Genomic DNA, 60,948 nt, shown 5'->3' with positions numbered 1-60,948 from the left:
GGAGGACATTGCAGGGAATAACCTCCTGAAATGCAAAGTGAAACCATCAGATAAGTTTCCCTTATGCTTAGTTTACGACAGCAGTGGCCCCAGGGAGCTTCCTTTGGCTGTAAGACCCTTTGCACTGGATGGGACTTCCCCTTGGATTTGTTTCAGTCAGTGGGAAGATAGCACAGGACAGAATCAGTCTTATTGTCCCCTTTCCCAGTCTCCTTTGACTCTCTTCTGTCATGTTTGGAAGTCAGGGAGAATTTCAGCTACTCTTCTGCGCAGCTGGTTTCTCCTTTCCTCTCTCTCTCTTTCCTTTTTCATCAGTAATGGGTACTGCCTCCATGCCTCGAATGCGTTCAGCATGAGTCTCCTTAAAGAAATTGGGGACACAAAGTGATGACATGCAGATGGGTGCATAACATAACAGGTAATGAAAATATGACTTCTATTTGAGGGGGAACTCCTCTAAAATGCCTGTGGGATTTGTCCTTTCTGCTGCCAGTCAGGGCTGTGACATGTTAAACCACTCCATTAACATGTCAGTCATCCCAGGGTAAAATAACACATTGCCCTTCTCTATTCCTCTCCCCCAAGAATTTTGCTCCTCCCTCTGACAGCATTCATTAGCTGGTGTCTGCTTAGCACTCTGAAGATGAAACATGTTTCATGAAGAATAAACAGGGTCTCTGAAAGCAGTTTCTTCAGAAAAAAGGCAGGCTCGTTTGGTCCAGACCAACCACTTGGGATTATACACAGCTGGGCTCCAATTCTTACTTGATTTTAATCACCCCACCGGAGGTGCCTTGCCCTGGGTTCCCATATGGGCAATAAGGAGCAACAGTTCTTTTTAAAGAATAGTTTGCTATGTCAAGGTCTGAACTGGCTTTTGCCAGTCAGTGGGGGAAGAGGAAATGAGGAACGACAGGTGATTATGTTCCTAATATGAGGTCATACATAGAATTCCTGGGTCTGAATTTTCCCTTGCATCTCCTGTTTGCTGGCTTGTTGGGTTAAATCATGCACTGTTCTGGTCTTACTGACATGGCAAGCTAGAACAGGTTCGCTCTACTACGTAAGAGGTGAATTTAATTCCTCCTCCAAGGTGCTGCGGATCCTGTTTGGGCTATGCACAGGCGCAGCCTATTCATGACTGCATGCAGCTGACATGCTTTCATGGTGAGGTAGGTGAATGTGCTTCTGTTTTCTGCTGAACTTTGCCAATAGATTTTTCCTCCTGTTAAAATGCACAGCTAATGCAGTTATGGGACAATGAGTGAACTGGGTGTGTCCAGCTGCAGTTGTAATGGGTAGAACTGTCTGCTGTAGTTCTCATTGCCAAGTCAGGCTGACAATGGCACAAACTGAAAGATTCCTTAAGTAGGGTTTCTAGTTGATCAGCTTTGGATTTGTGAACTAAATCATCTGCTGTGGACAAAACAATACAGTGTAATTCCTGCGCAGTCATCTGGCTTGCTATAATTGTACTTAAAGATTTTCCTAAGGCAGCTTTTAGGAGAAGCTGCATGGCCAGATTAGCTAATCAGCTTAGAAAGTTTCAGCCACTTATCTGCTTTCACTGTATTCTCTTTACCACTAAATTTCCTTTTCCAGGCTGCATGGAAAATTCTTACACAAACCTCTGCTGATGTTGTCTGTGCATATCACAGAAGCAAAATATCAGCAGTGAAGTACATGTTTCACATGTTCTTGGGGAGCAGGTAACTGACCTGTCAAAAGCAGTCTCTAAAATAGCCTACAGGGTGTATTAAACCTAAGTAAGGAACTGCCGGCAAGGGAATGCACGCACTTGTTACTGTGTTCAGTAGCAATCTTCAGCTTCTCCCATAAGGTACTCTTTTCCTCCGTGACCAGATCAAACCATGCCCAGAAGTACTTCCTCAGGAGGCAGGCTGCATGGAGGGTACTCACTCTCTCCTCCAGAGTGGAGAGATAATTCTTGTACTAGGGAAGGAGGACAGAGAAAGAGGTGAGAATGGCTTCTTTTTCCCAACCCCCAGCTCAGTAAGCAGAAACAGAGCAGTGCTGAAACTGTGGCAGTGAAGGGTAATGGGGACAGGAGTAGAGGAAAATCAGCAAGGAGCAGAGTGAGAGAGTGCAAAGGTGGAGGTGGGGAGCAGTACGTAGGAAAGTGTCCTGGCTGGAAGAGAATGACGGAGAGTGGAGAGCTGAAAGAAGGTCTCTGAAGAAGGGAATGATGTTGCTGGAAGGGGGACAGTGTAACTCAGCAAAGGTTGGGCTGCAGGTATGTGAAGTGGCACTGTGGGGAGGGGAAAGCGCGGCAGCAGCTAGCTTGCTTGGTATCGTTTCTCCACTGTGGTGCAGGCAAACCTTTAGCCAGTTCCTGAAGCCCTGTCTCAGCAACGTATGGGAATAGAAGTCTTCAGCCCGAGACACCTTCTCCGTGAGGCTCCCCTGGGTGTGCTGGTGCCAAGTCATCAGGCACTTCCTCTGCAGGGCCAAGCAGTAGTGCCTTTGTGCCACCTATGTAAAGACAGCAGAGACAGCAGCTAGTTACTTGGACTAGTGACTACGTAAACCTACAGAAAACTGGGTACACCAGAAAATTACCTCAGCTTTTTGGGATCCCCAAAATGCAGATGTTTGACAGCTGGGATAACTTACAGGATAGTTTCCCACAAAGAGGGGTCAGCATAAGGAACAAGACCAGTCTCTCTATCAGGCTACTGCTGTGTCACTTTGAGAGAATATCCTTTCAAACTAGGTGCTCAGTTTAACCTATTGTGAATGGAGCAGGGGCATGGCCTATAACACTTTAGTCCAACCCCGTCCATAACGCTGACCAGCAGGGTGGACTTACAGAGCAGCTGCTATCCCTCTGTTTCTTTCCAGCTGGAGGCCTGTGTGCATTTGGTTGAGTACTGTAAGTAGCTGCAGTTCCAGTGACTTAAATGGAAGCTTGCCAACTTAGCCCTGTGCTCTGGCTAAATCTTCAGGATACAGTTGAGTGTTACTAGTCCACCCCTGATAAGGTATGCCAATTCAGTCATGTACAGAAATGTTTCGTTAGCAATATTTATGTGTCAAGGTCTCGGAAGCTACCACTTGCTCTCTGCACTGAAGGTATGGACAGGCTAGAACAGATTGCTGGATTATCACCTGTGGTGTCCCACCTCTAGCAGTGGCCAACACTGCACCAGCAGTGATTTCGGAAAGAGGAAAAGCCCTAGCGATGGGCTGGGGTCAACTACTATAACTACAGTGGCTTGGTGGTGTCTTACTGATTAGCTTTGCTGTGGAGCAAGAGAACTGACAGGCTTATGTCATATAACTTCAATTTATTTTTTTGGCTATATCATACTAAACGAACTCCCACTGTGTTATTGGCATCAAACCACATGGCAGTTAGTACTACAGACAAGTGGAGGCTAACAAAAATGACTTCTCATTAGATTGAAATGTGTTCCTTTCTCTGTCCTTTTGGTTCCTGTTTAATCAGCTATAAATGAGGATGCAACCCTTGTGGGGTTTTGATGACCTTTCATGATTATTTTCAGATGGGCTGATTTAAAGAACTAATATAGGGCAGGGTGTGCAGGGAGAATGTTTGCTTTTTCCATCTCTACCTGTCTTAAGAGCCTATTAAGACTCCTGCTGAGTGCTGCCTCCATTCTTTTTCCCTTCCTCCCATGGCACTGGTCCTTTCCTTTACCCTCAGTGCTTACCACCAGGTTTTCCTTGGCTTGCTCCTTCAGCCTTTTCCATGGCACCATTCCCAGCTTTCTCAGCAGGACCTTCTCATAGTGATCTCTGGCCTTTTTCTGGAGCTGCTGCTCTTTCTCCAGCCTCCTTTGCTTCTCCAGCTCTTTCTACAATACAAAGAGCAGTAGTTTTAATTCACTCTGGATGATGATGATGTTAAGCAATGATGATAAATTGTCATATTGGAGCTAGAGGTCCTGACCTGGCAGGAAATAGGGATCTGCATCATCTTTAGCAGTGCAGACCAGACCAGGTATGACCCCATGTACTAGAACCTGTGGTAGAAAGCAGAGCAAACTGTCTTGAAAATCCTCATGGAAGATGATGGTATTTCTGGACATTTCCTTAGGCCATGTATCAGCATGTGGCCTTCCCTCAGCATGGCAGTTTGATGTTACTGTAGCAGCCATATAATCCATGGCTACCAGCAGTGCTGACGTAGCAGGAACATCCTTTTGATGGGCCTTCATCAGTGTGGGGAGGGGTACTTTGGTGAGCTTGAGGAGGGCAGCTTTGTATGTTTATAAAACTAGATTGAAAACCTGTCCAAAAATGATTCTGAGTTTACGCATGGACCCTACCACTTAATCTAGCCTAAATAGTAGGGGAGGGTTGTGGGTATTATATATCTGTACGATATTACTTTTGACTGAGACTCAGGGATGCAGGTCAAACATCCTAAAACACTCAATCCAAGTAGAACAGTAGTTGTAGGTCAAATTCCTGTAGGATTTCAAATGTGCTATTTGGGTTATTAGGACAGCTTATTTCCAAGTAACAATAATGAAGTGGGGCTATTCCTAGGCTAGCTCCAAGGAGAGGATGCTTCTATTCTTCAGGTGGAAAGTTGTCCTTCATATCTCTGTCAGGTTTGTTTACTTATAAGTCGTGTGTTTGTGACTGGTATCATTGTGAATGCTGGAAGGGGATACAAGTGGAAGGAGCAGCCTGAAAGTAGGCCCAACATAGAATCATAGAACAGTCCAGGTTGGAAGGGACCTCGAAAGATCATCTGATCCAACCTCTCGTGGGAAAGGGAGCCTTTGTGAGGTTATCTAGCACCCTGTCCAATTGCATCTTGAAAACCTCCAGCAATGGGGACTCTATACCACATCCCTGGGGAGCTTGTTCCAGCAAATGATTGTTATCTGTTATCATTGTAAAAAACTTATTTCTTATATCAAGATGAAGCCTCTCCTAGTGCAACTTGTACCCATTGCCACTAATCTTCTCCATGTGGCTCCTTGTGGGAGAGCCTCAGTGCTCTCTCTAGCAACCCTTTAAGTACTGGAAACATGTTGCTACTGTGGGGGCTTATGTGGCTATACATTAGCAGTGAACGTCCACCAGCTGGGACCTCTAGTCCTGCTGATGAGACAGAGACAGTATATACTTCACAGTGCGTTCAGTCCACAGCCTTTCCCCTAACATTGCCAAAAAGGGTGGTGATGCAGTGGGTGCTGTGCTGTGAAACTCCGCTCTACTAATGATGACTTCTGGTTCACGTTACTCTGGCTGCTGACTGAGTGCTAGTGGGTAATGGCTCTTCTTCCCTATCCCTGCTAAAGTGGGGGGAAATAGGTGAGGTGTTTGGTCACCAGCTTCTGCTGCCTTCTCTCCTCCCGTCGTTTTTCCTGCCGAGCTTCCTTTTCCTCGGCCTCCTTCCTCTGTCGTGCTTCCTCTTCAGCCTTCATCTGGGCCTTGAAATGGAGAAAAGGGAGGAAGGTAAAATTTAATTTGGTACATGTGACCTTTTTAGAGTACATAGACCATTAAGCTTTCCAATTCATCTAGTATTGACCAGCACCTGAAACTTCAGAAGGAAGCAGACTTTGTCACACACTAGACATGATCTGTGCTGGACCATGAATTGTGCAAGGGAGAAGAAGGAGGGACTGTTCTTTCTACTACCTATATATATGTGTATACATCTTTCTACTACCTACATATATATATATGTATACACACACACCCCCCCATATATATATATGTGTCTTTCTTTGCCCTAAGTTATAGTATTTGCCCACTATTCCCCTAAAAAAATTAAACCATACACCAAGTTAGTTATTGATAACCTGATTGCTGAAGTCAGTTCTGGGCTTACTTCTACATGCAAAGCAGCATTACAGGTACCCAAACATTTCTTGCCCCAAACGCTGAAGATCAAAGAAGTTGTTTTACTTCAGTACTGGTCATACCTGGCATGATATCCTTCTCTGAATGTTTATCTACTCCCCTTGCAGATCCCACTCCGCTTTCATTTCACAAAGCTTTTGCTCTCGGTGTATGCATCAAAGGCCTAAAACCCACACCAACCATAATGCATGATTATTATGACTGTGCTTCCTGATCTCTAAGATTGTGGCAACTGCAGCTGAGGAAACCTAACCCCACAGTTGTCTGTCCGCTCTATGGTTAAAATTTTCTCTAAGGCTCGTTTCAGCCTCCTGCGTATGTGAGTGCATCTCTCCTGCTTGGAGAACGAAGAAACGCTGGTTGTTTTAGGGCTCCAGTTTTGAGCTTTCTAATCCTAATGCAACTTACTATCAATGTTTTCAGTAACAGCCCAATGCCCTGAAGCTAAGAAGGCTCCTCTGTCGGATGTGTATCATAGAATTTGTATATTAACTATGCAAATATTGTCAGTATCTTCTCTCTTCAGCAGAGATTTGCTAGAAAGATGCAAGATTTTTACTAGGTCAGACTGCACGTCCTCAAGCTGCACGTGACCAGACAGGAAAGGCAGTGGAGGGGAAACCCATCATCGCCAGGCCCAATCAAGTGGATCTCTGCATGCACTTCCACCCTTCCCATCCTCGGCAAGGACAAGTTACGGTCATGAGGTAGGTGTGAAAGAGGTGGTTGGGGGGTGTTAAGGGAGGCTGCTTCTAGAATTGCAACTGCATCAATATGAAGTGTCTGCCTGTGATATGGCAGGGCTAGTGGGGTCACTGAATGCAAATGCAGCAATAACTACTTCTTTTGATGTGTGCCAGACATCTGCTTTCTCACAAGGTCTAACTCCTGTTTTAGATAAAGGGCCTTGTCTTGGTCCCTGACTCTGGGGTTAAAACAGCATTTCTTGTAACTGGAGTGGTGTGAAAGAGACTTTATTTCATTTTCCGCTTTCCTTACCAATTTTTCCTCTTCTCTTCGTTGTTTGGCTTCTTCTAGTTTCCTCCTGTGTTCTGCCCGCTGAGTTGCTCTCTCCTCCATAGCTACAGAAACAGAGGACATAAGGCTTAATGGAAATGAGCTATAGGATAATGGCAGAATTTTGGTGAACAAGGATGACTACTTCACTCTACTGCCAGGCCCCTGTTGACCTGGCAATGCCAGCACAAAGGGTCTCGCTTTCTGCTGCCTCTTATGACTGGCAGTGTCATGAACAAGGAACCCATAAACATTTATAAGACAATTCAGGATTATCCCAATTAGATTCACTCCACCCTCCTTGGTTGACAGTCACAGCCATGAAGCTCAATTATGAAAGGAACTGTGTCTAGAGGTTTTACCCGTCTTCCCTGATTGAGTGCTGAGGTTCAGGGCACCTGATTTAGCAGCAATTGCTAGGAGGTCTCCAGTAAGCTCCAGCTGCTTATTTAAAGAGTGACTTCATGACGGAAAGCATCCCTGCCATAATGACACATAGGTACTTGGTCCCACTAGTAAGAAACTACTACTTAATGCTTCTTTTGGGAGATAAATTGCAATGCGGTGATATTGCTGGCTATCAGTGAAAGTGTTACAGTGCTGATATGACCACACAGAACATGCAGTGGAGTTGAGAACCCTTGCTCGCTTCTGAAGTTGTAAATGAAGCACAGGCTGAAGCAACTGATAACTGGGGGGCATTTAAGTGTTTTGACCACAATAGGTTTCCTCAGTTTCTTTTCTCCTCTTAGCTGTCTCGGGATTGTCTGCCAAGAGAAAATCATCTAGTGATAACTTATTCATTGAATTTTTGGGGGATCTTCAAACAAAAGCACTTGAGTGCTCTGAAAACATGCTTGCTGTCCCTAAGCTGTACAGAGTTCAGGCAAATCAGAGTGAGTGATGGCTTGGACTAGGTAGCATTGGAGCTGAATGCAGTTAATGAAAGGCAGCTACTAATGCCCAGCTATTATGGCCAAAAAGCTCTGATCATCCCAAAACTGTTAAAGCATCACAGTAATCGTATTCCAGTCTTTCATGCAGACTGTGACCAACCCCCCAGTTGATATGGAGGAACATGACCCAGGGATATAACAGAACCTGATCTTAATTTACTGCATGAAAAGGTGGTGCTGCATGTTTCACGTGTATATGTTGTTCCAGTGTGGCCAGAGAAGGGGAGGTATCTCACAGAAGGCAGGGACCCAGAGCTCCTACCCCAGCCTAGCTCCTGTTGTCTCACAAAACCTTGGGTAGGCACTTAATTCCCTTTGAAATCTCAATACCTCTGTCAAAGTTCGATGAAAATGATGGGTCACTCAAGTGTTACTGGGATGTGCAATGAAAAGAATAAGACTGAGAGTACATCCTGGTAGAGCTTCTCTCTCTGAGTCTTGTCACACCAGAAACAATCAATCACAAGTGTTAGGAGTAACCACTTCCACAGTGTACTAAGTGTGGACTTGAGGGGCTTGCAGTGGCCCAGGTTTTACAGATGCCTGACTTGGGCATGAAAACAGCTCACCCTCTCACAGTGCTGGTCAGGCTGGGAAAGAGAGTGCCGAGTTTTACTTGCATACTGTTATCAACTAGCAAGGGTGAGGCAAAGAAACAGAGAAGTTTCCAGAGAAGCTGTTGAGAAAAGTGGTCTGATACGGTGTTTGCCATCTAGAACAATACCTTTCAGTATGGGATGAGCTGAGGTCAGCTGGTTTGAGGGCCTCCTGCCTTGCATCACTGCCCTTGTGTTTTCTGGCCCATGAGAAACAGGTGGACTATGAAAGGAAAGAGTAAAGAAATTCAGCAATTAAGGTGGTCAAATGATGTCTCACACCTACAACCTACAGTTAAGAAACAGGTCTTGTATTTTCTATTTCCCATTGTGCTGCATTTTCATTCTGAATCCCTGATACACTTTTCTTCTGCGTGAAATGGGATTAATGATGCATCCTTGCAAAGGAGCTGAGTACCCAGGGCTGCTGCATGTTCTGAAATTGAGGATGACACTTTCTTTTTTCCCTAACTAAATAAATCCCTGCTGCTGTTGTGTGTGACACTCTAGAATTGCTGTTTCTAAGTGGATTCTGTATGGATCACACGGTGTTGAGCCATTGCAAAAAGGGAGAGAGACAGAGAACTGTGGCCAGCCTGATACTACCCTTGAGGCTAAGTCACAGGTGAGAGGAAGAGCAGATAGCACTAGCATGACTGAAGTGTGTCTGGCAAATTCTGGCTCAACTTGAGTAGGAATGAGATATGCTGACTAATTGAGGCTGCTTTATCGAGGGCATATACCTCAAATGGGTTGTATTCTTGCATCTGGATTGTTTTTCCCTCTTCGGTTTTTCCTCTTCTTCCCTGGTTTGTGAAGCAGAGTTGTTAAGCACCTGGGTTATAGCTGTGCCTTGTGCTGCCTCCTCTTTAGCTCTGCTCAGCCTCTGGTTTTCCTGCAGTTCAAGGATCAGCTCTTGCTGTTTCTGAAGCTGCTGCCTTTGTTCCTCAATCAGACGTTGCTGGAAGGCATGACGGTGCTCAAAACGGCTACCATAAGCAGGAACTGTCTTTGGACCAGGTGCCTGAAACTGCTGGGGGAAAGTGGCTGTTTGATTCCTGTACACAGCCTGGTCCTGGGCACTCGGGGCTGCATGTTTTAGGGTAACCTCCCAGGCAAATCTGGGTTTCCTGTAGGAATGAGATGTGTGAGCAGCATCTGAACAAGAGTGGTCTCTGGTCTGGTCAGGTTCTTTCTGTATGAGGCAATTTTCAGTTGGCTAGGGGAAAAGAAAGAAAATGAGGAAATTTGGCATTGATTAAAACCAAGCACTCTTCTGCCCTTGCTACCTACTAAGTGTTTCTTTAATGCAAATCTAGTGAGATGCCTGAGAAGTGGGGTAATCTCAGCTATGCAATCTTCATCCAGTCCCTAGCCAGGGCAGAGGGGCCCTGTTACGCGCAAAATGGGAGGCTGCAGGAAAGAACTGCTAAGGAGCTGTGTGCCATTTCACTGGGAGAAAGAAATCCTGATCAGGCAAGAGCTCTGGCAAGAATATATCCTGACTGTTTTGTTAGGGACCACAGCTCAGGACAGCTCATTTCTCAGGGATTAGCACACTCCCTTTTGGACTGTGTTGTCACCGCTCAGTGCTCGGATGGAGAATAAAGGAAAAAACATGGTTGAAGTGATCTACATGGCTGATCTGCTGAACAGCCCCTTTTCAGATGGAAGAGAAGTCTACAAGGTGCTGCTTCCTCATGCCTCTTCTCCAGCTTTGATAAATACTACCATGAAACTGGTGCACACTGGGGAATGAGGCTGCACCTTTTCTCACGCATGGTCTTTCTCTGAAGAGGCATCAGATGTAAGGTCTGCTTTCTGATTCCTAGGTCAAACCCCAAATTTAGTCCCATCCTTCCAGCACAAATTTTACCAGTGCATCAGAAAAAAAATACAGGCCTACTAGGATGATATAAGCACCGTAGGAAATCAACTTTTGCTGACACTTAAGCAATGAAAAGCTTGACCTGTAATATGCGCATGTGAGTTCTCATGCCGGGATCAAGACACTGCTGTGGTACAGGTTTTATAGACAGAAAGGAAGGGCAGACTCTGACCTGACAAATGACAATTTAAGGAAGCAACCTCTGATTCTCCTCTCCTACCTCCTTGTGATGTGCATTATGCTGAAACAGCCAGTGACAACTTTTTTTCCCCATGCTTAAAAGCCAGAGAGCTGCACCGGTATGACAAAATCTCTTGTTATGCAGTCAAGCATTACTCTTTTTCAGTCTAAGCAGGCATCAAAGATGTAACTAACCTCTCCGCAAAAGTGATCTGGGAGTGGGACGCTCATTGCAACTCACTGTACATAAAGGGTTGTTCTCTGGCATCATTAGAGACTATTTTTAAAACTCATCCATCGTCCTTCACGTTTGCCTCTGATTTTTAAAGACTTCCCTCCTGAACAGTTGCAGGCAGGTATTTAGGGGTAACCCTGGGAAAGAAGCCTTCCTCTGGGACAATGTACTCTTTATTTCAAGTTGCACAAAAGAAGTACTTTGTATGAGTACTGAGGTGCCAATAAACAAAACTACATGGGAAGGATTTACCTTGTCTTGCTGCAGACCTTGATGATGATATACTTCCGCTGTCCCAGGCTTGCTAACCTCCAGTGGCCTGTCCAGAGCACCCTTCCCCAGTGACACTGCCTCCAGCAGCTGTGCCATCTTTCTCTTCGTCTCTTCCCTCTTGATCTGCAGCTCTCGCTTTTCTGTCTCTGCTTGGCTCCAGCGCTGCCACGCCAGAAAGCAGCAGCGCAAAAGCCGTTGCTGGTTATGCTCCGCAGATAGTTGTCTTTTCCTGAATGAGAAAGTACTTGTGTTACGATAGGAGTGAGGCTTCTGCCCAGGCCTGCCTGAAACAGTTGCATGAAGTACAGCAGTCCAGGCCATGGCATGAGGCCCCATCACTTCCCAAGTCTTTTTGTCACTTAACTCTGAAGGCCCTCCAAAGCTGTACAGCGTTTCTCCAAGGAGGAGCGGGAGTGCAGAAAGGATGCCCATTAATTTGAAGTAAGTTTCCCTAGTTCACATTTTGCAATTTCCTGTGTCATCCTTGGGCTGTAGGATAGATGCAAAAGAGGTATCCTGTTCCCTTGCCAGCTAAATAGGGGGAAGTGGCAGTGCCTCACCACACAGCCTGCCAGACACCTGCAAGAGCAAAATTTTCGCTGGCTGGTAGGGAATTCAGCCCACAGCCTCCTTAAAGAAAGGCACTGGCCAAAATGATCTCTGCTATACTACTACTGAAATAGGAAATAACTATATTAATCAGGAATAAATACGGCACCTCATATTCTCTGGGGCCCAGAGCAAGCCAGGGTGAGATTTCCAGGAAAGGTACCTACAGAGAGACTGAGACGCAGGCTTGTTGGAAAGTGCTAAAGCTCTTGTTTATCTCTGTCCTCCTTGTCATCTGTGCCACAATGCCTCTGGCAGACTGCAGGCAATGTAGCAATTTTCTCAAAAAGCTACTGTTTTCCTCCTGCTGGCTACCTGGCAAGCCCCTTTTACAGTCCCTGATCACTGCACTGCCCAAGTACTGCTGCAGTAGGAGGAACTCCACAGTGTAGGGTCACTACCTGTTTTGATCTTGGAGATGAACTTCCAATTGCTGTGTCTCCTTCTCTACTTTCTGGGCCCAAGTATAGTTTCTCCAGGCTTGCAGGGCCTTCAGTTGGCATTTCCAGTCCGCAAGGGCTCTGGCTTTTCCCATTTTAATTCTGTGCTCCAGAATGACTTTCAGCCAAGCGGAGAAATGTCGTTGCATGCACTGCATGGGAGAGTTTCAAAAAAACAATGAGCAAGATACAGCCCATCACACAAATGCTGATCCTCTCCACCATTCCCCTTATCTGACTTTCTTTTTGAGATTCTTTTTAGAATCCCCACTTTCCACAATTACCTTGAGGGGAAAAAAAAAAAAAAAATGCAGAGCATGTACAGGTCTTCTACAAAAAGCAGAAAGGGACTAGAAACATAACATCATGGGGTTCTGTGCCTTTAAGTGAAACACAGTTATTCCTTTACACTTGGTGAACTAAAATGGGTGAGGAACATAGAATTTCTAGAGACAGAAAAGATGTTTCAGAATCTAGAAGATGTCTAAGATGCTACAGGTAAGAACACTTCTGGGGAGAACAGTTCACAAATATCTCCATGGACCACTTTTTTTTTTTTTTTTTTAACTTAGACAAAAATCAAGACACTTCCTAGCATGAATTTATGACATGACCTAAGCTCACCCTTGTTCCAGTAGGAAGCCAAACCTTTCCCCTGTTGTGTAATTAGACTCGCTGCTTCTGGGAGAGATTTACATTGTACAGAACAGCAATGTGCTATCTAATCTACCCCATAATTCTAGCCCTGTCACTGCAGACACTGTTCATTTTGATCCTCCAAGTGGGTCAACTCACAGGACTGGGCTGTTCCCCTTTTGTCATGCCTTGTTTTAATTGCATTCCTCTCGCTCACTGAAATCTCTAAATAGAGACTTACAAAAAGGACAAAATGTCAATGCATTAGCTATTTCTTTCTGCTTTAGGAAAATAATCAAAGTGTCACTATTGCTTAGCTCAGCTAAGCTGTGGCTTCTCACGTTTTGCCAGCCCTAAATTGTTCTGTGGTTTCATTCAGGCTTATCTTCATAGCTTAGATTGTGCTGGAGAGAGGTTGTGTACTGCTAAACAGTAGCCAAGCTTAAATCCAGCAGACGGGCAGATGAAGTGAGCCATGGGGAGAATCACCATAAAAGCTATGGGATTATTCTATAAAAAAAATTCTAGATGTAGGTAAGTAGACAATAATGATGATGACTGCTCTATTAATTAAAAACATTATATGATGGATGGCATTCATACCTGTACTCAGGGGAATTTATTCCCTTTGCTGAGACTGCCCATATAAAATTATTCAGTACAAAAAGATCACTCTTTAATTGCAAGTATTTGATACAACTACGTGTTTAACACAGAACTAGTCATGGTATCAGAATAATGAGGGTAAAAGAAATAGGTTCCTACTAGGAATTATTAAAATCTGCATGTTTGCCTCAAAAGAGCTGTTGCAATATCACAGAATACCCTACTGCACCCACTGGGAGTGGATCCTTGCGGACCCCATTACTGTGGATGTGCTGACATACTTCAATGCTTGGAGACCCAGCTCAGAATTCATCCCAGGTCTCAGCACTTCTTTCCTCTTTCCCCTCCCTGTTCCTGCACCAGGATCTGCAAGGCAATCTTTAAAATATCTTCCCATACACACAATAAGGCTCTTTTGTGCCGCTTCCCCTCTTTTACTTCCTTCCTCCAGGGAAAACAAATCTTGCTCCTCTGCCTATTTCTCAGTTGCAGAAACCTTTATGTTTGCAACTGTCCTGAAAGCCACACCTTTTACACATTTCTAAGTGAAACCTACCACTGAGTTCACTTGAGGCACAGACACAGGGGATGGAGGCTCGGGATTTCTTGCTCCTAGTCTTACAAGATACTTTTTGCCCTGCTCTTCTACTTTCCTGGTCTCAGGAGGAGGGCTTGGAAGAAGTAAAAAATTCTGATAACCAGGACTTTTTACTTCAGTTTTGCAAACAGTAGCTGAGGGCAGGTAGCTCAGAGTCTCAGATAAAGAAGGGTGATGCTCACTCTCTGCTTATTGGTGTAAATCCTGCGCAGCAGCTCCTGAGCCTTTCCCTGTTTCTCCTCTCCTTGCTCCTCTTTCTTCAGAACCAGGGGTGGTGATGCAGTAATAGGTACCTCCTGCATTGACAGCTTCTGACTTTTTTCTTGTCTCTTCCCCTCCCTGGAAAATGAACAAACAGATCTAATACAACGAGGAAAGTACCGTAGCACAGATTTCACTCTCTTTTTGGCCAATCCTAAGTGAATAACCTCTACAGCTTAGAAAGCTGCTGATTATTTAACTCAGCCTTCTTAGAATACAGCCTCTGTCATGGTTTGGGGTCCCAGAGACCAAACAGTCTGGAAGATTTCAAAAATATAGCAGGCAGAAGAAAATAGTAAGATTTCAGTAAAGCACTTGCATGGGAAGATTTAGGATCTCAGCGTTGCCTAACTAAATGGCATCCCTACAAGTCACATCTCTGTGACAATCCAAGCTCAGCAGAAGTAAAAACTATGTCTCTGCAGAATTCTCAGCCAAGAATAGTCTTTATTCTCTCATAGCAGAGGAGGTATTGTAAGTGTTAGACTTTCAACACAGGCTATTCTTTTTGGTTTTTTGGGGGCGTACTGGCTTTCATGCTGCATTAGACGCTAACAAGGCTGGATGTGGCCACGGAGTTGATGGAGAGAATGCATGGTGGTGCAAACACGCTCCTAATTTGTGATTCAGTGTACATACTGGTAATGGCTGAGGGGAGGCTAATAGTATTTTTAGCCCATCTTCCCACTAATATTGAACTCTGCCATTGATGTTGGTAACAAAGGAATAAAAGGGTTTGGGAGAGTTCAGAGACAGAGGAATAGCAGATGTTTCCTTTGGGACCACCACTCCTCCTTCATTTAGCAAAAGAAGCTGATAAGAGAAGTGTTCTTCATATGGTTCTTCCCATGCCCCCCTCTCCCTCTTACGTTCTCCGTGCTTCTGCCGTGGTGTGCCTCTTCTCGGCCATTTCCTTTCGCAGCTTCACCATTTCCCTCTGGATCTCCTCCTCCTTCACCTTCAGGGCCTTCCTTCTGTCTTCCTCCTGTGCTTGGAGCTGGAGCTCGGCCTTGGACAGAGCTGATTTCTTGAGGGACTTTTCTTGTCTCTGAAGCTCTAATGCCTTCTGATGCCTCATTCGGTTTTCTTTCACCTGGGAAGGAGGAAATCAGCAAAAGTCAAAGCAGACGCCAAAGGCTGAAGAATTTGAGGTTCATTGTACACTGACAGGGTGGATCACAATCCACCTTTCACATGAAGCAAGCAACCCTATCCTTAGCTGGCACTGACTGGACCGGTTCTGCTCTCAGACCAGGAAAAACTCCATTCAAGAGAGTGAGGTTAAACCAGTATTACTTGATGGGAGCAAACTCAGAACTGACTGCCATGGTGGCTTTTCCTGTCAGTCTCTGGAAAGGGGGAAAATGTAAACAGATGTAGTGAAAGTCGGCTATGCAAGCTACTGTGAATGGCTAATGTGCACGTGAAAACGCAGTAACATTTCTGCTAAACTGTGGAAGAGTATCCTTGGGTATTTGCCTCCAAGTCAGAGATTATTGCAGATTGGGAGAGAATACTGGGGAAGTATCACTGAGCATTTACTCTAATCCTGTAATCCTCCATTTTATTCCTTTTAACTGTGCTGCCTCGCCTGCTCACTTGCTTGTGTCTGAGCTCCATGATTATTCGTGGATCTGTAGGTTTTTGTTTTTCCTTGATGTCTTCAAGTCTAAGGTCTTCCGCTATCCCACAGTTCACAACTTCACTCTGCAAAAGATGCTGTAGGTATTCTTGGACAGAGGAACTTTCCAATTCATGTTCCAGAGAGCTGCACAAGTCTGAAATGAGGAATTCAGATTATCTCAGGCTAGTCTGAAATGAATAAACCCCTCTGTCTCAGATCACAAAGCCTAACGTAATTAAAGAGATCACTTTCCCAGACTGTGAATGCATTTCTGATGAAAACGGACACAGTGACTGCACTCCACTGTATCCCCAAAGAGTCTTAATCAGTCTCCCATTGAACACACTAGAGCAGTAACAACATTTCATCCATTTTTTACTGCCTTGCCTCTGAGCATCTCAAATGGCTGTATAAATTTGACAGGCCTTACAAATACCCATACACAAAAGAAATAAAATTTCTCTTTTATAAAAGGAGACATTGAATGTTTATGAAGTATATCTGTGCAGCCCTACAGCAAGCTGCTGTAAGAGCTGGGGGAGAAAAATCATCACGTCTAATCATGTTTCTACTGAGCCCAGTATCCTGGCCTCAAAGCAACTTTTACCTCTCAGTCTGACAAGCCACGAGTCCTGCCTCCCTTCCCCAGCACATCCTCAGAAAGGAAGCCAGGAACTGCTTTGCTGTGCTCTCACCATCAAACCGCTCATACTTCAGAGGGGCTGCAGAAGGCTTTTCCAGGACAGAGTCAACTTCCTCTTCTCCATCGCTCATCAGCTCCAGTTGCAGTTTGGACTTCATCCAGTTACTGAGCAGCTCTTGGGCTATCATGAGGAAAGGGACTCATGACTTCACTTGCTTAAAAAATATATGGGTAAGTGTAAACTAGCAAGACTCTGTATCTGGGATAGTTATATCCCAGAGACATGCTGGGAAGGCTGTCTAAAATGACTGAAAGCTGATCTGCAACAGAAAATGGAATAAGGCTAATAGTTTTGTTCTCATCTCCTTGATCTATAAAAGAATAGGAAGAGAAAGGGGCAAACTTTTTCCCTGTCACATACATCACAAATGAATTCTTCTTCACCCCATTTTTCCTACAAGATTCTGTGGACATTCACTTGTGATTTTTACAGTATTTATCAAGGAGATGGAATTCATGTGAGGTAATTCATAATGCAGATAGCTTTCATGTGTTTTACCACTGCACTTACAGACACTTAGATATTTTCCACACATCAACAGCCAAGATTGTCATATGTTAAATATAAAAAGAACCACTGTTTGGACAAACGCTTGCTTCATGTGTACAGGTTAACCTTTGCAAGTACCACAGCTCCAGGAACAACCGGTGAGTCTAGATTACAAATCTGTCAGGTGGCAAGCTTCACCAGGGACTACCTGTACTCAGGATTAAGACTGCAACTACAGGAGTGCACGCATGAGGGATTTGGTACTCCTCAGTGAGCTCAAGTGCCTCACGAACAACTGGATATAAAGTCCTTTTGTGGACTTTATTTGCATCTCCACTCTTCTGTGGAAAAACACAAATATTCCTTTTTTAGAGTTCCTACTCAAAAGCAAGGACAGCTAACATGGCTGCTGCCTCAACAAACTACCTGGCCTCGCTGCATGTGTGGCCAAGCTGTTCCTGAAGCAGAATGCAAGGCTGTAAACTGCACGGCATCAGGAGCAGCCCCACGAGAAGCTGAGCCATCCTGAGCTACCTGTGCAGTGAGGATGGGCAAAGAGCAGGGATTTCAGTAGCCACTGCAGTGCAAGTCATCCCCCGTAAAGGCGCACAGCCAACAGGAGGAAGCAGCTGCTCCAAATCTCCAGTTCTAATGTGAAAGGAAGATGCTCCCATTGAGTCCTGGTACTTCTAAGGCAATGAAGCCTTTTTAAAATTTCCTTAAAAAGGGGTGGTTTTTTTGAAGATAACATAAATCTAATGTTTATTGTCCTTCAAATCACTTTTGTTTTCTTTTATAATCTCTCAGGCCAGCTCAGGAACAAGGAAGTATATCTGATAACAGAAAGAAGAGAGGAAAACAGCTTATCACTTGGGGGTGGGTTACTTTTTTGGCTGAGAAATGTGAGCTCCTCATAAGTGGAGTAAAAGAGTCCTTGCACTTCTCTTATTGATACCTCTCTTTGCAAAGTGGACTATGTGTAGTTAATACCATTAAGTATTCTAATAATGGATTCCAGATAAAAGGCTTTCAGCTGAGCTAGGAACAATCCTGAAGGATTGGTAGCTATAAAAAGGAAAACCCTAGCAGAGAAGGGCAAACAAAAATAACAAAGAAACTTGAAGCAAGCAAGCAACTTTTCCACCAATGGCAAAGACAGCTCCTTTTGAGCCACTATGCTGTATAATGCATTTAGACAGTGCACTCTAAGCAGATAGGTGTATTCCATGCTATTAGTTGAACCCCTGATGATTACAAGTGAAAAAGCTGACTTCCTGTATTGAAGTGGATGCCCTTGAGACGTGTCTTCATTCCATTCTGTAAGGCTCACTTTTGAGTCTTAAAAGAATGGTTAACTCAGTTTTTAAAATCCTGTCTCCTATCAGCTTTTTACACCACAGATGTACTTCTAGCACTGATGGGAGATTATTTCCCTCTCTTTTTAATTTTTTTTAATGTACCACAGGCTTATTTTCAAATTTCAATAAGCACTTGTGGCTACAGGCATTACAAAGGGACTATTTAGTTAGCTAATTAGTGAGGAAAACTGGGCATGGGAATCAAAGCAAAACCACACACTTATTTGTAGATACGAAAGTTACACAGAGCAACTCCATTTTCACATCTAGCCTGCTATCAAAAATGTCAGGTAATTTCATCTGATTTCCTATAGCCCACTAACTTGTATTTGACCATATAGTGTGTCTTCAAGGGCAGTATTCGTCCTCGTCGTGACCTGAAATCTTCAGGAGACAGAGAGTTCATCCTTCTCTTAGGTATGCTCAAAGAGCTACCTTGAACTCCAGCAACTGATTCATCTTATCCCTTTCTCCATTAGATGAAAGATATCTTACTATGAACTGTTTCTTATGGTCTCAAGCTTTTCAAGAGGCTGTTCAGACCAGAACCACAATGCTGAATCAAGAACAGTTTATTTTAGGCAGCTTGTGGCAAGCAGTATTTCAGCTCACCTTCCTCATAGGCCTCATCATGATCTTTCAGCTGTTCCATGGTTTCCCATCTTGTCACAGGACCACATGGCCCCTGTGGATACCTTGACTTTTGAAGGGAAAAAGCTTCAGGTACAGCATACTCAGAGGCTTGCTCCACTCTCTTTAATTTAAAGAAAGGAAAACATTTATCAGGATTGCTGGATATTAATTTTTAAATTTCTTGTATCCAGGTTTCTCCTCTAGAGACAGCAAACATCAGTGGGAATGTCACACAAGACGGTATGGCTGTTATAAGAAAAAGATTTCTTTTGAAACACATTTCTCCAACTGCTCTTGTTTGGAGAAATTGTACCTAGAAATGATTAAGTAATAAGCATTTATTTGGCAATTAGTGCTAATCATGGTGATTGGAGAACACGTTGGGAGAATGCAACACCCATCCCCTGGGGGCTGGATGGAGACTTGCTGAGCTAGTCCCCAGCAACCACAAACTGTGAAAGTTGGTATCAGCATTTTGTCATAACCAGGCTGGCCACTGTGAAAATAGTCTGAGCGATTTTCTGCCCCTTATTCATCTCTCTGAGGTGTAAATGGTCCTGACATGTCACGGTGTTTTTACACGTGACACCTGCACACCAGACAGCCCACATTCCTGCAGAACTTCTTCCCTTTGCAGAGGTCTAGGAGGCTGCACGAGGAGGCAGATGCACGCTCCGACCTGCAACAAGACACAGGCTGAGGGCGGGAGCATGGGGATACCCAGGGAAGTGATACAAAGGGAAGTTCACCCTAGAATCCATTTTCCTCCATCTTATGTGGTTGTAGATGCAGGAGAAGGTGCTTTGGGGTAAATCTCTTCTATTACTTGCCCATGCATACAACCTGCAGTACTGCTCCACAGCAAGTTTTGTGTGTGACCCACGAGCTTTGTGCGTAACAACAGTATACCTTACTCTTGAGTTACTGTGCAATGACTTCACCTTGATCCAGTGTTCCAAGTTATCAGAGTCAAACTTTGGCTGGAAATAAGATAAAAAAAAAAAAAAATAGTGTTTCAAGCACCTGGTTTTTTTGAACCTGCGTTTAAGGCTGCCGTGCTCAGCGCCATTCTCGAGCGCAGCGCGGACTTCCCACCCGCCGGCAAATCAAGCGGCCCTTGCCACAGCCCTCCCACGGACCCGGGAAACATCCTTCCCGAGCCTGACCCGGCTTTTAAAAGCAGCGGGGACCCCACGGAGCCGCCTCCCCTGTGCGCAGCCCACGCAGGCCCACAGGCCGGGCCCGGCCGCCCTTTAAGCCGTTGGGAGGCTGGCGGCCCCGCCCCCGAGAGGGCGCGCCCTGATTGGCCAGCGCCCTGCAGGGCGCCCCCTAGCGCTCTCCGCGCCGCCCTCCCGCCAGGCCCCGTTACCTCCGGTCTGGCCCCGGCGGCGAGGCGCCGCCAGCGGGAGGGCTGGGCCCCGCGCCCCGGCGAGGCCCTGGCCACGCCGGCCACCCCCGCCAGCCGGCCGCCCCTCTCCGCCGGGCCCGCAGCGCACCGCGCCGGGAGCGGCTTCGCCATGGCAACGCCGCTCGGCGGGCGGCGGAAGGGAGGGGCTGTCCCCGCCGGCGCGCGCTGATGATGCCGCCCGAGGGGGTTGGGGCGGGTACGGCAAGCGGGGAGGCCCCGCGCCGCCCCCTCCCCCACCCCCCGCCCGGCCCAGGCCGGTGAGGGCGCGCCGGGGCCCAGGATGAAGGTGAAGCTGTGCGGAGCGGGCGGCGGGCGGCTGGGGACGCTGGTGGGCCTGGGCAGGAGCGGGGCCGCCGCCCTGCCGCTGCCGGGCTGCCTGCTCTACACGCGGACCGGCTCGGCGCCCCACCTCACCCCCGACACCCTGCGGGCGGTCGGCGGCGTCCCCGCCGTGGCCCAGCTCACCCTGCCCGCCCTGTGAGTGCTGCGGCCCGGGCGGGGCGGGGGGGGGGGGGGCTGCGGGGCGGCAGCGGGTCCCCGCAGCGCTGCTGGGGGCGGGCGGGCGGGCGGGCTTCTCGCTTCCCCGGGCGCAAGGCAAAAGGTCGAATTCGGTTGCCCCTTTGATGCTCGCCCGTCGAAGGGAGGTGCGGTGGCTTAGGAGGAAGCAGGTAGAGGTGAGGGACCTGGAGGGCTGCGTGATTTTTGAGCGTGTTTTGGCCAAGCCCCCCTTAGCGGCTTCACGGTCATCTTCCCAGCAGAATAATCAGCTTTAGAAGCAGCCGACTCTCGAAACCGGTTAGGTAAGCGGCAACCGAAAGGAAAGACTAACATCCTAAAGCTTGTTAGAAGCTCTCTCCTCGCTAGCTTATGTAGTTGTTGAGTGATGCACATTAGTAACGCTACCCAGAAAGTCACAGCGTGATTTCATGCTCTCCAGCAAGTCAGCGGTCACCGGTCCGTGCGGGTAAAAGCTCAGCCTTTTTGCCACAGAATTATGAGTGCCCCAGTTGGTAAGCTGTGATTCTTGAGCTCTGCGTCTCTGGTGCTTAGTTCCGTCTGTCCCTGCTTAGCTGCCTGATAGCTGGATGGCAACTATCAGTGCCTAAACCAATCCAAGTTCAGACAATGCGTAAGTATGGAAACAGAAGCCTTAGTTATGAAACCGCTGCTCTTCCTTGACAGTTGTTTGCTTAGTTAATGTGTTTCTGTATCTGGATGCAGGGCAGAACTTCATGACGTCCTGGAAGAATATAAAGAAGGAGCTGCAAAATTTATAGGTAAAGTGTGTGTCTTTGCTTGTATGTCTGAAGAGATAACACAGGTAGATCCCACTGGTGCATTTTTAGGGAGAAAGATGTAGGCATAGGCTTTCCACATTTAGGCATTTTCTCACTCAAAGTGGCACTAAGGAAGACTTGAAATGGTATGTTGTCACTAGTATGGTCAGAAATCCTTCAAACAGGCTACAAAAACATGTAGTTTTCCTTTATTTCTCTTGTTCTGCACCCAGCCTTCTCCTTGGGGGCTTCAGCACTGACTGGGATGGGCTTAGCCCAGAAGTTGAGACTAGAACTGAGAGAGGTTTTACTGTAGCCCCCAGTCACTGCTGCAAATGAATCTTGCCAGATGCAATTTTTTACTTCTTTTGATGAGGAGAATTAGAAATTCTCATGAAAATTGCCATCCCTATACAGCTGTTCAAATACATTTCCTGAGAGTATCTATCTGCTCAAGCTGAGTGTTTCCATTCTCATAAAATAGTTGGTCTCATCTAAAGATTTCCAACAGGAAATCTTCATCCAGTATGAAGAATAAACAGGCAAAGCAGTCCATGTGAAATCAGTCTCAGCTGGTGGACACTCCTGCCTCCAAGCTATTCCTGCTTTCAGAGGATGTTAGGGGAAGGACCCATGTTGGATTTGCGTGACCTTTGAGGAACTGAAGAAGCAGGTGGAGAAGCTGATTTTTTCCCTTGTTCTTTGTTCCTGTCAGTTTAGCATGCGGACTGTACTTGCTCCTTGTAATTCTCCTTCCATTTTTCCATCTTAAGAGTCAGTTTTAGGAATAAACTCAATTTCAATTATGGATAGTCAAATGCAATACAGTGTTGCCATAGCTTTCAGCTACTGCACCAAGCCTTTGTGATCTTCAGTCCCTGTACTCCATTCTTGGAGCGGTTCCTGAGCAAAATCTTTATCTTAACACCTTGGTGATAAGAATGAGAAAAGCAGCAGTTCCTGTGTTTGTGACTATCCTGGGTTTTTCCTCTGGTTGTCTTAGCAGATCAGTAAAGGCCTGACTGCATGCATTATGCAGCCAAGATCACTTGTTGTCAGACTCTTGTGGTGAAGGAACCTGAATGCACAGAGAATGCAGGGTTAGCATCTTGTGTGAATATCTGTATCATAGCCTGTGTTTATATCTGAGAAGAAACATATATAAATCTTAAAGGAGCTACGTAGGCCGCAGAACCAAAGGGTATTATTTGATGGTTTCTCCTGATGCTGCACTCTCCTCCCTGCTAGGGAAAAAGTCTGCCCTCTTTGGTGCTGAGAGATCAAATGAACAATATTTCCTTTGTCAGAATGGATGTACTTGTGTGTGGGAGAATACCCTTTCCCTTTTGCAAATTTCCAAACCACATCTTTGCATTACCTTTGTTTTGGTTCATGAAACTCTAATCTGTATCTGTCGCTCTGTTCCCAGGTATGCCAGACGCGGTGCTGTACTGCTCCCTTCATGACCCGGTCTCTCCCTGTCCATCTGGCTACAACACTAACAAGGTACGGTAACTATAAAGATTTGAAAGGGTCCACTTAAAGCTCCCAAAAGAAAGCTGCCAGTCCTCCCCTCATCTGTGTGGGTGTGCTTATACAGCTACAAGATGGTTTTATGCTTTACAGGAAAATAAATCTTTGCACAAAGAGGAATGTCATTTACATGCTCATACCTCCAACTAAACAAAACTGGACACTTTCTTACTTGGCAGTGCAATCCCTGAACAGTTCCTGAACAGCTAAGTGGTAATTCAGATAGAGAGGAGAGCTCTGGACTCCCATGCTGTTGCGGTTAATGTGTAGTGAAAGAACTTACATGTGTTTTAGCTTGTATGCTGTACAAGCTTACGGTGATGCCACTGATAAGCGATAAACCTGAAGCCCTATGTGTGTATTTACAGTCTGCTACAGGCCCACAAAAGGGGAAGAACTTAATATTTCTGCAGGAAGGTGGCTCAGCAATCCAGGAGTGCGTAGCTTTGTGGATGTTTGCCCGTTCCATCCCACAGGCACACACATTCGCTGTGCAATCCACACGCTACCTTCTGCCTGCCACAGCTTTGGCATGGAGGGGCCACTCCTGGCACCTCCTCAGATGTGGTCAGTCCCAAGGCCTGTTTGGGTACGGTCACATTTGGTGAAAGGTCACTGAATGACAGAGGATAACTACAGCCATCCAGCTATCAGTGTATATTCTTTGCTGCTGGGAACCAGGCTGAGTCCTGTCTCTCTGCAGGGGAGGAATGACCTGAAGCTTGTCTCACTGTTGTGCAGCTATGAGGTGATGGCAGCGATCTAAGCCTGGGTGTTGCAGGTTTGATTCGACTTTTTTTTTTTTCCTTGAAGCTGGTGAAGATTTTTGTAACCTTGTTGCAAGGCCTTCTGCAGCTGGATCTGTGCTGTATCTGTGCCGACAAATACTTCTGAAAGCCTTTTGAAAGCAATAGGAGAGGAAGCTCTGGATTCTGTGCCAGAAAGCCTGGCACAGGGTGGATTTAAATAATCATAGGGTAACGCTCAGTTCTCTGAGCTGCATGGCTATTTTATTTATTAAAGCATCAGCTTTTTTCCTCTGGACAGCAGAATGAAGGTAACTAGACTTGATTACACTCTGTGCCCTTTGGCTCAAACAGTTCTGACTTTCCTCTACCTGCCTTCACCAGCTGTTCCTTGATGCTCTCACATAAGAGGCAGCAGGTACTAACTGGCCAATGTGCTGCTGGCAGAACAACATATAGCTGCTGTGTTCCAGTTATTCTGCAGGTACTAATTTGGGATCTCCCTCCTTTGGAGTTAAACTTTTTTTTTTAATGGGAAACCTACAAAAAAATTATTACTTTGGAGACTTCTGTCTGTTTCTTTGTTAAATTTAGTGAAATTGGCTGATGAGGCCAAAAGTAATCAGGAGAGATGGATGGATGAACGAACAACAGACATGGTGTATTTGTGGAATCCTTTTGTTTCTTGTGGAGACCAGACATAAAAAAAGTTCTGCTCATATGTTTTGCATCAGCTGATCAAATTCCATTTGTGAATTAGTATGCATGTGAACTGTGCTGCTTAATCTATCTATCTGGCATAGGCTAGGAGAATGTGTTTAAACCCTCAAGCCCCAAAAAGTCCCCATAACACTTCAAGCTATAAGCTATTTCTGATAGCTGAAAACCATTCCTCCTTTAGAAGAGCACTAATGGAGTTGCAGATGAAAAGAACTAACTTCTAAAGGGCTTGAGCCCAATACTTAACCTACTTGAACACCCCTTTAAAATTTTGGACCAGCAGTGTCACAAGTCTAACAGTAATACAACAAAAGCAACTGCCAAGCTGCACTCACAGGTTAATTACAGATTCTGCAGAATAGGATGAAACATGGTAGCGTGCATAGTTGCAGTGGCTGCAGTAACATTTTGTGAATCTGAATGTTTAGTGAGTTGAATGGTGACATCTGCTAGCCTAGAGGTGTTCAGGTATCATAACCTCTCTGTGCAGGTGCTTTTGTCTTGCTTTAAAATCTTTTGAGGGTAGCATGGAGTAACGATGGAAGATGGGGCCCGTGTGCACACACAGAATGGAAAGCGTGTGAAGAGACTGAGAAGACTGTGTGTGAAATCCTAATGAGTACCTGCCATTTCTTACAGTGGATTGGTTTGAAGGCTGTGTATGTCTTTTGCACTTGGTATTTCAATTCCTTCTTAAGTGGCTGGACTTAGGACCTACAATAACTTTGGATTCTAAGATTAAATTGCCTAACAACCTTTTGTATTCTTCCCAGTGTGTCTGTGTGGTTTATATATACACATACATTCACATGGGTGGTATGAATTCACTGCTCGGAAGAGGAAACAGTTTCTTGGTTTTGCACTGTGTACAGAAAACTAGTGAGCTGTATTTCCCATTGTAGCCTTTGCTGCTTTTCATGAGATGACAACATAATTTTGATAGGAATTATTTCTTTTCTTTTTCTAATTTTTTTTTCCAATTCTGCCACTAATTTGGTGATGATAGGCCAGCTGCTCTATCTCAGAGACTTACAAACATGTGGAGAAGTCACTGTGGTGAGTGTGGTGGTTTGACCAAAGAGTATTCCAGAAATCCCAATTCAGTCATTTATCTCCTTTCACTCATTGTGCCAAGTGCAGCTGATTATCTGAGCCATGCTCCTGGAGAACTTATCTATGAAGTATCATTCCAGTATCTGGTGTTTCATCAGATTAATTCTTTCTCTTCTTTGACCCTTAAGATCTCTTAACCTTTGCAACTAACATTCATCCCTGTTCTTCCTTGACAGACAGTGTCCCTGTGGGGAAGCTCAGGGCGCATGGAAATGACAGCTTCCAAGTTCATGGACATACAGCGGGCCATCCAGCCAGACTGGTTCCAGTGCATCTCTGATGGAGACACCATTTCTGGGGAAGTTGGTATAAAAAGGGCCAAGAAGTCTGTGGATAGGTCGCTTTCCTTCCTGGATGTATGCCTTCAGCTGCTAGAAAAATCACCGGTAAGGTCCCCAAAATATTGGGGCAATAGCACTGCAGATGCTTTTTGGTCTGTGCTGCATCCTGGGCCAGTCCCAGGATGTGATTTAGTAGGAAATAGAGTCACCCATATGTATCAGAGAATGCCCAGGTGACAGTCCTGGATGAGGTATAACCAGTAGCACAGTGGGTTTTCCTTTTGCTGCTCTCCTCTTTTAATAACTTGCCTCCTGCACCAGGATACCCATCTCTACTCGTTCAGGAGAAGTATTTTTTAAAAACTTTTTTCCGTTTTTGGACTGTAGTACATTTCTTTCAGTTATCTTCATGCTATAAACATGGGCAAAGTAGGATCGTCTCATTGAGATTGAGAAAACCCATCTTTTTGCACTGAAGTCCCCTCAGTTCCAGGTGAGGGAGGACTTGCTAGAATTTGCCAGTGCTATTCTTTATTTCTTCCAGCAGCTTTGAAACTTCCCTCCCTTTTGGTGAAAGGGGACATACTATCTGAGTCAGTACTACAAAGGAAAACGGGTGACAGGAGCTGATACTGGTGTCCCCTGAAAGGCAATTCATTGTGAGATCTGGTGTCTTGACAGCCAGGATAACGGCACCTGCTTTGTGTTCTGCACTGACACATGTAGTGCTGAGGGGCCATCTATAAAAAGCTGTGTACAAAGATGATCTGTGGTTACTGCATTCTGTAGGGAGGTGGGAAGAATGGCACCAAAATTCTCAGTGAGTTGGTGTCAAGGTAAGGAGCAGAATCTTGTCTCTCCTAATCCTGTTTCTACCTTACACTTGGGCTTCACAGTGTTGTGTGGGGAATAGTCTTACATGGGATTGAAACACTGTGGCTCTGGCAAGTTCCTGGGAATGCAGGGCTTAAGTAGCAGGCATCTGGAGTCTGGGCTGTGAGATGTCTTGCGTATCTTTGGCAGAGCATGCTCTAACACTTGTAGCTTTCTCCTGGGCCAGGAACTACAAGGAAGTGTAATGTTTGGGGCAATTGAAGGTGGAGAGATCTTGGAAGAGAGGCTCAGATCAGCCAGGGAGACTGCCAAACGACCTGTGGGTGGCTTTCTGCTAGATGGCTTCCAGGGATGTGCCATGGCCAAGGAGACCAAGTTGAAGCTGATAGCTTCTGTCACAGCAGAGCTGCCAGAGGATAAACCAAGGTAAGTTGTGTGGGCAACATCCCAATAAGTCCATCTGTCCTATTATGAAGAGCATCTACAGGCTGCTGTGCAATATCACTGTAGGAAATAATCTCTGTATTGCACAGCTCTGTGTGTGTGCCAGGTTGCATAAATTCTACCACTGTCAGGCTGCAGTCTTCAACCCCTGTTTTAATTTTTAGCTGCAACTGGCACCAAGCTGTGCTCATGCTGTGGATTTGAGCATTCCCCACATTTGGAGAATGATCAGGATTTTAGTTCAAGTCGTCTTTACTTTTTTTAGGAAGAATTACAGGTAGGATATGTCTGGGCTGCTTGCATTTGGCCTGAGGCCATGGTTTACTTGAAGTTCAGCTTGAACAAGAGCATTATTATTAACCTATTTTACAGGGACCTCTTCTCAGAAAAACTGTCGTGTTTCCAGTTCTCTCTGGTCTGAACTGGAGGAGAGCAGAAAGAGGTGCTGACAGAACCAGGCAGTGCTTACACGATCTTAGGCAGCCAGCTCTGACCTTGCACCCGAGGCACTGAGCCTGTGAACTACCAGAGGTGGTACAGCCCAGCCCAAAACAGCAGTATTCTCTGCTTGGACTGGCATAGTGTGGGGATCGTTGTGTATTCCAAGTTGTTAGTTATGCCCATCAGATCCATACCAGAGACTGGACAGGAGTGGCAGCATTCTTGACTCTTATAAATGACTAACAGTAACTAAAGACTTCCATAAAATGTGTGCTAATATTTGCTAGTGGTTCAGAAGTGGAGGGGCTTCTTAGCATTGGGTTGAGCTTGCTGGCTTTTGCATGGGTTGCTCTTACAAGAGCAGCTGCAACAGAAGTAGTATGGGTGCTTTTTTCATCTTTTCCTGAAGAGAGTGACTTGGGCCCCATTGTTTTTCTGTAGCTGTGCTGCCCTCTGCTAGCTGAGCATTGCTCTGACCTAATGGTGTTCAAAACGAAATTAAATACAAAAGCCTATGTCTGGTGTTGCAGCTTGTTCATGCTCAGCAGTGCCTGGGGTTTGAATTTTCCTGACAATTAGAAGGCTTGCTATGTTGTTGCCATCCTGTCTGGTTGAGCTACTCAAAAAGATCCCCTGGGAGCATTAGAGTCCAATCTGCTCAGCTAACCTTAGTGGCTACCAGTGCATCTGCCTCATCTATCAAATAGTTTGTCTGTTTGAGACAAGTGTTTCTGACCTCTCTGTAGGAAGAAAGCTGGTTAGCCCTAGGGGGGGTCTTGTAAGTACCTGAAGTGAATTTCGGGCAGTCCTGCTTTCCTGAATCACCCTTGCCATTCTGGCTGGAGAAGTTGTTTTCTTCTGGCTGGAGAAGCTGTGTTCTACCCCAATATGAAATTCTCTAGAAGACAAACACTTTCTGTGCTTCACCCAAGAAGCGACTGCTTTTTGTGTGATGGTGAAATGATCTTATGAATGTACTCTTCAGAGTCCTTTCATGTACCTAAAGATGCTGACATCTCAGTAAAATTTATTTTCCTTTTCAACAGCATCAGAACCCTTGCAAGAACAAATGTTTGTCCTTACCTGTGCAAAGATAAGTTTTAGCAAGGATTTTGATCATATATGCAGAGCTGCTGTTTTAACTCTTGCGTATTATTTTCTCCCTGCCATGAGAGCCTGAAACATAAGACACTCATGCTGTAAACTTCTCCCATCCTTATTCTGTGCTCATCAGTTTAATTGGAGTACTTAGCAAAGTGACTAAAAATGGCACCTTGTGACTTCATTTATCAGCCCCTGTGTATTTTCCTAATTATCTGTTTAGATCATTGCCCTACATTAGCTTCTACTGCTGTCAGCCCAGCCATGCACCTGCAGGAGAGCAGGCACTGCTGTATTATCTTCTGCTTCACCCACCCTCAGGGAAGCTGCCAGCTAAATTTGGCTAACAGTAGGATCTCTATTGATGGCAATCCAGCTGGGCTTTTCCTGGCTCTTAATGCCATGTCCCAGGAGATGTTACAGCCCAGGTTTTTGGGTAAATCATTAGAGCAGGTAGAGTGTAAAGAGGAGGGAAGAATAAAGCAAGGAACTTTTATCTTTCCAATGACATTCTCATTAGTGCATTCTCCTCCAGGCAGTTCTCCAAGTGCTATATGATGTCTCTGTCACCTGAAGGACTTGTATCTTTGACCAGCTGTCTACTGCTGTCTCTGCTGCTCTTGATCAAGTCTTTTTAGACTGTCTCCTAAATAGTTACCAAGCAAAGGGGTCCATGTATCTGGAAACTGGTAGTTCCCTGGGGCACAAACATGACTAAGGAAAATATCTGTTCTACGGCATAGATGTTAGATGGATTTTGAATCTAAGTGTATTTGTGTATGTGTGAAAGAAACTAAATCACTTCAAACTTAATGAACAGAATGAGGTTTTTCCGCAGTAAATGAGGGATTATTGCTGTCTTCCAAATGGCAGATAAAGAAAAGACTGCCATGTACTGGATAGGTTGGAGGTGGGGAAATGGAAGCACACAGGATTCTGAGTGATGACTGTTGTACCCACTTGCCTTCTGGTTAGCAGTTGCAGGGATAAGCTACACATGCTGCACATGTCTTTTCCTTCAGGTACCTGCTTGCTTCTACTCAGAATATTCTAGATTTGTCATCTTGTGTGTCTCTTCCAGAATCATCCATGGTGTAGGCAAACCAGATGAGGTGCTTGAGTGCATTGAAAGGGGAGTGGACATTTTTGAGAGCTTCTTTCCCTTCCAAGTGACAGAGCGGGGCTGTGCCTTGGTTTTCAGTTATGACTGCCATCCAGATCCTGAAGCAGCAGGTAGGCTTCTTGATGGTCATTATAATTTTTACTGTATCAGCCAGTACTGTGGCAAGCATAATTCATGTTTTGGAGGAATCTATATTTGAGTTTTTGTTTGTGAAATAAGCACAGTAACCACTGGAAAAACTGGGATTCCACTGTCCAGTGTTGCTTTTGAAGTTCGGGTATTTTGGTGTGAAACCTGTTGAGGCAAGCTTGAGGCCTCAACCTAGGATCTGAATGTCTGACTAGCCATAGTATGCTCAAGTATTTCTTAAACACTTACTGAATAGAGGGGTTTTTGTTTGATACCATTGGCAAATTTTCTGTTACTGTTAGCAGTGAAGGCTGGATCTGTTAAGTGGAGATCTAAGATACTTGATCTCTAGAGTTAACTGAATATGTGTCTGTTTTAATAATATATTTTTGAAGTCCCTTCTTCTTTCTCGCTGACAAAAGTTAGGGATCCCATTTCTTCGAGCAGCTTTCCTCTCTGTCCTTGCATTCATCAGTTCATATCGAAACAAAAAGGAGTTCTTCATAACTCATTACCTCGTTACACTGTGAGATGGGAGCATGTGTATCACCTGTTAAAGCATCTATCAAATGTGTTTCGAGCAGCCATTTTGTTTTGGCCTACTAAATGTTTTTAATACAGAAGAACACTTTACATTTTTCCTCCTGGGTAAAACCTAGCAGCTTTTCATGCCTGGATAATTCAAAACCAGCTGAATAGAACAGAACAACTTGTTTCTTTGTGCTTGCTGCTGTTTTTTTTTAACCCTTCCCTTTGTTTGTTCTTTACGTTGTCTCACCTTATTCTTAAATGATAAGATTCTGTGTAAAGACAATCTCTTTGTTCTGTGTCTGTTTAACACTCAGTAGAAATGGATTGTGCGAACAGTAATATTGATGTTTCCAGATACATCTCCTGCTTAAGAACAGACCTAAAAATGCAAACCTACAAAATTATTGGGGTGATTTTTTATTTTTAAGATAGACTGCTGAAAAGCCAGATGTAGAATCTACATCTTCTGCATTAGTGCTGCCAGCCTCTTTTGATCAATTGTTTAAAAAAAAAAAAAAAGGTATCTAAATCTCTGAGCCTGATGACAGCATGGAAAGTAGAATGATCGAATGCAGATGAGTTGCCTGTCTACTCTAACAAAATCTCAATAAAATCAATTTGTTCAGGTGATTGCATTCTATTCAGCATGCAGTTCAGACTGGAAATACTTTTGACATTTTATTAAGAATTCAGCTCAGTAGAGCAGCAAAAAGTTATACTGTTGTTTCAGTTCTAACTCTTCATTAGGTTTAGTAGATTAGTTTTCACTTGTCTCTTGCTGTTTTAATAACCTAAAATTGTATTTGTGTTACCTAACCTATGACAATTAAAGAAAAATAGTTGCTTACTATAGGAAAGAGGTGGAAACTTGTGGTAGGAGTTTTCATCTGGCAAGAGAGTAGCAGAAATACCTACTGTAAGCTTGCTACCCTTCCTCTGCCCTTGCTGTCTGTTCATAAAAGGCTGTTGCCTTTTTATTTAAAACAGTTTTAAAACAAAATGGGGCCCAGGACCTGGAGAAGAATGGTGCTGAAGAAGACCAGGACGAAATCTCCAAAGCTGACCCAGAAATGACACCATTTGAGATATTTCTGAAGGACAAAAGGTACGTGAGTTTGTGAGGAGGGCACCTGCAGCTGTATCACTAAATATGATGCTTTTGTCCTCTGTATTTGATTGCATGTGGTCAGTAGCTGGATGGGAGACTTCATGAAACGTGAAGATGTTGAAGACAGTACTTCTGGACATTGAATGGAGAGTGTTGGACAAGCGTTCTAGCTTGTTATCAGGCAACAGTGTATGGCTGAAAGCACTGTCTTTTGCCTGACCTAAAGCCAGGGATTTTCTGATCGTTTATCCAGTGGACATACTGTGGTCATAACTATGTTCCAGCTGAAAGACAGTAGGTTCACAAAGGTTGTCTGGGGATCATTTTGGTCTTCCACATCTAACTTGGGTCATTTTGAGATGCTAGATTTTATTTAAACTATGTGAGCCTCCACTTTCTAACTCAGTTTGGGCAGCTGCAGAGCAATTCTGGAGTTTCTGGATACTGCACAAAAACTTTGGCCAGTGTTACCACCTGTCCTTCCTTCTCTTTTCCACAGCTACCGCTAGGCTGTCCGAGTAGACAACTGTGTTGCTTTGCTCGATCCTCTGTCCACTTTGTGAGGATGTTGCATCTCGCAGTAGAGGGAAATACGGTTTTGTGAATAGTGGAATCAGTAAATCCTTGTTTCTGATAGCTTCCTCCTTCATAGACTGTGTGATAGCTGGCGAGGTGTGTCTTGTGCTGCAGCTTTCCTGTTAGGGAAGGCACAGATAAGGCCTCTCTCTGCTGTGATGTAGTCGAAGTTATCCTCTGACTTAGATGTGTAGCCTTTTTGGCTCTGTAGTGAGTTCTGGCATGATATTTGAAGTCCTTCATGCCAGTGGTGCTGGTCTTAGATGTCAACACATCTTGCAGCAGCTGGATTCAGGCCCTCAGGACTTCAAGATTCAGGTCCTTGCAAAAGGCCATGTAGTAACTGGATACTCATTGCTTGAATAGGTCTTCTTACCTTTGATGTTATCCAACGTTGCTTCCTCCTTAGATACCAAGATGATTTTGGTCCTTTGCTGGAAGGATGCACCTGTTACTGTTGTCAGAGGCATACTCGCGCCTACCTCCATCACCTCCTCGTGACCAATGAGCTGTTGGCCGGTGTCCTGCTCATGATGCACAACTTCCAGCACTACTTCAGTTTCTTCAGTGCCATACGGGATGCCTTAAGAGACAATAAACTGCATCAGCTGAAAAAACTTGTCTTCAGGCAGGCGCTTCAAAGCCCAGCAAATGCGAAGCCAGGCCAGTGAGTTCAGAGAGGATAGAGGAGGTTGCAGGCTTATCCAGTGGGACTGTGTAAGCTGGACTGCCAGCAGGGTCACCTGGACCTGTTACTAGTAAAATGCCTTCCTTCCTGGCGGGAACTGAAGGAGACGTTTGAAGAAGATCTCACTTCCTGGTGGGGAAGGAAGATCTTATTCAAATGTCCCTTTTGGTCAATTGGCTTGGTGCATTCTTGGGGTATGGAAGAGCCTGAACAGCTCACAAGACCAGTATGGGTAGCTTTGTTTTCAATTACTCACTGTTGGTTTTCCATGCGGAAGGACAGAATTGTTGAACTTGTGATTGGGGAAGAAGCAGGGCATATGCTTAAGATTAATCCAGCTGCTGACAGGAGGCCCAGCAGCTGTTTGGGACTCTCATGCCATACCCAATGTGTATTACAGGTAATTATTTTTCTAGAAAATCCCAGTGGTGTGGTTGTCTCATTGTGCAGCTCCTTGATGAGACTTCCTGCCTCAGCCTAACACACTGTTCCTTGTGGCCACTGCCAGCATCTGTGTCCCTGAAAAGAACATACTGGAAGTGCTGCTGTGTTTGGTGGCACGAGGGGCTGTATGTGTACTTCTTTCTCAGGCTGCCTGCAGTGCAGAATGTTCTCTGGGCCAGGAGGAGGCCCTCCACCTTGGCCTGGCCTTGAAAACCCCTGCCTCAGGAGTCCTGCTCTGTGACGTTAAAGCCAGAAAGAAGAGAAAGTGTTTAATCCATGTCCTGCACTAGAGGGTTTTATTGACTCTGTACCCTTTCACCTGTATGGACTAAGATTTCACTCCCGCACTAGCATGTGGATGATAACAAGTGTACCATTCTTTCCGACTGTCCTAGCACTAGTCAAATACCAGGCTACGTAAATGTCAGTTTGAGATGGAGCTGTGGAAGAGATGTATCGCAGGAAAAGGCATTTAGAAAAGATTCTTGTGGCTCCTTGTTTTAAAATATGACTTAGTTATGTTACATTCCTCTTACTCAGTTTTTTTAAATGCCCCTTACTTTGGAATCCTGGATTTTTTAAATTTATATTACAAAGTAACAATAAAAAAATTTTATTATTCGTTACTCTGGCTCCTCAATGTGTGACAGAGGTGGTGCTTGAGTGCAGTGCTGAAGATGATGCCTCCTGGAAACTTGACCTAGCAGCCTGATGGAGGACAGTGACTCATCTAGGAGTAGAATCCTGTCATGGAGCAGGGGTCCAAATAATTTGCTTCAAAAAACCCCATAATAGACCTGGAAGTGTTAAAGACACCCGCCCATCCCTCTCCCCATAAAAACTCTACTACCTGAAGTAAGCTTAAAAAAATACTACAGTGAAAGTTGCTGTCCTTAAAGCAATTAAGGATTAATCTGCAGTTTGCTCTTCTTCACCATTTCTTTAATGTTTTAAGATTTTAATATCTCGCATCAGAATGATTTTACCATAGAGTATAAGGAGTTTTTAGCTTCGTGGTCAGCATTGCCTGTACATCCCTGTTTCCTTGGGCAGATACACAATGGTGTCAGAGTCATTTCTACCATTCCAGCCTTCTCCACTGCGTTGCACTAACATCGTTTCTTTTCCACAGGATCCTAAAGAAATGGTGCAAAGACTGCTTTACTGTTATCTTCAAAATGGAGATTATGGGGAATAATTCAGCCACAGAAATTACATAAAATACAAGACTAATGTCCTCACTCAGAGAAGTATGTTATGATTGTTAATTTTGATGCAGCACTGGGCAACTTGGAGATGGTCTCCTGGGTATACAGCGTGAGGTAGAAGGTCTGACATTTTCAGGATCCACCTATCTTAAAGGGCAGGGAATTCTAACGAAACAAAAATGTTTTGTGCTTCTTTCAAGAGGAATGCAGGATATGACGGTTGAGTTGGGACCTTGCAATGCTTATTTCTACGTTGTTGTAAGTGTCAGTGCAAAACCTTATGGGAGGGGACAGACTATTTTAAAACTTCTCCTTCTCTCACACTTTTGAATCCACAGGCTTACAATCACCCAAATGCATGAGTCTGCCTGGCATTCAGGCACCAAGATGCTTGTGTCCAAGAGGTCTGTCAGGGATGCTCTGTGAAGACATGGAGGATAAGGGATGCTAGCTATTGCATCCTCCTTGCGTTGTCTGCATTCTTCTTAGGTTGGAAGTGCTGTTTTGTACCCTTTGGAAGCTAGCTGTGATCAGTCTCCCTGTTCTGCGACATCTCTGTGAGTCATTAGGATTTATTCATTTTTGTCTCCCAACCTGGGTGTCCTGAGAAGCTGCACGTAACTGTACTGGGATCTTAGTCACCCGCTAAGCTAAGTGCCAATAATGCGCCATTTTCAATAACCCTTCTGCTCTTCCTTCTGGTCTTTCCATGCTGCTGTGTTCCTGTTCATTCTCCAGTCATACTGATCAGGTTTTTCTGTTATGGTTCTCGCTTAGCTTGTGTGTGTGCATGTGTGTACCAGAGCTGCACAAAGTGAACAGTTTCCTATTGGGCAAAATTTGATCAGGTACATATGCTCATTATCTAACAAACACAGTAACAAGCTGCAGTAACTCTGAAACAACCTTAATGTGTTGTATTTACACAAGTTTTCAATCTGTCAGTCCTTCTAGTTCACATTGCTAACTTAGAAAGTTTTTTATTTCCAAGCAGAGATCTTATTTCTTTCAAAAACAGAATTCTTGCCCTAATATGGGGAAGAAAACTACATGAAGAAAACTAAACTTTTCATGGAGAAGTGAAAATTGAAATGAATAAGGAGTGGAAAATTTTCTGTACTAAATTAACTTCACATAGCACAGAAGACTGCAAAAACATCCTTGACTGCTGTCTGTCCCCAAATGGCAGAATACAAAAAGAGCAGAGCAGAATACGGAAGAGATGGCATGTTACAAAAACATTAGACCCTTGAGCATCTTTCCCTTAGCAACTTTTAGTGTAACCTTCCTCCCAATAAAGAAAAATCTTTCATGCTCTTCTGTTTCTGATGAGAATAACTGGCAGGGACAAATGTTAAATGCTAAGTCTTGTGCTTTTCTGACTGCTTCGTCAGTATTCTGCTCAGTAACTTACTCCTTTCAGAGCTATGTTAATATTGCAGACTGTAGCAGTTTCAAAGGTATGCTTCAAAATGTGTTAAGGAAAAAAAATCAAATTGGTTTATTACAAAAATGTTTTCTCCTTTCCTTCAGGTATGTCATTTCTTCCCCCATACATTCACCCACCCCATCCATCCTCTAAATTACTAGGACACGGTGTCCATGACAGCTTGTATCAAGCCTTGTCTGACATTTTCTGGGTCTGCTTTTCTGTGGCTTTATGGGTTTGCAGGAGCTGCCCAAGACTGGAAGTGTTCCAGCAGGGAGTTCAATTGATTTCTACATCTCTTAGGTCCAGAGGGCTTTCAGATCATGGGGTTTTTATGCATAGAAAAATCAGCTCCAGGTATGTTTCAGAGGTGCTTTTAAGCATTGGGTAGCGATTTTTTTCTTCCTGAACCCTTGTTGACTGTTGATTTATAACCTGAGTTGGCAGGCAAAGGGCACCAATAAAATGTTTAAACCTTCCTTTCAGTAATTTCAGAGAGGTTTCCTCCCTTATATGGAAGGCATACACAAAATAGATGATGGTGCACACCAGTTTAATGGTCTTACTTGTAGTACTCTGAGGTGATCTACATAATTCACTAGGGACCTCATCTCTTTTCTGGTAATGCAGCACTCACTTCTTCAGACTATTAAAGATGTTCAAGCACATGTTACCATCCTTCCCTAAGTACATTCTGTAGGCGTGATAGGACATTTCAAACAAAAAGAAAATGAAGTTAAATCCCTTTGAGAAGTTGGATTGGCGAAGTTGGTGCTGGCACAGAAGTGGTTAATGACTTCCTGCAGCAAAATGTTCTTGTTTTCCTGTTGATGTTGCTGGTGTGAATGGCGTCTGTCAGAGCGCACAGTCTCCTCCCTGGTGGCATATTGGCTAGGAAAGGCAATACCTTCCCAGCCTCATAGTGAGGTGATGATGAACTGCCTAGTTACTTCTACATCTGTCGTCTGTACGATTTAATTAGACTGGTCAGATGAAGGTGCAGCACAGTGGGATGCTCTGTCACGCTTCTGACTACCTTCTCCAGGTCCTGGCCTTGCTCACTCCCCATCATTTCAAAAACTTCAGAGAAAGCTTGCTCTGTTCAGCAGCTCTTTGTGTGTCTGAACATCTTGCAGAGCAGTTTGGGAAGCAGGTTTCAATGAGAAGGGGTTATCTGGTTAACCAGGGTTATTTCAAACTTCAGCCTGAATTTAAGCAGCTATGTAGTGAGGACAGGGCCATATGTAAAGAAATGATAACTAGAGGCATTTGGAACTGCCAGACAGCTCAGGATTAGCCAGCTTCGTGTCTTCCCTATCCCCCTGCTACAGTGTAAAGCATTTTCTGGTCAAGGGGATGGCCAGTGCGCTGCGAAGGGCAATGGCTATGGCTCATGCCTGTGGCTCTACAGGACAAGGTGTATCTCACCCGTCCATACTTGCAGAGCAGGTTGATTTGCAGATTGGTGATCTAAAAACTATGGCCCTTAGATGTAATGGCCCAGCACAGATTTTCAGAAAAGAAAGGAGTTGTTTCAAGGTCCTCGGCCAGAGTTCCTGGACCAATTCCAGTGCTCTGTGTGTGATACTTTCCACTCTTGAGTTGACGGCTTTCTGAGGTATTGAACATGTATTGCAAAACGTGACGTGAAGGTGGCTTGGTAGCAATGCTTTGTGCTCCTTGCTCCCTCCTTCCACAGGAGAACGGCTGGTTTGCCTTTTGATGAGGTAATCTGTGGAAATACTGAAGTGATGTAGCCAACATCTTGCAGGAAGTCAGCAGAGGCTACAAATCTGTCCTGAGCTTTTTATACTGCCCTTCCCAGACCGGAATGGAACCATCTACAACGTAATGTCAAATTTAATGCTACTATGTGCCAAAAAACAGCTGAGGAAACCAACCCTTAGGAAAGCCAGATGCTTTCTTCAGATGAAGCTGAGTGAACTGGGATGGGAGAGAACCCAGAGACTGGCAGGCAGCCAAAGCCTTCCAAGAGTTGCAGCATCTTCAAGGAAAGGAGCAGGAGATGGAGCATCTGGAAGGAGCATAGGCAAACAGGATGATTAGGATTTGGCAAGGCCAGCAAAGAAAAGAGTGGGAGCTGTGCAGTATGTCCATGTGTACCATTGCCAACACCGAGCTGCAGAAGACACTGGCATGTGCCTTTTTACATCCCTTGTTTCATGCATGGCTTGAGGAGGAAGAAGCATTCTGTCGACGTTCAGGAAGTTTAGCAATGGCTGCTGTTCTTCTGCTCACAAAGGCAAAAGGCTACAGAGTAATACTGGTGGCCTTCAGACCTGAGGCTGAGGGGGGACTGGGTGCTGGACTCACCCCTGGTATCTGGTCCCCTGTTCCCCGCAGCCAGCACCATCACAAATATTCAAGGGAGTCCTATAGCGTTAACGATCCACCCATCTCCCCCTGCCTACCCCTCACAGGCAGAAATGCTGCTGCCTCTCAGCTGAGGCGTAGCAAGGTGAGTGGTCCACCTGCATTACAGCCCTTCTGCCATGGCATAGGGTGGCAGAAAGAAATGTAAGGTCCCATAGTGAGTGTGCTTCTGCCCAGTGAAAAGTAGCCTTTATTTGTGCTGTTCGATTCACCATGCTCACAGCTGCGGGGTAAAACTTATTAAAACTGACAAGAGTCACCAGGGCAGGGAACCAGAAGGGTCTTCCCCGCATCGCCAAACATACAGCAGCCTGGTGCTTATCTCACTGAGATGCTTAAATCCTTATACTGAAATTAATTTTTAATTATGTTGGTTTTCTTCTTTGGCTCTAGGGGTTTTCTTTTTCTTTGCCTCATATTTCCAGAGGCATTCAGGGATGAGATGAGACCAGTGTCTAGCAGGAAGAGAGTCACTGATGTGTGGCCAGAATCATGAAGGAAGCTCAGGAGAATTCCTCACCTGGGCCCAGGAGAAAGAGCATCTCTATTGGAGAAAGGTGTGGTTGGCATCAGAGCTGATGGGCTCCCATTCTGGCACTTGAGGCGGTATGAAACCAAGGAAGCGTGGCATGAATGATGCCAGGAAAACAGAACAAGAAAGGTCACCGCTCTGTCTTAAGTTGAGATTGACTGTTTGAAGAGTAACAGAGCACAGCTGGATCAGTGGCATTTGAGATTGAAAGGTAGGATTAGTCTGGGATATATCTTATACCTCCTGTTCAAGGTCATTCAGCAAGATGTATGTAGCAGCTGATGCTGACTTTGAAGAAATATGTTTCAAATCCCTCACACCTTGAATTGCCTGCAGCCTTCCTTTGTTCCTAAGGCAGCTGGTCAGGTGGTAAGATACCACCAGGAGATGACAGCTATGTTAATTCATTATTACTATTAGATAAGGAAAAGTTCACTTCAGCGGTTCGCTCAAAGGCTAATTCAGATTTGGGGTACTCGCATTGGTCTGAGAAAGAACTGATGTGTCCATTCTCTTTGGGAGATGAGACACCTCACAGCCAGGCGCATTTGGAGGCTGAAGGCTGCTAGACCCTGTCATCACTTTGTGAGCAAACCATCACACACTTGGCTGAAACTAATCAGATTGGTACCAGCGTCCCCTGGGTGTCCGCAATTCCTGTTTGTAGTTTTCTGAGCATCACCGTATCAGCAGCCTGCAGCCTGTTGATCCTTCCTCGAAAAGCTGGCATTGATTAGACGTTCTTCAAAAACCATCACATCAGTAACAGTGACTGAGACAGGGGTTTGCTTTGCAGTAAGCTTAAACCAAGCTCTGTCTTGCGTAAGGCTGCCCCCCCAGGGAGTCTAGGAGGGATTACCTGGGGAAGCGAGGTTTTCTGGAAGACTTTGCTTTGTCCTTGTTGTAGTCTAGCAAATGTGTTTTTTTAACGTCTGGCTGCAGCTGGGAACGTTAAGACAACGTGTCCAACAGCTGCTGCAGGGTGTGCTGGAGCATGTTAGCTGAGCAGTGTCACCTGCAGAGCAGCTGGGCCACGCTGGCCGGTGAAGCCCACCTCCTCCACCATTTCTTTGCCTTTCCAGCAGGCAGCTTTCTGTCACGGAAGATTGTTTTACCTTCTGCCCCATGGGCCTTTGTGCTCTTCTGCTTAAAGACTCCTGTGTGACCTGGTGCCTGTCATGCCTGCTGCTGCCTCCGGTGGGGGAGACTGATTTATGGCTTCTTCTCTCTTTACATTTTACAATGTAAAACTCAACATAAGAACTGCTGATTTTAGCTCTGGATGGCTTCAGTTAGGTGCCTGGTACCATTACGTTTTTAGTAACTTGGGTAACCCTTGTTTTTGCTGCTAGACCTGAAGTTTGAATTGTGGCCCTTGAGAGCACAGCTAAGAGCCATGGGGCACACGTGGGGCTCTGCTCTGTGATGGGCATCTCCTGTTGCATGTGCACCCAAGTAAGCCACAGAAGTAGTTACAATAACCACCATATAGCAGCCTAAATAGAAATTTTTGGTGGTCTGTGAAGGGGTGGCAGTGAGCTATGGAAATGCTCTCTGCTTGCTTCTGCCAGCCATACTTGTAGGAGTGAATGACTGAGAACTGCTCGGGGTGGGTTGTCTGGTCTTGCCTTGTTTTCAGACAGTCAGTACCCACCTTAAATACCCTCTGCCATCATGGCTAGCGCACAGCAGCCCGAGGAGAGGGTGCAGATTGAGAGGCACCATGGAGAGTAGGTTGCTGCCTGGCCGGCTGTCCTTTCCAGCCCAGAGTCAGGCTCTTACCACTTATTCTGAAAAAACTTTTATTCTGAACTATGGATTCATAATCCATTTTATTTATGTGTTTTATGCTCTAAAAAAAAAAACGTACCTCAGACTGTAGCCATCGTCAGGATTCCCCGTGTCACTCCAGGGAGGGTATTGGCAGGTGCACACGCACGCCTGGGTGGGTTGTGCTGTTTAGGAGCCCTGAAAGGGCAGCATCACAGGTGGGAGCAGTAAACTTGATGCATGCAACATGTGGCACACCTACCACCACAGATGAACCCCTGGGGAGCCCCAGGTACATGCGGAGGAGATCAGGATTTCTGTGGCTTTGTCCAAGTCGGTGTGCGGTGCTGCGAGCGAGCCGTGTGTGCCTGCTAACCTGAGCGAGAGTAACTCGCTGCGAGCCTGCTGAGCAAGCCGTGGGGGTACGCGGGCCCAGCGGCTCATTCGTCTGGGCTTCTGCAGCTCAGTCAGAGCCCACGGCTCTGCGAACTGGGACACGTGTCTGCCTGGAGAAACAGTGGAGACAGGCGATAAACTCTGTTTTTCAGTCCATTTCTCAGGCGTGCTGTAATTGCGTCTAGACAGGCAGTACTTGGATGGCTGCCTTGCACCTTGCAGGGGGGGGCTGCTGTTCCCAGTGGGTTTTGCCAGCTCTCCTTCGTCTCCAAAGGGTCTTAACTTTCCTCAGCTACAGCAGAGATGCTTCCTGGCTATTCTGTCTGCCGGCTCGTTTACAAATGGCATCCAGCATAGGGGACCTTAGGTATCCCATTCCTGCTGCCTGGTGGAGCAGAGTTAAGGTGAGCACAGACTGCAGGACCCCTTGCTGCGGCACATCTGCCCAGCCACGCTGTCAGAGCGGGTCTCCTGCGCTGGGAATTATTTACAACCTGAGGCGGTCTCTGAGCTCCCTCTTTCTCTCTGCAGCAGAGGAGCTTTCTGTGTTCTCCAAAGGCTCTTCTAATGTGAATATCAGCACGTAAATGAAACTCTGTACAATGGCTGTGGTTCTTCAGCAGAGCAGAATCACGGCTCACCTCTCCTATTCCAGCCAGTCATGGAGCCAGGGGAAAAAAACCACAGCAAAGATGAAAATGATGGAGAAAATGAAGGTTAGGAGGAAGCATTTCAGTTATAAAATGAGGGAGTGCAGATTATTCTACTGCAAATAATGAGTGGGGGTCTGTGAAGCACAGGTAGCACAGGTCCTGCGGGGCTCCCCAGCTGTCCCTCTGGCTTGCTGGGGAGGGCGGGGGGTGTCAACTGGTTGCACCTTTGATTGCTTCTGTTCCTTGGCCTTTCCTGTGAGGCCACCTGTGTTCATATTGCCACAGCAAAACTGGGCATGGAGCTCAAGCAGTACTTGAGGGAGGGGGAAAGAGAGATTGTTTTCTTTTGGAGTTGAGTGTTTGTAATTGTGGGTGGGGTTTGTGGTGGTGCTTTTTTTTTTTTGTTGTTCATAGCAGGTTATAGTTCAAGAGGTTGCTGTCAGTTCTGTGATCTGACAGCTCAGATCTTTATTAAATAAGGGACCATATTTAGATATAGAACTTTCCCCATCCCTGTGTGGGTACCAAAATACTGCTTCGTTTTCTGCCTCACCTCCTGTTCCTCACCTCTATCCTGAATGGCCTTGGGATTCACTGCTTGAAGAACAGGTTTGAATTCCAGTAAGATCAGACGGAACATGACACCTGAGAGATGCTAGGCCAGGGCTTGAAATGGACCTAGTCACCCTTTAAAAGATCTTTTTCCTATATAAAGCAACTGAAACTGGTCTCTGGTGATCTGTGTTATGAAGCATCTTAATGAGAATTGCTTGAGCAGCAATCTGTCCACAAGTTGATTCACTCGATTGATACCCCCAATATCCTGTGTGCTGAGTGCCTCTCGTGTTGTCCAGCACCTTTGAGCAGATGGAATAACACTACCACACGCCTGGTGTAGCTGGGAAACTAGTTGGCCATATTTTCAGGATTCATCTGCTGGAAGTGCTTACAGCAGCCGTTGATTTCTTTCCCAGTTGCTAGTAAAATGCAAGTAATAATAAAAACCTCTTCTGGGTGTCCAGGTGGGTGATCATTTTGTACAGGGAAAGTGTTAAGAGGGCAACAGGTGAGAAAAGACTTATGGAAGGGCTACGTTCACCACAGAGGTACCAAAACTTCTGATTACATCCGTGTTTTATTGGATTAATGCAGTCACAATGCAGTATGGAGGGCCCCTCCCCAGGCAAACAACAAATGCTGTCCATGAGCATCTCCTCCCAAAACCCAGACAAACAAAAGAAGCTAGAGCTCTGCTATGTGCTCCAGAGGCGGAGGACAATGGGTTTGGCTTTATATTAGGAAAGAGAGGAAGCCCTTCCTGGACGGAGGAGCTGTGGCATGGACACAAGCAGAGACAGCGCACACAGTTGTGCCCAAAGCTGTCAAAGGAGCGCGGCCAACAGCACAGCTAAGCCTGGGGTCTTGGGAGCGAGAGCTGGGGCCTTGGATCCGGTACGGCGAGGGGGGAAAGGGAGAGAAACGTGTTGAGGCTGTCCCAGGTCAGGTTTGTCTATACAAGGAGAAAAGAGCATTAGAGTGCCCTGACACGAGACCAGCTTACATGGTACAGCAGGGCTTGTCTGGTGTTTTCATCCAGGAACTACGGGAGATGGCCTTGTAAAATACTGCTGGGAAAGGAGACCGTGGCAGGGCTGTGTTTGGCCAGCTCCTGGAAGCTGGGACGTACAGACGCCCTGTGTGCTGACAGCCGTATCGGCGAGGGGAGCCAGGGAGAGTCCTGGGCCTGATCCTGAGGCACACGTCCTTTCTTACTGGGAGGGATGTTACTGAAACAGCTCTCCCCCAGGCGTGGGCTCTAACAGGAGTTATTGCAGCCGTCAGATGGGACAGACGCTTAATCTAGCAGTGCTCCTGACGAGGAGAGGAGCACAAACGGAGATTGGTTCCAAAGAGACCATGAACAAGTTTTGAGACAGGGTGCGTGCAACCTGCCCCAGCTGAAAAAACAGGTTTGAATCTATTGCAGCCATGATTGGAGCTATCCTAGGCCTTGTTCATTATTTAGTGGCCCCAGTAGATGACTGGGTGTGTGGTAGTTAAGTAGTGGCCAATCTATCTCTGGTCCTTGGATTAGGAAGAGAGGGGACACTGTGATAGTGTTGCACTTCTCATGCGATCTGACCCAACAGAGGGATGGTAGCCACCTCTCTACCTTGCAGGGAGCAATAAAACACAAGCTGGTAGCACAGGGGAAGGTTTCATTTGCCAACTGGGGCAATTTTCTCAAGCACTGAGACTGATCCCGTTTTATGGGCAAACCTTTTGATGGAGACAACAGGGATGTTGGCATTTCTCCATCAGTGCTCCGTTTCTAAGTTTCCTTGCCGAATTTTTGCTCTTGGCTCCTGATCGAAGGGATCAGGATCCTTATCAAAGAGGTCATGTTCTGCCCTCTTATTAGGACTGCTGCACGTGAGCTGGGTGCCTTCTGCAGGCTGAGGCTCCAGCAGTGGGAGGGCAAATGCATTCCCAGCACCTCGGCGGGGGAGATGAGAGATGCTGTCCGCTTGGGTCCTGTGTGCTCTGCGAGCCTGGCAGCTCCCAGGAGCGATGGCTGATCTTCTGCTGCATGCCTGGGTCTGCCTCTCAGCACCGCTGTGCCCAATGCTGAGGGACTTACTGGTTTGCTTCTGTGTCTTCTTCCCCCCCCCCTCCCCAGAAGTGGGAAGCACTTGTAGTCTCTTAAGCAGGAGCGTTGAGGCTCGGCGTGGGAAACCAGCCGTGCAGGTGGGGCGTGTTCCTGCTCTTCACTCTGGTGCAGAGGGTGCCTGGCTGTCGGCAATGACCACGTCATGCCAACCACCACCGCGCGCGGCCGAGGGGAGCGCATCACTCCCCACAGCGTGTAGAGCAGAGGGAGGGAAGGGTCCCATGCCTTGTCCCCATCCCAGGAGTCTGCTGCAAACTGCAGCCCCTGCAGCCCGGCGCCGGCCCCCGCGGTCAGCAGCAGAGGATCTTGAGGAAGGCTTTGCGGAAGTCGGTGTTGAAGGTTGTGTAGATGATGGGGTTGAGGGCGCTGTTCACGTAGCCAAGCCAGGTGCTGGCGCTGTAAAGCCCTGGGGGCACGTGGCAGGATGGGCAGTGGGCGTTGAGGATGTGAATCAAGAAGAAGGGCAGCCAGCAGACTATGAATGCCCCTGGGTTTAGAGGGAGGGAGAAAACAATCCATGACTTTAGAGGAGCAACTAGTTGGAAAGGGGCCTGTACTTGTGCCCTCTCCCTCCATCCTCTCACTATTTCCGTGCTCATGTCTGCATTTGGTAAATGCTGAAGGTGATGTCTATTCCTGGCACAGAGGGACTTGGCCAGGGCTCAGGCTCCTTGGGACCAGTTACGTGAATGGATGGATGGGGCTTCAGAAGTGACCTGGTGCCAGCCAAAAGCAAGTGGCCACAACTTAGAGGGAAAGACTGCTGCTTTAGCTGCTTTAATCAGTAATGCTGAGGGCTGCATTGTTTCCCTGCTACTACTGAGTTAATGAGGGGAAGTAGTGTGTCTGGTGACCGTGGCTGGTAACTGGTGCACCAGTCTCCTGGCTTCTCTATCCAGCTCTCCGAGCTGGTTCCTCTGCTCCTCCTTGCCTCAGTTTCCCCTTCTGTAATTGGGCCTAAGAGCTGCTGCATATATGGAAATTTAGGATTGTTCCAGCTTAATAATAATAATAAAAAAAATAAAGAAAAAGGGAAAGAAAAGTTGTTGGTTGTTGCTCCCTCCAGCAGGGCTTGTTGGCCACTAATTTAAAACAAAAGGGTAACAAAACATAGCAAATAAAACACTAACATACTTGGCTCTCAACATTTGAGAGCATACCCTAGATCCCTAAATGTCCCACCGTTGTCTTTCCTGAGTTTGTGGAGCAGTGACAGCTGAAGTCTGGGCCTGGCTTGCATTTTTTTAATCTCAATACCTTAGTAGGAGATTCCTTGCTCTTGCAAGTCCCAAACCATCACCCCTGGCACCCCACTAGACAGAGTGGGTCTCACTCACCCAGGACAATAGCTAGCATCTGTGTAGCCTTCCTCTCCCGAAGCTGGATCAGCCGGGGCTGCTGGTGCGCTAGCTTCAAAGAGCTGATGGTTTTGCCATCGCTGATCCTCCGTACCTCCAGTCCTGGCTTTGCACTCTTCCTCCTCTCTTCCAGCCTGCTGTGTTGTGTAGTCCCTGGTGTCTTGGTGAGGGATGCCTCGTGGCAGAAGCTGCGGTACCGCTGCAGGCTGAAGGCAGTCAGCAAATTCCTTTTGGTAGACATCTCCTGGCCTGAGCATTTGAGTGGGAGACAGGGGGAAAAGGTGCCTTGGCATCTGTTTGGCAAAGCTTTTCTCTCCATGTGTTCCTGCAAAAGAGGATCCCACAAAGGAACTGGGAACCATCCGAACCATTCATTGGGTCAAGGGATGACAAGGAAAGTGGTAGGAGTCATCCTAGCCCCACTTGCTTCTTAGGTTTGCACCATACCCTCTGGACTGACCTTGGCTTATCAGAGGGGTGAACCAGACAACTCTCTGCCTCCATCCCGCTAAGGAGAAGCATGAGAACAAGAAGAGCTGAAACACCTGCTCTGCTAACCTTTCACTTGTATTTTTGTGTTGGCCCTGCTCCCCTCAACATCCCCACCCTAAAAGTGCAGCTTCACTATGAGAAAATGGGTAAAACAAGCAGATATGCGTGACCAGGCGATCCCTTTCAAGCCATTGTGCTGGTTCCCATGGTTGCGGATATTTCATCTAGAAAGGTCAGTGGAATAAATGCTCTGTGCACCATGAGCATTTTGACCTCTTAAGTCTGTCAGATGAAGAGGGTTGGATTTTTTTTTTAAATAATCTAGGTTAAAGCCTGTGAAGCCCTGAGAACGAAGCTTCATAGAGTAAAAATCAATAAATGGAGACATTAAAATCAATAAATGAAGAAATTAGCCAGACTTCTGCATGGCTGAAAAAGCCCTGCTCTGAAGAAATATTGAAGTAGGCTGTGCTCTTTTCTAGTTGCCTGCTTCTAGAGGGCAGAGATACACAGGGAGCATCCTCTTTCTAGAGGGCTGAAAAGGATGTAACTGGAGCTTCTGCATCACAAATATCATGGTGTATGAGTGAGGGATGGGATGAAAACATGCCATGTCCCTTCCTTATGCTTTCTGTTCTGTGCTTTGACCCTTTAAGGAGAAGAGATGATGCATGCCCTGTCCTTTTTGACAGCTCCTACTGTGTTCATGTGGGTCTTACTTTGTGTGCATAACACGGTTTGGTGCTGGCGCTGTGGCTGCCCTGCCGGGTGAGGGTTCGCTTCTTTTGCCTTTGTCTTAGCACGAGGTAAATCCGGACATAGAGCAGCAGGGTCACCACGAAGGGGAGGTAGAAGGACACCAAAGAGGAGTAGATGATGAAAATAGGGTTGGATATGGAACAGACACTGGGATCCCCTGGGGAGGAGGAGAGAGAGAGAGAGAGAGAGGAGCGGCTGAGCTGCTTTGGTTTAGTACAAGGAGGCTCTGGTGTGTTGGCAAAGCAAGTCGAAACGTGGCCGGTGGAAAAAGGCAGTCTAAGGAGTGCAAGTATCTCCTGTCTCTGTTGCAAATTATACTGTGGCCTACCCACATCACCTAACTGATGCTTAAAATGGACTCTACCTAGGGCCATCTAGCATGACCCAGCATGCACCTGCCTGCTTTTCTGGCCAGCAGCTCTCCCCTCTTCTCCCATGTCTATTTGCATTCTTTATCAGAGGATCCTCTGATCCTTTTTTTGTCCTTTCTCCTATTCCTCTGACAGCCTCTGAGCTGTCTAGATGCAGAGGTGTGCCTTCACACCCATCTGTCTGGACCAGGCAGTGGGGGACAGCAGCACTCTCCACCCCCTGTCCCCTTCTCACCTCAGGCACTGCACAGAGGATGGATGGGGAGCAGAGGACTTCTGCCTGTGGCTCAGGGGGTAGGAAGGCTCCCCTGCCCCTCTGCCTCCAGGGAGAATGGGCTGCCTGAGGTGAGGGGAAGGAGAAAGACCAACCTGCTTCCAAGCAGGAGGCTAAATCATTTGCTCTCCTCAAGGGATTAGGCAAGGAAGCAGATGGCCAGTTGGATGGGAAGGAGGTTTCTCACAAGCAGTGCCAATATGCAGTCCTTGCTGTTTAGAAAAGTGTTATGTATCAGATTTAAAACCGTCTGTCTGGACCTGTTGATAATCAGCAAGATACAGCAAGTCTGGGGGTGGGGGGGGTGTTGGACGTGCTGCACGTCTGGAGATTTGCTCTGTGTGCGCAGAGTGAGTGATTGGGGGGATCTGTAGACCTGGACACTTTGATGGGCATTGATTTGGCAGTAAAGCAGGCAGGTCTGTCCTCAGAGCAATAGTCAGTGACTGCCTGAGCAAATGGCAAGTTTATAGACAACAGCATATCTGCTCTCCAGCACTAGGGATTTTTCTCACCCTTCATAGTATGCTTTCCAGTTCCCTAAAATCTCCTGTAGCTTGGAAAATCTACAGGACCCAAGTTAAATGACCTGGCCATACACAGGGCAGCTCCCTTTCCAACGCCTCCCTGTTCGGGATGTCACCTACCTGTAGTATTGAAGCCAAAGAGGAGAGGGCACGACACTGCGAACGCCAGCATCCAGACTATCACGATCATGAGAGAGACCCTCCTGCAGGAGCTCTGCCCAGTGCTGTACTGGTACTGAACTGGTTTCACCACTGCAGTGTATCTGTGGACCAAACCAGCTCCAGAAAGAGGCGAGGTAAGAATGGAGGGAGGAAAAGGACCAGGTTTTAAAAGGAGAAATGAAAGCCATGTAGAGAACATGATGGTGAACGTGGTGAAGAAATGGAAGAGGAAAGGAGAGAAGATCAGATGATGGGATCAGCAATTTGTGGAAATGGTAAGCAGGGTGTTGGGGGGAGGAACAGAGGAAATCAGAGTTAGTTGGCAGCACTGCAGAGATATGCTCTGCAGAACCGCCGGTATTGTGAAGCTACAAGGTTTGGGATACCAGGTTGATCTAGAAACCCCAGGAAACCCCCATCCCTCAAGCCCCTAAGGTTGTATGTGCACTGCTGAGAAAGAGCGGTGTCTGGAGCAACCACAGCCTCCTACGCTCTGTGCCTCAGCTGCCCGCTCTGGTGTCGGCCTCGCTGACAGCCAGAGGATTGCCCACGGGCCAGTGTCCAGGGCCTTCAGCTGCTGGGGTGCGCCAGGGGATGCAGCTCAGCAAGGCTAGGATTTGGGAGGCACAGGAGTCTCATCTTTAGGACAGCCTGGGGGCTGCTCCTTGCGGACAGAGCCAAAATGAAACAGGGATAAAGATTCCCATGGAGGAACACCGGACCAACCCAGCATTGAAAGCTGCTTCATAAGATTACCCTTGAACCACATATCACAAAGGTACAGCATGCAGTGTTTTTTCCTTCCCCCACTCCTCAGTCCTAACAGCACCATGTATGCTGAGGTCCTGGCTCCCAGCCCTAAGCATTGCTTAAAATAGGCTGAGCTCTAAGATGCAGAAAAACAGTGCAAGGCTGAAGATTACACAGCAATAATCTTCACCCCTCCCTATGTATATGGTAAGATTTTGTTTATTAAAACTTCTTGAATGAGGTCTCCAGAAGGAGAAACCCTCTTTGAGACTCAATGGGAATTAGATGACCAATTCTGGTTTCTGTGTTCAGAAAGCATGAGGATGTGGCTGACTACCTACTGGTGATGTTTTATTGCTTGTGCCTCTCTGCCCTTAAGTGCAGACATCTTCTAGCACATGGTGGGCAGAGCCATATTAAATAGCAGTAGTGGCAGTGACAGACTTGCAGGGTGGTTTGTGTTCCTGAAGATACCGATGCTGCCTGTGCAAACCCCACTTCCTTGTCCCTGCCATGCTGAGGTACGGGGCCAACCCCCATCTCCAGACTATCCCCCTGGATGCTGTTGGCTCTCACCTGTCAATGCTGATAGCACAGAGGTTTAAAATGCTGGCTGTGCACATCATTACATCCATGGTGACGAAGATATCACAACAGATGCGGCTGAAAGTCCAGACTCCTCCAGTCACCTGCACCAGCAACCACAAAACTGTCAGCCTTTTTCTCCACCGAGTCCTGAGAAGTTAGGTATAAAGAGGTGCTCTCCTCCAAGTATCTCAACAGCTATATGAGGTCATGTCCACTGTGGTGTGCAGAGGGAAACTGAGGCACCTATGTTGTGTGCAAGATAACACAGTGGCAGGTCATGGAGAAGGAGCCACACCTTGATTTCAACCCTTTAGTTACTCTTACAGAGGGAGGCAGGGTGAAGAAATAGATAGCAGCTATCCCCTCCCTTATGGTCTAGCATGATAAATTGATTTAAATTTGATATCACTGTATGTATCCTTTGATTAAGGATTACCTGAGAAAATCTAAGGGCTGAAAGTGTTTCTCAGCTTAGCTGCTGGAGTTCTCTGGCTGGCAGTGGGCTGGAAAAGTGCTGCAAATTTTATGCATTTATGTATGAAACAGAGACCTGAGGCTTCTCCAAAACGTTATTTGGATCCTTATCTCAGTTACAGATTTTGTTTATTAGATCTGAGTGAGAACTCACAAGCTATTCGGATAAAGGGGTTTGGTTTGCTACCATGCTGAGCTTTTGTTCTGGTTGTTTTGAACTTTTAATCTGAAGTGTGTAATTGTGAAAGCTTAGCTGTGGCCAATCTTTGTGATGGAGAAATGCATTTTTTGGCCCAGCCATCAGGTGCTTGACAATGACCTTTTCGGTTGACAACGACCTTTTCGGTGGACAACAATATGTTCCAAGCACTGTGTGGCACTGCTCTCCTCAGGGCTGGGATGATAGCCTGACTCCGAGCGAGGTGGTCTGCCTCAGCACCTGCTCCTTGTAGGAGATGAACAAGGAAGCAGCCTGCCCTCCAACAGATAAGCCCATTGGATAAGTACAGCAAACAAATCTAATGCTGCGCTGGTTGGAGAAGAGGGTTAGGAGAGAAAGAGGGAGGAAAGTCCTTGCTTGCAGACAGCCTGGATTTTAGCCTTCAACCCCGTAGATCCTGCCGGTTCAGCTGGATCCTGGGAAGCTATCAGGAACTGGCAGTAGTTCCTGGTCTCTCTGCTTACATTTAGACAACATCTGGAGTACTGCATCTGGTTTTGGGGCCCCAGTACAGGAACAACATTGATAAAGAGGAGCAAGTCCAGCGGAGGGCCACCAGGACAGTCCCTGGGGGCTGGAGCACTTGTCCTGTGAGGAGCAGCTAAGGGAACAGGGCTTGCTCAGCCTGGAGAAGAGGTGGCTTCGGGGCGGGGGAGCTAACAGCAGTCCCCTAGTGCCTAGTGGGAGGTTATTAAGAAAGTTGGAACCAGGTTACTGAGAAGATGGAGCCAGGTTTTTCACAGCAGTGCGTGGTGGGAAGACAAGAGGCAATAGGCATAAGTTGAAAGAAGAAAGGCACAAACTGGTTATGAAGGTAAACTTTCTGACCATGAGGACAGGAGGCAGTGGAGCCAGTTGCTTGGTGAGTCTGTGCAGGCTCCATCCTTGGAGGTTTTCAAGACCCACTCAAAAATACCCATCCCAGATCAGGCTGGAGAGGGTGCCACAAGTAACTTGGCTTCTAGGACAGTGGGTCAACCCTGCAGCAAGTGTCAATGCCTAGGAAGGATGCGGCTCCCTGCAGAGAGAAGCACTTGTATAAATACAGAACTCACTCTGTGCAAGTTGTTTTCAGAGTTGTTTAAGAAATAATCCTGAGAAATTTCAGTGGTTTTGATTGTGCCAACATTCCCACACATGGGCACAGAAACTCGCTGAGGTGAGCTGTGTCTTTAGGGTGTTCTTTGCTGGACCCAGCTGCTACGTGTCAGAAGTCAGGTACTGAACGAGGCAGTCTTCCATTAGGCCCCCTGCCTCTGAAGGCATGCAGGGGAGACAAATGGAAATTGGCTTGCAAAATGCAGTAGGGAACTGTGCTTTCATCTTCAGTTCTCTGATACATGTGGGGCTCTTTTTTTTTCTTTTAAAAAAAGCAAGCAAAGGGAAAAAAAAAAAACAAACCCCAAACCACACCAAACTGCTAGAGCTTTTCTGCAAAATTAGGTGGGCTACACGATGTGCAAACTGAAGGTTGTCCCTCTGAAATTAGGGACCTGAATAGGTAGATTCAGTTTTCAAAGAAACCCCACACCACGTTTTTGCTTTAGTTGAAGATTTTGAGATCTGCTCGACCACCTCAAAATATAAAAAAAATTATAAGTGCTGGAAGCCTTTGCAGTGGGAGCCAGTAAGGGGTGTTTCTGTAGTTGGAGGCAAAATGAGATGCTGTGTCTGTGTGATCTGTGGAGTCTGAAGAATATTTCACCAGGAGCTGGTGCCAGGTGTTCGCATGAAAGCCAGCTGCCGCTAGCCCAGCAGATGTGCAACCATTTAACTGAGGGAGTTTCCAAGGTCCTGAGCACATTCAAATGCTAAGCCCAAGAATGTGAACCATTAAAACTGAAGAAGGTGGTGGTGGGAATGGCTCTGAAGTGAACCCTCTCAGGATGATGCATTCAGATCACACCACCTGCATACTAAGCTATAGCTTGTATTAAGAAGATGCTTGACAGATCAAAATGTTGGGGCTTAAAACCCATCCTCACTTCCACCAACCACAACTTCTAAAATGGGGAGTAGCTCTGCTGAAGTTGGTGAAGTAGTTAATATTTACCTGTGGGGTATGCGAACCCAGAATTTATTCCAGAATTTAACAATGAAGAAGAGCCTTTTTATTATAGGCCTTGTTCATAATTTTTTAAATTCTATTTCTGCTCTTCCTTTTATTGCTCTGTTCTGCTCACCTTTGCTTCAGCAGCTAGAACTTGCTAGTGTGCATTTCTGGTTTTCATGTGCTGGCAGGGTACCCGTTCTCTATCCCTCTGGTGTCTTTTGTCCAGGAAATCTCAAAGCAGATCACAGATATTAATTGAATGAATCCTCACAACTGCCTGGGTGAGGTGGATGGTCAAATATTATTCTCCTACAGCTGATGAGAGGAAACCACAGAGAGATGAGCTGATACAATCTCTCATTACCACTCAGTGCGTGTGCAGCAGAAGTGGGAATAGAGTCCAGGATGAAAGCCTGGCTCTGTCAAAGACAATGCTAGAGCTCCCTATAGACTATTCAGGTCAGGTTCTCACCTCATCTTTCTTGATGACCAGTCTGCTTTATCCACAAAATTGCGGTATTATTATTTTTAACTTTCCAACCCTACAGGAAGTCTTCCAGTTTAAAAAAAAAAAAAACCAACATTGTGCATTCATAAAGTTATACAAATCCACCACCCTCCTGATTCCTTAAAAATAAACAAAAGATTCTCTGTAAATCAGGTGTGTATGATGATGCTGTGTTGAGGAGTACATGGATGGGAAAGTATGAACATGAAGTTGCATCAGGTGATGACAGGTGTGTAAGCAGCGGTGCATCTAAGCATGCTCACTTAAGTGTTTTGTGTTTAAGAGAGCATTCTTCTTGGGGGTGGTGTTAGCTCCCTGCAGCTGTGAAATGGCTGCTTGTTTTTGCATGGCAGGAGTAACTAAGAGCACGTGTGCGGTCAGGCCTGCTGACAAGCGGTGAACTGCTGAGCTGCAGTAACTCAGTTGCCTGTCCTCCCTTTGATGGCAGTCTGGCGAGCTCCCCGAGCTCAAAGAGCAGTTGTAGGTCTTGCTGCTCTGGTGTGAGAGCCACAGAAAAGGAGACAGCATTACTCTCACACGCTCTGAGCAGAGCTGCAGACTGGACCTCAGTGACAATCATCTTCTGAAGCTTTTTTCCTCTTTGGAGGTAGAACTGGATGTTGTGAGAAGACCGAGAAGGATGCTCCAGGCCATGGTGCTAAATGTCCTCCTCCATTTATATGATGACTATAAGGCATGATGGTATTTAATGCCATCAAACTCCAGTGGGCAGGACACCCTAATGCCACTGTCTTAGAAACCTTGGTGAGCTTCAGTAGTTGTGCCAGCCACAGCATCAGAGGTCAGTAAAGAACTGGGGTAGCAGTACTGGTATATTAGACCTACCTGTTGACCCCAGAAAATTGCTAGACACAATGTTGAATAGCATTTTTGTGCCAGAAACTTCATTAGGTGGAGATGAGGATTTTGAGGTTATAAAATGTTCCTATTGTTGCTCTGTCACAGCCTCCCAAAAGACTTCTCAGAAAGAGGCAGTTCTGGTCTGCATGACTGATAAAATGACAAATTTCATGGAGAAGGTCCAGGCCACAGATGGCTCTAAAAATTGAGTGTAAAGCACAAAGTTCACAAGTGACATTTAAATCTGAGGTATTCATCCACCTTTAGCTTCTCCATAAATAATGGCCAGGTCTCAGATGTCGGGTTTGGCAAACATTCAGTAGATGAATAGGTATTGTACACGGTTTTGGGGACTGAATGATTTCTTGGCAATTTCCAGGCCCATAGTGTACTGAAGCATGATGCCATTTTCACTTCATTGGTAGCATCACTGATCCATAAACAGCAGCAAATATCTAAACAACTTCGGGGCTTTTTGGACTGTTTTTTAAATCTTAGTCTTGCTGGAGTCCTACAGCCTAGTTCTCTAGGAGATACTGCGCAATGCTGGGAGTGGTAGGTTGGGTTTGGGATGTGTGTGGGTTCTTCTCCCTGTTGTTTGGGTGACTCTAGGATCAGCTACTTTGATTATCCAAGCTCCACAGATGGAAATGAATCTTGAATGGTCTGCAAACACAACTAGGGAACGGACATACTGTTGTGCTCACAAATCACGACCACAGTACTGCGTGGAGGCAGAGGCTGCTTCACAGATGCGCCTCAGTCCCACCCTGTCCATAGCAAGAGCAAGTGCTAAATCTTTTCTAATGCAGAGCATACTGTGATTTCATTAAAGACTGGAATACACTTGAGGTGATGGACTATTCCAGTCTGAAATAAAATTTTACTTTTAACAATATTTTTTAGTTGCAATCAAATTGCAGAGCCTAATTCTGACTTGCTGGGATGGCTTCCCCACACACACTCTTACTCCTTGCTTTTTAATCATTCGATGTAACACAACTGAGCTGTACACATCCTGTAGGCCAGCTCCAGGACCGCTCCACCCAGATTTGTCTAAATGTTGCTACTGACTTCATTAGGAACATGATCACACATGCAGTTATCATGGTACTCTCTTTGTTCTTTCACTCCACAGAGATGCTATACATAAATAATTAACCGTCAATGCCCTTATTAATAATGCTTATACACAGAGAAAACCCTTAATTTCTCTTAATTATAGCCTTGCTGAGACTGCAGTGGGCACAGTTTGGGAGACTGGCTTGGATTAACACAAGGGAAATGCCTAGGCTGGGTGCCAAAGCTTAGAGCTGTGTTGCCTATTCAACATACTCCGGTGGCAGAGGAGGTCTGTAGGCTACTGCCAGTCCCCTGCTACTTGATCAAATCTCCTTGTACCTGCATAGTAGGTTGGGCATTTGCTGGTGTTGTCCTGTCTTGTCCTACTTTCTGTTCATGCACTGCACAGTCCATATGCACAAGTCAAAATCCCTCTCTGCTTCTGCTTTGTTTTGCGGGAAAGAGGTCAGCCAAAGGTGGGCAGCTGCCAGCAGAATATTTACCCTACCCTTCAGCCTGATCCCAGCTTGCCCCTTACAGAAAGAGCATGAGGCTTCAACGAGATCATGGCTCAGAGGCTTATTATGTTTCTGTTAGCATGAGAACAGGGTACTAAGGCTCAGCTGAAAGCTTACGGCTGATAGATGTTCGCTCTAATTTTTCTAGACCTACCAATTTTTGTGAATTAGTGTAAAAGTACTGAAGAAAACAGATAAAAATGTCAGCTGTAGCATACCTTCATGTATTTACTTCAATAAAAATATTTGCCCCAGGACTGGCTTCAGTAATTCAGGATTTTGCCATAGTGTGGGGGCATTTGGCTTCCATCTTTGCTGCCCTATATCTGGTGGTGTTGTCTGTACTATGCATGGTCATGCCAGTACATTTTTACACTGGCCAATGTGCAAAGATCAGGGAAATGAAAAATGAGACCCCCCCCAGGGCTTGATGAGTCCTTTGAAGTTATTGTGAAAATGTTCACATGACGTAAAGAAATTTTGGAGCATGTTCTTCAGCTTCATCTCTTTGTCAGCCTGCTTGGGGAACGTTGCTTGGAGCTGACCTAACTATGATTCTATGATTCTATGATCATGGATGTTAAGGCTCTTAAACTCCACAGGAGACGAGGATTTGACTGCCCTCGCTTGTTTTCTGGCCAGCAGGAATAGGAGTTGATCTGGGCTCTAAGATGAGTTCCTATAAGATATTTCCACCCTATTGCCTCCCCTGCCATTCCTGAATCATCATGATGCTTACCGGCAACCCTTCTGGCTGATGGAGTCAGCTTCAAGAACGCTCAGGTGAAAGTGGTATTAGCACATCAGAACCCACAATCTACATTACTGGTTGTAGCCCAGCTGCCATTGAAGCTCAGAGAGGCTGTGCTGTGCCAGGAAGAACAAGGTTCAGGGTATCTGCTGATGGGTGGGACTGTGGTGCGTTTGTCCGGCATGTGTCCAGCCTATGAGGGCCACCTGTGTGACATTGTGGGCTGCCACCCACCCCACAAGTGCCCCAAAGCTAGCTGGGGGGTTAAAATGTGAATGGACTTTATCTGTACCAGAGCTGGCCTATCCTGAGAGCGTGCACTAACACCAGTGAGCTCGTACTGCGGTTCAATTCTGCTAATCTTTCCTAAGATGTACTCACCTCCAGGTACACCACCCATGGCATCACCAAAGTAGCCACCAGCAAGTCTGCCACCGCCAGGCTCACCACAAGGTAGTTTGTTGTGGTTTGCAAGGTGCGTTCCCTCAGCACAGCTAAGCAGACCAGCACGTTCCCAAAGATGATGGCCAAAATCAGGATGCAGTAGCAGAGGGCGTAGTAGGCATGTGAGTGTGGCAGGTCAGACTCTGTAGTGTTGTCCGCCCCACAGGGAATGGGGTCGGTGGTGTTAGGATGACTGCTGGTTCTTGTGAAGAGGGCCATGGGGATGCTGCTGCAAAGAGAAAGAGATGACTGGAAATCACAGTAATTCTGGAGAACAGTACCTTTTGTGGATGGTGTGCGACTTTCATACTTCCTTCACGAATGCTACTTCAAGCCAATTATAGAGGTCTTTTTTTCTGCTCATATATAGGCAGAGCTTTATGTAAAGTTTTGCTTGGCCTGTTTTGTTTTTCATTGAATCTAAGCCAAGAAAGAAATGCAAGATTTCACCTCCTGTGTGCATCTGAAAGGTGCAGCTGTATGGAAGGAGGCAATGGTTTTAAGATGCACCAAAGTCATACCACAGTACAAATCAGCTGGGCAAGAGCGCAGTCTGAAAGATAACAGTTTGTAGCACTGAGGAAGACCCAACGCAGTTACCCAAACTAGGTCTTGCCCAGCAGCTTGGACCTAGTATCTTTTCTTCTGGGAAGTACCCTCCCCCTTCCCTCATCAAAAAATGTCTTCAATAACTTCAAGCACTCAACTGCTCGGCAGCCTGGCTGAGAGACTGCACCTGCAGTGCCCAAGTAGCCCCTTGAACCCTGGCCGCCTGGCAGTAAGCACCACCTACTGAATTACTCTTTTTCCTGCACCGTGTTTCTGTTGCAGGCCTTCTGGTCAAACAACACTCCGCTTCAGCCCTGCCTGCCTTGCCAAAGCTTCACTTTCAGTGCTGCCCCCATTTCATCCATACTGTGCTCTGTGTTATCCATGCCTGGCCAGAAGATGCACTTCCTGTGCTGAAGAGCAAATCAGCTTGTCATTTGGGATGAAATAATGGAAGGATGCTTGCAGGGTACTCTGCATTTCTTTTTCTTACAATGGATTTGTGATTGTGCTCAAGAACCTACCCTTCCTTGATTTAGAAGGAGGGTGATTTTTTCCAGGTATATGAAGGCTGCTGTCCCAGGGTTGTTCTGTGACATTTAATTGCTTGTATCCAATTTTTTTTTCTTTCTTTGCTAGTGCCCCCATCGCTGAACTCATCATCAATATGACAGGTACGAAAGGCAAGGACAAAACCTTGCAATGCTGATGGTATAAATATCACTCCTTGTTCCACCTCACCCCTTGAACAGCAGCATCTGTGATGCACACACTCCTGGAAGAGTAGCTGTGCAATAGGTATAAATTGCTCCAGCCCCCTGGCATATATTCATCCTTTAAAACTGGTGTCACTTGCTCCTGCTGGTTTGTAGTTGGGAGAGGACAAGGGCTGAATGAGGTGGAAACTGAACTTTCCTCTGTCCCGTGAACACAGATCCCTCGGGATAGAGGTGAAACAATCTTTTATGGCAAATGTGCTCTCTGCAAGCACCTGTGCTTGTCTCTCCTTCTCTCTCCTTTCTTCTGCCTGCCCCTGACAAAGAAGTTAAGCCTTCCACTGGATCTGAAGGATTTCCCGTAGCGTGAGCGCTGCTGCCGAGTCCAGGACAGGTTGTTCATGAAACAGTTCAGCTGCAGCCACCCAAAGACAGGACTCATTTTGCAGCGTCCCCTGCACCGACACAGCTCCCGCTCTGGGAAAACTGTATTGTCTGGGGCCGTGAAAGGCTAGTTCTGTAGCACTGGAAAAAAACTACATTAAGCAGCTGCCTAGCTGATAAGCAAAGCCACGACAGGGAACGAACAAAACATCACGCACAATATAACCAAAAGGCTTAAGGCACCGCATTACACAGTTTGCCTGCAGGTTTCCCACCCTGTCTCCTGCCCCTTATATCCTAAAGCACTATTTTCGACTCTCACCCGGAGGCCAATCTTCCCTGCCAGGATCCCTGCCAGCTCCCCATCCCCAGCCCTGCCAGGCCCCCCAGCCCTGGACCGCTGCACATCCCCCTGGCCCTGTTCACTCTGCCCGTGGCCAGGGTCCAGCCAAACCAGGCGAGTACCAGGGTACCGGCATACTGGTGTGCCAGGGTACCGGCATACTGGTGTGCCAGGGTACCGGGATACTGGTGTGCCAGGGATATCCGCATATGGGGGTGGCAGGACACAGAGGTACAGGCACACCAGGACACCAGGGTACCGGGACACAGGGGTACAGGCACACCAGGGTACCAGGATACCCACCACCCAGGGCACCCAGGCAGCGAGCTGCGGCAAGGACAAGGGTCACTACCGTGGGGACGAGCAGATGGAAGGGGAAGCGGGGATGCTCCTCCCGTGGGTCTCAGCCTCGGAGGGGTCCAGGTGCGGGTCCCGGTGCGGATGGTGGGGTCCGGGCGCGGGTTCAGGCGTGGGGTGCAGGGTGCAGGGGAGGGGTCCGGGGTCCGAGCGCAGGGTCCAGGCGTGGCCGCGGCTTTGGGTCCGGCTCCGGCTCCGGCTGCGGGCGCTGTTCCGCACCCGCCGCTCCCGCACCCGAAGGGCAGCGGCAGCTCCGCCGCTCCCCGCCGTGCCCCCGATGCCGCGGGGGACGAGGGGTACTGGGGAAACCCGGGGCGGGGGGGGACACGGGGGACTGCGGGGAAGGGGACCGCCGGCACCGGGCGGGAGGGGAGCGGGGGGGCACAAATCGGGACTTACCCCCGGCCCGCCGGGCCGTGGCGCCGCCGCCGCCGCCGCCGCCGCCGCGCAGGGCTCGGTCCCGGTCCCGGTCCCGGTCCCGGTCCCGGTCCCGGTCCCGGTGCAGGTCCCGCCGCCTCCCGGCCCGGCCCGCTGCCTCCTGCCGCCCTCCCGGCGCGGAGCCGCGGGGCGGGGCCGGGCTGGCCGCCTCCTCCCCGCCCGCCCCCGCCCCTGCCCCGCCGGCGGCGGCGGGCCGGGACCCCCCGGTGCCCGGGGAGGGGGCAGCGGGGCCGGGGGCTGCGCTCCCCCTCCCGTCCTCAAGTGCCCGAGGGGTTGCCCCTCTCCCAAAGAGACCTGGTGGAGGGGTCTTGGCCAATTTTGGAGCCAAGGGCCGCAGCCGAGGGTGTGCTTTGCTGGGGGACTGACCTGCTTCTGCCTGGGGGCGAAGTGGAGAGCTGGGAACCCAAAATCCGGGCCGTGCCCTTGGCCCCGAAGCGCCCGTGTTGCGGCGGAGCCGGGGGAGATGCCTCGGCCGGAGCTGCGGGCAAACAGGCAAACCCCTTCGGGAGACACTGCAGGGTACAAAGTTCGCACTTAGAAAATTGTTAGTTTAAAAAAATGATCCAAGTAGAGAGGATTTTAAAAAGGAATTTTAAAAAAATCTTTAAATAAACTACCTTAAACATGAGATGCAAGAGCGCTGGGTAACCAGGGAGGAAGCCGGGAGGCAGAGTGATGCTGGGGAAGCGTCCTTCTCCTGGGACCACTGCCTGTAGGCACCGCAGCTACCATGGCCAGGGCATGACTACAACCACTCTCTCCGAGACGCAGCTTCTCTTGAGGTGTCTGAGGCCCAGTTCTTCTTGGACTGTGTCCCTGGGAGGGCTCCGTGGGGTACAGATGATGCCAGAGGGCTCTTGGGGTACGAATGGTGCCAGGGTTGGGCTGTGCCCACCGTTATCTCTGGCACAGCAAGTGGGGCTCGCTGTGGGTTGTCACAAGGGTGCAGGAAGCTCAGCTGCAGGGCTGAGGTTTCCCTTCCCAGGCGTGCAAGAGTTGCAGGAGCAGCACTGCGGCCCCAGCAGGGAGGAGGGAAAGTGATCTCCACCTTCATGCACCCTCTGGTCAGGGTGGCCATGGGCTAGCTTGTAGGTGGGCAAGTTATCTCTTGTCTCTTCTTAGAGGAGACACTGTGCAGAGCAGAGTTTATTCATTTATTTTTAAGAACTTAGTTACCTTAACGAGCGTGCCTTGGGACTCTGGCTGCCTGGATTGTCTCTCCTGATTGCAGCTATCCAAGCCAATCTCTTTGTGGGCAAGGGTAGTAGGAGGGAGAAGTGCTGTGGAGAGTTTTCGTACCCATGAGGTGTGAGGGGTGTGAGAGTACCGGCTTTAGCCTGGCTGGGGATGGTGGAAGTGCCCATACAGGACTTGATGGGGGCTACTCAACGCCAACGCATTTAACCAAGGCCGTGACTACCCCAAGGCAGGTCAGTGGATGGTACCGGGTGAGTGTGATGATTCACTG

At 46.8% G+C, this 60,948-nt stretch overlaps 3 protein-coding genes across 3 annotated transcripts; 1 reads left to right on the top strand and 2 right to left on the bottom strand.

The window, feature by feature from the left end:
* Positions 1-228: 228 nt before the first annotated feature.
* CCDC191 (coiled-coil domain containing 191) lies at positions 229-20,490 on the bottom strand. Its single transcript, XM_075726227.1, has 17 exons — positions 20,341-20,490; positions 19,913-19,951; positions 18,951-19,092; positions 16,483-16,611; positions 15,763-15,941; positions 15,033-15,256; positions 14,085-14,241; positions 12,024-12,214; positions 10,993-11,242; positions 9,181-9,656; positions 8,566-8,660; positions 6,868-6,950; positions 5,331-5,432; positions 3,696-3,839; positions 2,341-2,493; positions 1,799-1,953; positions 229-361 (listed from the first exon to the last, which is right to left on the bottom strand). The coding sequence occupies exons 1-17, from the start codon at positions 20,488-20,490 to the stop codon at positions 229-231; spliced, it is 2,802 nt and encodes a 933-aa protein (XP_075582342.1).
* A 57-nt stretch (positions 20,491-20,547) lies between these two features.
* On the top strand, positions 20,548-33,245 carry QTRT2 (queuine tRNA-ribosyltransferase accessory subunit 2). Its single transcript, XM_075718756.1, is given in 9 exon segments — positions 20,548-20,622; positions 20,624-20,856; positions 21,601-21,656; positions 23,086-23,162; positions 25,945-26,154; positions 27,110-27,309; positions 29,951-30,102; positions 31,640-31,757; positions 32,746-33,245. Coding segments are annotated over 9 exon segments (1,383 nt in total). The 3' UTR covers positions 33,008-33,245.
* An 11,566-nt stretch (positions 33,246-44,811) lies between these two features.
* Positions 44,812-56,912, bottom strand: DRD3 (dopamine receptor D3). Its single transcript, XM_009485889.2, has 6 exons — positions 56,631-56,912; positions 49,791-49,903; positions 48,423-48,565; positions 47,091-47,287; positions 45,859-46,204; positions 44,812-45,008 (listed from the first exon to the last, which is right to left on the bottom strand). Exons 1-6 carry the CDS (start codon positions 56,910-56,912, stop codon positions 44,812-44,814), a joined length of 1,278 nt encoding a protein of 425 aa, XP_009484164.2.
* Between the last annotated feature and the right edge of the window lie 4,036 nt (positions 56,913-60,948).

Source organism: Pelecanus crispus, chromosome 1 (genome assembly GCF_030463565.1).
Source record: "Pelecanus crispus isolate bPelCri1 chromosome 1, bPelCri1.pri, whole genome shotgun sequence".
NCBI lineage: Eukaryota > Metazoa > Chordata > Aves > Pelecaniformes > Pelecanidae > Pelecanus > Pelecanus crispus.
Note: the sequence above shows the minus strand (reverse complement) of the source record. Positions and strands in the feature narration are given on the sequence as shown.

Bases quoted from the DNA above. Each gene is read 5' to 3' on its own strand.
- CCDC191 (XM_075726227.1), bottom strand. From the start codon at position 20,490: ATGGCGAAGCCGCTCCCGGCGCGGTGCGCTGCGGGCCCGGCGGAGAGG. The intron at 14,242-15,032 runs GTAAGAGGGAGA...TTCATTTTCCAG, and splicing joins ACGGCAGAAGCACGGAGAAC to GGAGGGGAAGAGACAAGAAA. The intron at 8,661-9,180 runs GTATATGCCCTC...TTCCTTTCATAG, and splicing joins AAGAATACAACCCATTTGAG to TCCACCTGTTTCTCATGGGC.
- DRD3 (XM_009485889.2), bottom strand. From the start codon at position 56,912: ATGGCCCTCTTCACAAGAACCAGCAGTCATCCTAACACCACCGACCCC. The intron at 48,566-49,790 runs GTGAGAGCCAAC...TTTGGTCCACAG, and splicing joins TGTGCTATCAGCATTGACAG to ATACACTGCAGTGGTGAAAC. The intron at 46,205-47,090 runs GTAAGACCCACA...CCTCTTTTGCAG, and splicing joins AACCGTGTTATGCACACAAA to GAACACATGGAGAGAAAAGC.